Source organism: Alligator mississippiensis, chromosome 2 (assembly GCF_030867095.1).
Source record: "Alligator mississippiensis isolate rAllMis1 chromosome 2, rAllMis1, whole genome shotgun sequence".
Lineage (NCBI taxonomy): Eukaryota > Metazoa > Chordata > Crocodylia > Alligatoridae > Alligator > Alligator mississippiensis.
The window spans coordinates 81,811,289-81,883,377 of NC_081825.1; the positions used below are offsets into that span (position 1 = coordinate 81,811,289).

At 44.4% G+C, this 72,089-nt stretch overlaps 1 pseudogene; it reads left to right on the top strand.

Annotated features, from left to right (window-relative positions):
- The first annotated feature begins 33,520 nt into the window (after nt 1-33,520).
- Nucleotides 33,521-34,671, top strand: LOC109280702 (uncharacterized; annotated as a pseudogene).
- Nucleotides 34,672-72,089: the final 37,418 nt, after the last annotated feature.

The window sequence follows — 72,089 nt, forward strand, 5'->3', positions numbered from 1 at the left end:
ATATAACTATATACACGTTGTGTTTTCTTCTATCCTTCCAGACTCAGGTTACGGGCCGAGGAGGATCCAGGTAGTGAGCCAAAGACTGCGGCACTGGTGTCATCGGGAAGGCTTTGGCTTCCATGACCACAGTCCACTCTTTGGTGAGAGAGGCAGCGAGCTGCTGGGAAGGGACGGCCTCCACCCCTCTCCGCTAGGGAGGAGGCTCTTCTCAGCCAGACTGGCTGACCAGCTCTACCGGGCTTTAAACTAAGCCTGCCGGGGCATGGGGGGACTTCTGCCACTGCTGGCCCACTGAGCAACTCCTGCAAAGCCAGCAGGCCAAGGCACTTAAGGGAGTCTACCCCTGCCCAAGCCCTGAAACAATCTGTAGGCAAGGCAAGGGCCCCCAAGGGGACACTTGTCCTCCTGTACACAAATGCCAGGAGACTGGGGAATAAACAGGAGGAACTTGTCCTCCTGTTTAACACAAAGGAATATGATGTCATAGGGATAATGGAGACCTGGTGCGACTCCACCCATGACTGGACCACAGGTATAGATGGCTATACCCTGTACAGGAGAGATTGAGGGGGCAAAAGGGGTGGGGGTGTAGCTCTCTATGTTAAGGAGAGCTACGCATCCCTGCAAGCTGATATTGGCAACCAGGGTGGATAACTGGAGGCCCTCTGGGTTAAAACACATGGGGAACATGGTACAGGGGACACAATGGTGGGAGTCTACTACAGACCTCCCACCCAAAGTCAAGAGCTTGACCAGGAGTTCACCAGGGAATTGGCTGAGGCCACAGGCTCCCAGTCCATGGTTGTTATGGGAGACTTCAACTACCCAGACATCACATGGGAAGAGTGCTTGTCCAAATCTGAGCAGTTGCAAAGCTTCCTCTCATGCATGGATGCCCTCTGTCTGACACAAGAAGTCTACGGGCCAACAAGAGGTAAAGCACTGCTTGACCTGGTTGGGGCAGTCAGGGATGACCTAATCAATGACCTAATGATCGAAGGGAAGCTGGGTAACAGTGACCACAAGCTGATCGCCTTCACCATCTGCCGTAAAGCTGGCAAGTCAGTCAGCAATACAGAAGTCCTTGACTACAGGAAAGCTGACTTTGACAAGCTTAGGAGGCTTGTTAGTGAGACCCTAAGGGACCATGACCCCAAGGGGAGGGGAGTTCAGGAAGAGTGGTTGGTCCTCGAAGGAATGATCCTAGATGCATAAGCTAAAGCTATTCCATCTCGGAGGAAAGGCAGCAAAAGGGCACACCAGGCCCCTTGGATCAGCAAGGAACTAGCGGATCTCCTGCATCTAAAAAGAAAGGTCTACAAAGGATGGAGGACGAGATCCACCTCTAAGGAGGAATATTCCACACTGGTCCAGACCTGCAGGGAGTGAACAAGGAAAGCCAAGACTGTGACTAAACTCCAACTGGCTACATATATCAAAGACAATAAAAAGTCCTTTTTTTAGATATGTGGGGAGTCAAAAGAAAAGCAAGGGTAACATTGAACCCCTGCTAAACCAGATGGGACAACTGACGACTGACGCCCAAGAAAAAGCCAACCTACTAAATGGGTATTTTGCATCAGTCTTTCACCAGTCCCATGGGACGCCTCTGCCCCACACAGGACAGGGAGGCCTGAGTGAGAGATATTTCTTGCCCTCCATCAATACTGACCTCATGAAGGAACACCTTGAGAGGCTGGACACCTTCAAGTCAGCCAGCCTTGACAATCTGCACCCCAGGGTACACAAGGAGCTGGCTAGCATCATAGCTCAGCCCCTGGCATGGATCTTCGAGAACTCCTGGCACTCTGGTGTAGTGCCCGAAGACTGGAAGAAGGCCATGGTGGTGCCTATCTTCAAGAAAAGGATGAAAGTGGATCCGGCAAACTACAGGACCATCAGCCTGACTTCTATCCTGGGGACAGTCTTAGAAAAGATTATCAAAGAGGCCATTCTTAATGAACTGGCCAATGGCAACATCCTGAGGGATAGCCAGCATGGGTTTTTTGCGGGTAGGTCTTGCTTGACCAATCTTATTTCCCTTTATGACCAGGTGTCCAATCACCTGGACAAGGGAGAGGAGATTCATGTTGTATATCTTGACTTCAAAAAAGCCTTTGATCTGGTATCCCATGATCACCTTTTGGCAAAACTCGCCAACTGCAGCCTTGGGTCCACCATGATCTGCTGGCTGGGGAATTGGCTCCATGGTCAGACCCAGAGGGTGGTGGTTGACAGAAGTCAATCATCATGGTGCCCTGTGACCAGTGGGGTCCCTCAAGGCTCTGTCCTTGGACCTGTAGTGTTCAACATCTTCATTAATGATGTGGACATTGGAGTCAGAAGCGGACTGGCTCAGGAAATGGGCAGATGAGAACCTGGTGGTGTTTAACACCAAAAAATGCAAGGTTCTCTACCTTGGGAGGAAAACTCTGCAGCATCCTTATAGGTTCAGTGCTACACTAGCTAGCACTACAGATGAAAGGGACTTGGGGGTCATGATTGACCACAAGATGAACATGAGCCTGCAGTGCGATGCTGCGGCTAGTAAAGCGAGCAAAACACTGGCTTGCATCCATAGATGCTTCTCAAGCAAATCCCAGGATGTCATTCTCCCATTGTACTCGGCCTTGGTGAGGCCACAACTGGATTACTGTGTCCAGTTTTGGGCTCCACAGTTCAAAAATGACGTGGAGAACCTTGAGAGAGTCCAGAGAAGAGCCATGTGCATGATCAGAGGTCAGACCTTATGATGACAGGCTGAGAGCTATGGGACTCTTCAGCCTGGAAAAGCACAGGCTCAGGGGTGATCTGATGGCCACCTATAAGTTTATAAGGTGTGTCCACCAGGATCTGGGGGAACATTTGTTCACCAGAGCACCCCAAGGGATGACAAGGTCAAATGGCTACTCCTATAAGACCATTTCAGGCTGGACATAAGGAAGAACTTCTTTACTGCCCGAGCCCCCAAGGTCTGAAATAGCCTGCCATCGGTGGTGGTTCAAGCACCTACTTTGAACACCTTCAAGAGAAAATTTGGATGCTCATCTTGCTGGGATCCTATGACCCCAGCTGACTTCCTGCCCCTGGGGCAGGGGTCTGGACTCAATGGTCCCTTCCAGCCCTAATGTCTGTGAAATCTATGAAATCTAAATGCAATCAGGTAAGCATACTGGTCCCAAATGGTATGAACAGGTAAGTTCAACAATAAATGACACTCTAAAATACAAGGTGCAGTTAACAGTTAATAAACACTCCAAAAATGCACCGCGGGTATCAAACAACCAATAAACACTCCAAAATACAAGATGCAAGAGTCCTCTAATGGTTCCCCTCCTCTAGGGGGTCTCTTCCTCCTGCCTTTTTATTGAGGCAACCTTCCCCCAAGTGTCACTCCATGGTGGGGGACCTGTTGCTCCACTGACCCACATGTCCCAAGCCACATGGGTCAGTGTTCATAATCTCCCTGGCCTGGCTGATGTTTCTCCAAGGGAGGGCTCAGTCCAGGCCTCAGGGGAGCTGTGTGACTCGCTCACATGTCCCAGTGGCTCAATCCTTCTCAGGTGCAGTTGCAAGCCTGGGTTCACCTTGTGCATACCCAAGGCCGTGCCGCTCTGCAAGCTGCTCCCTGCACTCGGGAACCGCTCCATTCCCAGGGCCCTTGCGGACCTACTGCAGGGAACAGGTTCCAGACCACCCGGCCCCTCCTTCTCCTGGGCTTTATGCCCCACAGTGACTGACCCCACGGTAGCACTGCCTCCCGTGCCCGGCCTCACGCCATGGTTGGAGCCCTGAGATGCCTTGCCGCAGCTCCCAGGGTCCCGGTCCCTCATGGACCCTCCATGCAGCAATGCCTACACCATAGTCCAGCCTCGTGCTGGGGCTGGAGACCTGAGCCGCCTCACTGCAGCTCCCAGGGTCCTGGTCCCTCGCGGACCCTCCGTGCAGCAATGCCTGCACCGCCTACCATTTCTGTCCAGCAGTGGAATCTTTTGGGTTCTTCTAGGTAGCCAGATATGCCCACTGGGAAGATCTCCCAGCTCTTCTTAGCCCTGGGATCTCTTACTTCTTCTTCATCCCTTGCCAACTGCGCTGCATATATCCCAGCTCAGCCCACAGCTGCTTATATCCCCTTCTGGGGCTCTGCGCCCAGATTGAAAATGAACCAATTAGAGGGGCTGCAACTGCAGTTCCCAATTAAGTCCACTCCTGCACCCCGCTTTGGAGTAGAGGGGGAGTGAACTCTCCTCCAGGCTCCTCCCCTGCCTGTCTCTGATTGGTAGGTTTTGCCCCACTAATAGCATTCACAGTTTCCTATGCCCGGAAAGCTGGGTCAAGCCCAGCAAACCCACCACAAAAGTTTCCAGGGATGGAGATTCCGCAAATCTCTAGGTAGCCTGTTTCAAAGTTTGACCACTCTTATAAGCAGAAAGTTCCTCCTAATCTCCAACCTAAATTTCCCCTGCTGCAGCTTGAGGTCATTGCTCTTAGTCCCATTCCTACAGCCACAGAAAACTCCCCATCTCAATCCTCTGTACACTGTTATCAAATCTCTCCTCAGTCTTTTCCAGAAGAAGTTCTTTTAGCCTTTTCTCGTAAGTCATGCTTCTCAGGCTTCTAAGCATTTTTGCGCTCCACTGAACTCTTTTCAATGTGGAACAAAAACTGGACATGGTAACCTCAGTGAGAACTCACCAGTGATGAACAGAGTAGAAGAATCACTTCTCTTGATTTGCAAGTGATACTCCTGTTAATATAACCCAGGATTGTCAACCGTATCCCCCAGGTTTTTCTCTGCAGTACTACAGCCTAGCCAGGCATTCCCCAGTTCACTGAAAAGTTAATGAGCAGCTATTCAGTATTATCCTTTCTCCTTCTTGTTCACCCTCTGGTCTCAAGTCTTATTCACTGCATACTTCTGAAACCCTATTCTGACAACAGAACAGTTATATTTCCCAAAACCTGTGTGTGGCTTTCACTTCTGTGTTATCCGACTGCTTCATGAATACAAGTGAATTCATGTTCAAAAATATACTTTGATATGGAGCAAGGGAATGATGTTATCTTCAGTTAACACTCAGAGCTAAGGCAGAGATTAAAGAGCAAGTATCCAGTAATTTTGGGTGCCCAATTTGAGAGGTCCAGGACCTGATCAGAGATGACTAAAACTAGAGTACTTAGCACTGTATGGTCATTATATGTTCAAGGCACAGTTCTTTTGAGTGATATTGCAGCAGGGAGTGCTCAGCACTCCCAACCATAACCTAGATCTCATTTCCAGCACTGAGAAAATGAATACACCACAGAGCTCGCATCACTTGTAGCAGGCTTATCAGGCTAATTACCGTATGCAAACTAAAAATCCTGGATGGTGAAATTCCAGCTGTTTTTAGCAGCAAATCTGGTAACAGCAGGTGAGCAGCTGAAATAGCTGATGTGTTTATTATTGAGATCTGTGGCTGATAAATGGCTAGTTATTGGTCTGACATAAATGTTCATCTTCATTAGCCATATGTCTAATTTTCTCCCCAGTTCCCCTCACTGATTCCCATTTCTCCCCAATTCCCTAACTGATTCCCACTTCCCACTCCTTGCTTTGGCAGTCCCTTTCTAAACCTAGCTCCCAGTTTCAGTTTTCCTTTCCACTCCTCTCTTTCTTTCTCTCTTCCCATCAAAACATACAGAGAAGACAACACCCAGGTTGGAATATTTAAGAACCCTCCTCCCCACCCCTAGCCTTTAATCTACTGTTGCTTCTTCTTACAGATACATGAACAATTTGGTCAGGGCCAGGATCTGTGAGGGGATCAAGCACAGGGCCAGCCCACAATTTTTGGGGGCCCCTGCAAGATATAGTTTTGGGGCCCCCTGATCCATCAAATAATCAAAATTGCAGTATAAACTTACTGAAATAAGATAGTCAGGACCGGGCTGCATGCATGTCGGCTGTGCTGAAGGGGGTGCGAGATGGGGGCAGCATGTACTGGGGACACCTGGGTTCACTGCCGGGGCTGGGGCGGGACCGGGGCTGGGAACTCCTTCCCTGCTCCACCTGCATCAAGCCCTTTAAACATGGTGCAGATGGCAGGGGGTGAGCAGGACATGGCCCCTTGGCTGCAGGGCCCCCTGTGAACTCAGGTTCCGCAGAATAGGATGGGCTGGTCCTGAATCAAGCATATTCATTTCCTAATCATGACAATGAAATACCTGAGATTTAGTTGCTGTACTCCAGCAGGTCTATATTATACACACTTTCAAAGGCTTATAAACTTGCCAGATGGGGATAGATTTTACAGGGATTGCAAAAGGAACATTTCTAACAACCAGATTTCAATCCCCTGCTACAAAGTATGGGGCATTAATGCTTTTCAGAAAGGTCAAATTTTTAACTTTGCAAAACAATTTATTCCCCCCACCCCACCCCTTCTCAGGAATGACAAAATCATTTGGGGTAAGGGTTTCAAAACAGCAACAAAAGATTCAGCCAGTAGCAGACATGTCACATGGAAGATATCTTCTCAAGTATTGAAGTTTGGCAAATTTATAAGCAATTACAAAATTTTCTGCAAACTGCTACAGAACAGAGGCTAGTGGCATCTTCTTTCTTCACCTGCCCCAATTTTGTCACAGGTGCATTGACAGGCTGGTGGCAGGACAGTCTATTTCATTGTACCTTACTGTATCAAGGAATTGCTTTGTATTTAATGCTTTAATGTTACAATAGGAAATGTTGGGCAATGTTAATTATTAACAGTGCAACCAGTCCTGCCTATAGTATTTTAGAAGATCTTAATTCCTTGCAAGTTCTAATTTACAGTGTTTGAGAAATATTTAGGGAAACTACTTCCTCATGTTGACCACCTGTTATTCATTTGTCAGTGCCAACTATCCCTCCCAAAACAACAGGAAACTTCCACATCAAAATGTCATCAGTATTTATTATTCCTTTTGTCAATTTTTTTTGTCTTATTCATTGTTCTGGACTCTCTGCATACAAGGAGACAGACATGGCCCATGCCAAAAAGTGCTTGCAATTTAAGATGATAAAGAAGTATACAAAAGGTAGGGTGAGAGATCTGCAATCAAAATATGAAAAATTATGTATCTATTCATAGATTTAAATTCAGAAGGTACCATTATCATCATCTTGTTTGCCATCCTGTACAACGCAGGCTACAGAATTTCACCAAGACCTTCTTAATGGTACTTTTATGGGCAAACATAACATGCCAGCTACAAGTGCCAATTCAACCCATCCTTAATTAGCTGCCTAATTAGGCAACAGAAAAAACAGGTTTTAAAGGAGTGCTGCAGAGAAGGATATGGATAGTTTTTAAGAAGCCAACTCAAACAGCAAATCATATGGAGGAAGGAAAGAAAGATGGTTGTGGAAATAAGTCTAATTTTGGGCAAAGCAGAAAGGAATGAAAGATGATGTGGTGGGGAAAAAGAACTTTTTTGTGAATAACCTTGGAGGAGACAATAAACAGGTTTAAGTTGTAGTGGTGGTGAAATGGAGCTGGCAAAGAGAGTCAAAGAAGAGTGATGACAGAATCAGGAATTATGTAGCAGGAAGATCATCTTAGAGGAAGTAGTTTGAGGGAGAGGCAGAGAAGTGGGGCAAAGTGGATGTCAACAGATGGAAGGCAGTAGATAAAGTGTGAGTAGCATTTTGGCTCTGTAGCTTTATGAAAACAGACCAGATCTAAAAATGTCTATAAGGAAAGATTTGGACATAGCTTCAGTGTGTGGATCAGGGGAGAGAGGGTGTCACACATGGCCACCAAAAAGACAGAAGACACTTTAGTGAGGCAGAAATGAGGGAGTGGGACACCTTTGAGAAGGATAAAGGGGTCCAATTTCAGTCATATTAGGTTAAAGACAAATGGGAAAAATATCAAGGAAGAGATGTCAGAGACAGGCTGAGATGCAGAACTAGAGAGAACAATACAGATCACAAGTGCAATATAACTTTGAAAATAAATTTTCCTAACTACGTATTATTTACCAGAGTTGCTTTTTAAACTTAAATAGCAGCTTGCACATCTCAAGGTCCCTTGCAAATACTACTGACTAAGCCCCAAAACACGCCTTTGAGTAAAGTATGCTTAGCAGGAAAATGTATGTTTTTTAAAAGTTAAATCATGCATGCTCCACATTGCATAACCTGCATTAATATTTGAAATAGACAAAAATGGATTATTTATATTCTACAATAGCTAGTATAATTACTAATCTTTGGAGTCTCTTGCTATAATCTCAAAATCTAAGATGTAAGCATCATAAACAGTAAAGCTTCAGTAAAGTGGAGAGTTGGAGTTATTTCCAGTAACCAAGCCAGACAGGTAGTGCAATAGCAATGTATCATTTATTTTTCAGTTAGAGAACCTATTTCAGTGAAGTAAACACATTATTTCTCTTCATGATTTAACTGAAAGCAAATTGACATGATAATGAATTATACATGTTCTTAATACCATATTTACTCAAATCTAAGATGAGGTTTTTCCTTCCCATTCATGGGGGTATGGGTGGAATTAAATGTTATGGGATTGGGTTAATTTGGTATAATGGGTTTTTGGCTTATCGTATTGTAAATATTTATCTGTATACCTTTGGTGTTGTTAAAAGATATTGCTAAGAATATTTTTGGAAACTTTTCTTTTGCTACCTATTAGAATATTTTCCTATATATATATATATTGAATAGGAAATAATATGTATATTATATTTCAATAAACTGTAAATAGTTAAGACCATTGGCAAGGAGTTGACTCTATAGAGGAAAGAGGGAACTGTGCTCAAATCACCGGTGTCCCTCTCACAGCACTGTCCCCTGCCTCATCTATCCCTTCCAATTGAGGACAGGCACACACTTGGGTGTTCCCGGGTTACATGCCAAACAAGGGGCAATGTGAAAGAAGGGTGCGGAAAAAGCGATGTGATAGAAGGGAGCTCAGAGCAAAGGAAGTGAAAAGACTATGTGAAGCATAGGGAGCAAAGGACATGCAGAGCAAGAGGCGCACAGAAGGGTGCATGGTGCAGAGGAAGCATGGGGAAAGGGACACACAGAGTGGCAGGGGCAGCTACTACATTTCCAGCCTTAACTATGACCCCTACCCAGGCTGGAGGTTGGATCCAGGAGCTGTAACTATTGCTACTGCTTGGCCTAGCCAGGTGTTTCATACCCCCAGCGGAGACAGAACCAGAGCAGCTGCAAAGGTAGGGAGGGAGGGGAGATAAGGGGCATGGGGCTGGCTGCCTGCCCCCCAGCCATGGCCTTCCCTGCTACTAATTTGCCTCTGGTGGTGATGGTAGAATGTGAGAGGCTAGATCTCATTCTACCTATAAGGCACACAAGTGGTCTCAGTGCTTAAAAAGTTACCGTATTCCACCCTGGCAAAATGCTAACAGGCCTACTTCTGTAACGGATCATCAATCAAATTTTAAAGTGATTTGACTTGCTATATTTTCAGTCAGAACAGAGAACAGACTGACTTAAGATGACTTACAAGCCCTCACAAAATTTGCTTGACAACATGGTGGCTGTAAAAAGTGGGTGTCCCAGGGCCAGTCAAATCGTTGGCCCGCCCACTTGTCTCGGGGCTAACCAGCCACCTACTTCACCTGGCACACCTTTGATGGTACAACTCAATGAAGATAACAAGGCAGGAGAGGCTGCCCATTTTCTTGCCCAGATGCCAAGGGCCCGTATACATGGCTCCTACCTTCCCTATGCCACGTCCCATACCTCACAGATGGCATCCATGGCCTAACACCCAGCCCTAGCTTGTTTGGCCTAACACCTGGCCTATACACCCGTGTCCTTACACTGAGACCCGTGCTCCAGAATCTCACATAGGACTCACTCCCCACCGGAGCTCACAATTGCTGTGCCCTCACACTGGGCTCTCATTCACTCAATCACTCAGGGCTCTCAGCCCCTACATTTTCTTGGGCTCCAAGCCTGGCTTGGGACCCTCATGGTCCTCTCATGCCCCAATACTGGGGCCTCAATCCCCTGCCCTACACTGAGGCCCAGTGTAGAGCCAGGAGATTGAGGCCCAATCCCCTTATTGCCTTGCCTGAGGAGCCTGACATCTAGCTCCCTTGGCTTAGGACTCCATCCCCCTGGAGCCTCACACATGGCTTCCTAATGCAACTCAGGTCTTACAGTGATCCTGGAAGCTGCCTCAGATCCCTTCCTGACCTGGGCCCTGCGCCTCAGGACTCTCTGTGAGCCTGGGCTCCTGCTTTGATTTTGGAGCATGCTCCCCTAGCCTTTCCCCTCCACTTGCAGGGCAGCAGGGGCTGAGGCTTTCTGGCACCTGATACTCACCCTTCACTGGGGAGGTCCCAGGTGTGGCATTTCCTGGAGATTGCCCTGCTACCGGCAGTCCCACCACACCATCCAGCCCCAGCAGGGTGTAGTTTTAGGTCATGCCCCAGGACCAGAAGCCCCCAGCCATCCCCATAGTTCCTGCCCTTACCTTCAAGATGGTATGAGCAGCAGCTGCAACTGGGTGGTGGTCTACTCCCAGGTGCTTGCAGCAGACTGCTGGCTACACTGCTTAGTGCCCTTCTCTTATAATGAACAACTGGTCCCTGTTCCTAAACAGGTAATTGGGTCTGATTGGGAGTGCAGCCATCTGCAAACTGCTTGGCTGCTTGCTCATGCACCTTTCAGTAACAGAGCACACCCTGTGCTCTGTTACAGCGGTCTGCAAAAATTGAAGTCCTCCAGCAGTCACCTGTTTCCCCTTTCCTTCTTTTCATAGTATATGGCTGTACCACATAAATAAAATGCTAGGAAAGTTCACAGCGAGTCTGGTCACTCTACCCTGAATTCAAAATATTGTGCCTTTCCCAACAGCAAAAATTAAGGAGAGACTTAAAACTTAGCTTTACATTATCAGGAGTTCATGGTTTGTGGCTCAATCTTAATGTTATTCAAACAGATGGTTTAAAATTTAATATTCTAATGCCAGTGAAACCCCACTGTGAGAGAAAACAGTGTTAAATGTTTCATTAATATGTATGATCTTTTCCATATTCACTACAATTAAACTACCCATTACTTTGGGTAACAATAACACCACCATATTTGGAACTACAGCAACTCTATAATTAAGATTCAGTTTTAGATTATTACATATGAAGGGAATAGACAGAGTGGCAAGGTTGGGATTTCAGTCATCAAAACTTATCCCATTGTGGGTTTTATCATTATACAATGTGTAACTGATGTGCAATAGAGATTAAAATGACAATACTATATATAATCCTTGCAAATGAGTTTGCATCTTGTATTGTCTCAAAGTCCAATAATGTCTGAGATCCAAGATAAAAACCTTCAAATGAATTTTGGATTTTATAGTGTACTGACCAAAGGAAAATGAGGCTGTTTTGCCAAGAAAACGTGAAGTCTTAAGAATTCATGAGCATATTAATTAGTTGTTCCCCTCTTTGGTTTGCCTCATGGACAAACTACATGAAACTTCATGAAATATTTATACTACTTTGTCCTAGCTCACCTCAAGAATACATTCATTTGGGGCTTTGGAGTGCATAAGAACTTAAATTGATGAGGCAGTGGTATTAAAGCTAGTTACATTGCATTCAATCAATTCAACTTTTAGGGTAACTCTCTCTCTGAGGCAATTGACAGTTACCACACCATGATCCACATATGGATTACAATCCTCTTCTAAAAGTTGCATGTGCAGAACTGTAGACAAGTTGCCTTTTGCAATGTGCAATAAGTTTATTGTTCCTACAAAACCCAGAAGCAATGCTGCATATTTTCAGGGCCATTTTCTAGCATCTTATCGATTAACAAATACATTTAAAACCCCTCCCTCACTCTCCTGAACTTCTCTGTTGCAGAGGATTCCTTTCCCCACTTACTTCCAACAAGTTAGGTATCCAACTGCCAAGATTTTGGGTAGAGGTTTGACTTTCAAGCCCTTCTCCCTCTTCTCTCTCCCCCTCTCCCAAGTCCAAAATGAGCCTGTGCTACATATCTATTTCTTTCCTCTTTCCTACCAGCTACTCAGATGCTGGACAGACTCCAACATACTTCAAATGCTTTCAGATGCAGATGGCTGTACACACCCTTTGAAGTGCTCCAAAAATGGTGGAAGTACTCCAAAACCCTGAAAAGGCTACTACTTAGAATGAAGCACTTCCAGTTATTTGTGCATTATTTACAGAGTATATCTGGGAATAATGGGGCCCACCAGTATCCCACAGTTCTCCAAATTCCCCAGCTCCTAATGGAGGGAAAGCAGGTCAGACCCAACAAGTGCTCTATGTACTTGACCTCTGCTCTCCTGTGTCCCCTATTCCCACTGGGCCTGGGAGACACATGGGGGCTCTCCAGGTTTCAGTGGTGGACAGAGTACTCTGGGGGAGCAGAAGCACAGTACACAGTGAAGAGTTCACTGGCAATTGGCTCTTCTGCAGAGTGCTCACTCATAATTCTCTCCACTCCCCCATCCCTACTGGTGGGTTTTGGGAAAAACAGAGTCATAGGATACAGCAGCCCTCTGTCACACCTCCTGCCTGCATGCAGGTGTGGCACTTTTGAACTTACCCAGCTGGGAACCTAGCAAGGTGCTGCGTATTTGTTCATGGCCAAGGTGCTCCATTTTTTAACTGCTACAAAGTGCAGGTTCATATTGAAGAGCTTCAGACATCAGGTCTGACTATTCTCAGGTTTTCTCCCTCCCTGATTGTCTCATGGCTCTTTCCAGGTTTCCCAGTAGAGGAGAAATGGCTGGCTGAACAGGGATAGAAAATGGAGTTTCTTCAGCTACCCTGTCCACCTTGGACAAAAGACACAGCAGGAGGACTAGCAGGAGGCCTAGGAAGCTAGAGAATCGTACTGAAACCTGAAGTCTCTAGCTAAAGGCCGGGCTGTTGGACAGTTTAGAGACACAATCCAGTAACAAGTACCTGTGAAAAGATGCCCATTATTACCATTCCTGTTTGAATTCATATTAGAAAGTTGCAGAGAATATATATAAAGTAGCAAAAAGGAACAGAAAACCCATATTCTGTATTTCTAGCACGTGACACATCACTTATACTATAGAAAGGAAACAGTAAATTTTAAGGGAAAGATCAGAGTTTTGGATACTTTTTTCAACATCCTTGAAATAAAAGGCTAGGTTCCCCCTCCTACACCATGATTAATTATAGATAATAATACTTATATCACACACACACACAGAAGAAAAAGCTAAAGTTATGACAGAATCACTAATAATTTTTCTTTTTAACCTGAAATTAATCCAACATTGCAAAATTTTGCCACATTTGCTTTTTCCAAAGACCTCTGGATGGCAAGGGAAGCAAAGGTAAGCAAAATATACACAATTTCTTGAGAGTTACAATGACATTTTGAAAGGCAGAACAGCTTTTCATCCCCCCCACCATTTTTTTTTTAATCCACCCACTGCAAACAAATCCAATTGAATTTATTTAATGATTTCTGGAACCTTGAGGATGTGCAAGATATGGTAGTGACTTGGCCTCTAATAATAATCATGCGGGTAAAACTGGTGTGGAGAAAGGGGTCATGGAGCCCAAGGTGAATAAATAGAAGTTTGGAGCATTAATCCATTTCAGTATTTGGGCCTGAACAGTTATGAAACCACATATCAAGACAAAACCAGGAACGGAACTGAAGCTTCAGGATTCTGACTGCCTTGTCTTAGCCACTGGTAAACACAACCTTTTCTTGCAGAGGGGAGGGAAAGATAATGTGAATAACTAGTTGAGAACGTGTTTTTTTCAGACAAACACAGGTAGAACACTTTTCATGAATAACCCCAAACTTCTGATTTCACTATCCTCATGTTCCAGTGAAAATTACAACATAGCTTCAAAAGTTTGTCCAGGAACATAAATTCATAAGCTAGATGGACATGAAGAATCAAGGACTGAACATGGGTACTGACTTCATGGCATCTATCTGGCTCCAGATAATCTCTCTTCATGTGCTACAAGTGATAACGACCTTCTTCCTTTTTGAAGAGCCTTGATCCTCCACTAATCAAGTTATCCATTCTTCAATATTTGTCTGTCTTATACGCCTGGAAAATTCTCTCTTCTCCAGGTTCACAGCCCTGAAAACTGTTTTTATCTTTTATTGTGCCTACTATTTCCTCAGATACAGTCACAAAAATTTAATGTAAATGTTTCAGATGCTCATATTTCATAGAACCTCTTCTATAGAAGAGGAAAGCTGCCTTTAATAGCCAACAAAGTATAGCAAGTTGGGTTAATAAAGTAACATATGTAACTAATAAAGTATCTGTCATCTGAACAGCTTTGGGGATGTGCTGAACAGAAATGGGTTAACAAAAGTCTCATTCTGTATATTCTGTTTACAAAGAGACTACAATATGACAAAATATTCTAGTGATGGAACTGTATTTATCTCCCAGTACCTACCATATTTTCTTTGTTCCAATCACAAATGCCATAGGAGTTTTGTCTCTTCTTATATTTAATCATTCACATACACAGAAGGCATTCAAAACAAAAGTTATTTATGAAGAAATTAGAGCTAAGCTGGAACTGTTAAAATACGGGCACTAGGGCTTTGCGAAACAGAAGCATTCCACTTCAACTTTGATGGAACAGTGTTTTGTTTCGAGTTTCATTTCATTTTGAAAGCAATGTTCCATTTCATCAAAACGCTTTCACTGTTTCAACGCTATTTCAGCATTTCACCCATAGGCTATAATGGGGAAGCACGAAACAGCCTATAACTTTGTCATTTCTTGCCTGATTCTGATGAAACTTGCAGGGATGGTTGCCCCTTCTGAGGGGGGCTGTAAGCCACTGGGAACTGAGCCCAGTGGTAGGAGGTGCTTCCTCCCACTGGGTTCAGTTCTCCAGGGCTGTAAGCCACTGGGAATGGAGTCCGGCAGCGAGAGGCACTTCCCCCAACCAGGCTGAGTTCCCCAGTGCTGGGACTGGAGCCCCAGTGGCGGGAGGTGCTTCCCCCGGCCGGGCTCAGCTCCCAGTAGCTTGCAGCCCCATGGAACTCAGCCCAGTGGTGGGAGCACAGCGCCAGCTCTGACTGCCTTCCACCACCCAGGCTGAGCTCCATGGGGCTGGTGGAGCCGATCGGAGTGCAGCCCAGTGGCAGGAGGTAGGCAGAGCCAGCACTGAACTCTGTTCAGCTCCACCAGCCCCACAGAGCACAGCCTGGTGGCAGGAGGCAGGGAGAGCCAGGGCTGCAGTCTCTGTCAGGCTGAGCCACATGGGGCTGTGGAGCTGTTTAGAGCACAGCCCTGGCTCTCCCACCACCTGCCTGGCTGCTTTGAAATTTGAAAAATTTCATCTGGCCTTGTTTCATTTTGAGGCCATTTTGAAGCCCTTCGTTTTGTTTCAATGTTGCTGTTTTGAGCATGAAATGAGTTGAAACAGCATCAAAACAAAACAGCCAGTGAACCTTCGCACAGCCCTAATGGGCACACCAAATGTTCCCAAAGTTGAATCAGCTTACAGGAAAAATCATTATGTAGGCCTCCCCTGCAGAACCTCACTTGTGGTAGTACAGATTCCTTTAATGTGCAACAATGGAACCAAGGTGCACAGGAATTTGCATTCACTGAGTCATCTGAGAGTGTTAAGGGGACCAACATTTCAGAAGCAGATGGCTAGGAACATTACCTATCCAAGATGTTATAAAGGAGGGTGCAAGGACAGTGGCCAGTGTTACAGGGTGGCTGTACCCCCTGCCTTCCTCCCCGCCCCACTTCCTCTCTACCGGGGCAGGAAGAAGTAACCCAGGAATAGCAGCCGGAGGACTTTATGTCCCAAAAAAGGTAAGCACCCCCCCTTATTCCCATACTCAGAGGCAGATCCCTCCTTTCCCTGCATCCTCCCCTCCTATTCTCTCCTCCCCTGCCTCCTGGTATCCCCACTGTTTTGCTATCTCAGTAGAGAGGAAAGCTCCTGTCCCACTACATCCAGGCTGCAAAGGGGCTGGCAGTAGAGTTGGGTAAGTGAGTTCCCCTTCCCTTTGTCTGCTCTTGGGCTGGTGGGGAACAAGAGGGGGAGAAGGCAGAAAGGGCAAACCTGCCCACCCTCCACTGCCACCAGTGTCCCAGGGAGAATCCAGTCTCCCACACAGGCTGGCTGCAGCAGAACAGGAGCTCCCCTCACCCCCAATACAGCACAGACAGTGGAGACACTGACACTGGCATGTGGGGGTGGAGGGGAGGTGGGAAGGGGAAAGGGAAAGGGAAGAGTCATGCCTCTGAACACAGGAAAAAGAAAAGAAGGGGGCAAATGTTTACCTTCTTCAGGACTTAAAAAAAATATCCCAGGCTGCTACTCCTGCCACATCATTAGAAAGTGGGGCAATCATGCCACTGCATCCTCTCTGGATCTGCCTTTGGCTAAATAGAGCCTGTGGTGTGCTAGAACTACACCCCTTTGCTTTAATTCCCTTTCCCTCCTGCATTTTTAAAAATTACTTTAACCTGAATTAGTACCCTTGATTTGAAGATCTTGGATATCTTCTATTTGTGTTTAGAGTGTCCAATTCAACGTTTAGAAACCAATGGTATGCACTGACAGTATCTACCAGGACCTCTCTGAGATTATTATCTGTTTTCTGTAATCTCAACTCTGAGGGAGGGGATTATGCATATGTATAGAGTCTCTCCCCCATAGTTGTGCAGAATAGCTCAAAAACATGTTCCAATTTATCAGAGCTGAGATGAGTCTGCAGAGAGCCTTGTACAATGTATAAACTACCCGAGTCATCTCAAAAATGGTTAATATTTATATGTCTTGTGATTATAAATTTAAACACTGCCAGCATTATCTCACTTTCTCTTGAAGGAGAGGGGAGACTAGGAAGGGGGGCGGGGGCATTGTGTGGAGGGGGTACACCAAGATGAGATGTTACAAGTGGTTGGCATTTAAAAGATACCAACACTTGCCAGTTTTACTAAGCAAGGGTCAAGCATAAGGAATCTAACAAAGCATATAGGCATATGCAAGTCCTTCTCTTTTTATGCCAGCCTAAAGGAGAAGTAGATCCCAGGAATCATAAATAAATGTGTCTTAAATATCTGCAAGATCTACTATTATCACAGTTTCAATGTCTTGACTCCTAGGAGGGTAGGATATTATAGGCAGAGTTTCGAAGAATACCTTCAACATAATAGCTGCTTAAAACAAGGCCCCTGAATTTGCTTGGAGTCTGCAACAGCTACCACACTTATGAGTATGATCAGATATACCCTAATGAAAAGGATGGTATTAGTAAGAAAACTAGTTCAAATGCAAGGGCTAGATGGCAATAAAGGACTAAAAAAAAAAAAAAAAGAGGAGGAGGAGAATACTTGTCATTGTCTGGACTTTAAACAAACAAAACAGACAACAAGTGGGAGAATAAATGAATGAACAAACTCCCATTTTATCCATGGGAAAAGGAAGCACAAAGGGATCTGCAAACAGCCACACAGGAAATCTGTGACAGAGCTGGAAGCTGAAATCAAAGCTCTTTCATCCATCACATCCTTTATGTATGACGCTGTGCAATTGATGGACCCAAATAAAAATTTAGCTTCCTTACATTTAGTGGAGGTATATTAATCTCAGGATTCCAGTATTTGAGTTGTGGCGCACACATCTATTTCTGAGTAAGAAATTATATCCAAAATTGTACAGAAGTTATAATTTAGAGAGTCTCCCTAACTAGAGACTGAGGAAGGATAGGAATTAGGAGATGGTCCCTCAAGCAGCAGCTGACTAGTTAGGCAGTAGCTTTAAGTTAGAGGCAGAGGGGGTCTGTGTAGGTTACATACTGCTCCACAATTAAAGTTTGTTCTTCTCATTCTTGTATGCTTGTATTTACTGAACCCAGTGATCACTACAACTAGGAGTAGATAAGTAGATTTGAGGTAGGCATTTTTAGTTTCGTTCATTTATTTAAAAACATGGTTTTATTTAATCATTTGGTTTATAGGCTTTATGGTTTGCATTCAAACACAGTAGCTGTGAGGAGTATTTTATTTTATTCAAGATACTGTACTTGAGTGATTGATATGATTAAATTATGCTGAGAGAGTTGCCATATGGAAAGAGTCACTATTAGGAAGGCATTAGACTAATACAATATGTTAGCATTGCTGAAACAGTGCTACTATAACAGATTGTAACTTCACAGGACTGTGCCAAGTAGAAATAGCTTTGTAGCAAAGAAGGCTTGTTCTTTTAAATCTTTATGAATACCTTCAATTATCAACTACTAGGTGGCAAGTTCAATCCCTGCCTGCAGCAGGCTTTACTCCTGCATTCTGCTTTCCTGAAGAAGCCTTTTCCTGTTGTTTCCTGTGTCATCTTTACTGTTCAATCTCAAGCGGTCCTCTTCAAGTGGGGCTGGGAGGGAGAGAGAGCCATCTCCATTCAAATCATTCTAACAGGATGGACTTTTAACCCCTCCCCTGTCATATCATTAATTACATCAATTAATGATCACATCACAGAACCTGCATCAGAGAGGTCAACCTGCGGTTCAGGAGTTGGTGCCATTGTGCAGGATTTGGCTTCCTGGACCACAACCCACACTTCCTGGCAAGGGACTCCCTGGGACATGATGGACTTCACCTCTCAGTGAAAGGTAAAAGTCTTTTTTCCAACAGGTTGGCTGATCTCGTATGTCAGGCTTTAAACTAGCATAGATGGGGGATGGGGAGGCAGAAGAAGGAGAACATCAGGAACCTGCAAGCCATGGGATGTCCAGCAGTACAGCACAGGTAAGCAATAAGCAGGTAAGCAATAAGGGACCCATTGGGCATCAGAGCTGGGGGGCAACAAAGGCTCCAGTCACAGGGCTCAAATGCCTATACACTAATGCTAGGAGCATAGGGAACAAGCAGGATGAACCAGCACTCCTGCTTGCAGAAAACACTTACGACTTAGTGGAGTTCACAGAAACCTGGTGGGACTCTACCCACAACTGGGCAGTACACATTGAGGGCTATAAGCTGTACAGAAAGGATAGAGTAGGGAGAAGAGGGGGAGGGGTTGCGCTTTATGTCAAGGAGCGTTATACATCAACCCTTATCAAAATGGAATTGGAGGAGGAGAAAGTAGAAGGATTGTGGGTTAGGATACATGGAGGTCAAGGGGAAAGGGATTTGGTGGTAGGGGTCTGCTACAGACCCCCACACCAAGGGGAAGAATTAGATTTGGAACTCCTGAGGCAGCTCTCGGAGAACATAGAGACTAGAGAAGCAGTAGTCATGGGGGACCTAAAATACCCTGACATCTGCTGGGAGATGCAGACAGCAAATTCCCACCATTCACACAGGTTCCTATCCTGTGTACAGGACCTCCACCTGAAACAGGAGGTACATGGTCCCACTAGAGGGAATGCCGTACTGGACCTGGTATTGACAAAGGGGGATGACATGGTAGGGGACCTACAGATCAGTGGTCACCTGGGGGACAGTGACCACCAAATAACAGAATTCACCATAAGGCGTAGAGTGAGAAAGGTAACTAGTAGGGTGGAAGAGCTAGACTTTAGGAAGGCTGATTTCAGCAACCTCAGACGTTTAGTCAATAACAGGGAGAATTTACTAAAGAGGAGCGTAACCGCCGGGCCTCATACATCTTACCTTGGGCTTTCTTGCTCCGAGTGCTCACCGGTACTCGGCTTGCCATTGCAGGTGGCCTTCTGGGAGGTCTTTCCACGTGCTGCAGTCCCCCTTTTCTCGCCTGCCACGACTTGGATCTTTCAGTGGTTGGGGCTTCGTGTAGCGCGGTTACCCTCGTCAGGTACCTATGTCCTAGATGTCTTCTGCGAGGCTCCTCCTCCCCTGCACCTCACCCTTACCCAGCCCAGCGGATCTTGGCTGTTTCTGTGGGTGCTCGAATAATTCCCCAGATACACAAATAACAAGCTCACCTCTCACTCCCACTCCCTGCTGTCGCGCACTTAGCCCCTTCTAACCCGGGGAAACACAAAAAGGAACCTTTCAAAACTCAACTAAAACTCAATGGGCCTAATGAGAGGCATAACCCTGCCCCTATTAGGCTTCCTAGTGGAGCCAGTAGCCTCTCTGCTCCTCTGCTTAACAACTGGGTCACTCGCTCGTGGCTCGGTTCAGTAGCTCTCTCTTTCTTTGTCAGATTCCCGCCACTCCTTGCCTGGTATCTCCCAGTGCGACCCTCTCTCCAGGTCCTCCCCGGACCGCAGCCTTCTCTCCGGGTCCTCCCCGGACCGCTGACCCCTCCGCGCCACCAAGGCTCTTACCGCTCTCTCTCCTGGCTCACCCACCACTGTTGCACTGTCCTCAGGCATTGGCTCATCCCCAGGCTTCTTTAATTCTCTGTGGTGAGCACCAGCAGTCAGCTCTGGCATTCCGCGCCTGCAACTGACTCCACCAGCCAGGCTCCCTCCTGGCAGCCACATGCACGCCCCGCTTCTCTCCGCCGCTGGCTCTTTTATCTCAGCCAGCCGGAGATTAGGAGTGATGTCACCTGCCAACCGCAGGTGACCTAAGGCGTCGTCCAGGCCACACGCAAGCTTCTCTGGCCATCCCTGCTCTTCCTTGCATCCTGCGGTGAGTTATTTTTTTATTTTCTTTTTTCTCCATTCCACCCCCTGCCTCTGGCTCTGGGGCTCCCTCCATGGGCTTGGGAGTCTCCCCGGTCTTTCTCCGCCTGTGACAAGGAGTATGCCTCCTCAGCTCGCAGTTGTAGGGAGGCAGTTAGAAAAGCCAAAGCTACCATGGAGCTCAGGATGGCATCCCAAGTTAAGGATAACAAAAAATTGTTTTTCAGATATATAGAGAGTAAAAGGAAGGCCCAGGACGGTATAGGACCACTGAATGGGCAAAAGCAATTGGTGACAGACAGGGGAGACAAGGCTGAACTCCTCAATGAGTTCTTTGCCTCAGTGTTCCTAAACAAGGAGCAAGACAAATCTCACAATGGGATCATAGAGAGACAACAGCAGGGCACCAGACCACCAAGTGTTGACCCTGAGATAGTGCAGAGTCACTTGGAAAGACTGGCTGCGTTTAAGTCACCAAGCCCGGATGAGCTCCATTCGAGGGTACTGAAAGCACTGGCTGATGTCATTGCACAGCCACTGGCAGGAATATTTGAGCACTCGTGATGCATGGGCCAGGTCCTGGAGGACTGGAAAAGGGCCAATGTGGTCCCTATTTTCAAGAAGGGGAGGAAGGAGGATCCAAGCAACTACAGGCCAGTCAGTCTCACCTCCATCCTTGGTAAAGTCTTTGAAAAGATTATTAAGGCTCATATATGAGAGAGCCCAGCAGGAAAAATTATGCCGAGGGGAAACCAGCATGGATTCATAGCAGGTAGATCATGCCTGACTAATCTAGTCTCTTTTTATGACCAGGTTACAAAGCACCTGGACACAGGAGTAGGGGTAGATATCGTTTACTTAGACTTCAGGAAGGCCTTCAATACAGTATCCCACCCCATACTGGTGAACAAATTAAACGGCTGTGACTTGGATGATTACACTGTCCGGTGGGTGGCAAATTGGCTAGAGGGTCGTACCCAGAGAGTGGTGGTGGACACGTTGGTATCAACCTGGAAGGACGTGGGCAGTGGGGTCCCACAGGGCATGGTCCTTGGACCGATACTCTTTATTAGTGACTTGGATGATGGAGTGAAGTGTACTCTGTCCAAGTTTGTGGATGATACAAAACTGTGGAGAGAAGTGGACACACTGGAGGGCAGGGAACAACTACAGGCAGACCTGGACAGGTTGGACAAATGGGCAGAAAACATTAGAATGCGATTTAACAAGGAGAAATACAAAGTGCTGCACCTAGTGAGAAAAAATGTCCAGCACACCTACTACCTAGGAAATGACCTGATCAGCAGCACGGAAGCAGAAAGAGATCTCGGAGTCCTAGTGGACTCCAAGATGAACAGGAGTCGTCAGTGTAATGAAGTCATCAGCAAAGCTAACTGCACTTTATCATGCATCAGCACATGCATGACAAACAGAATCAAGGATCTGATACTTTCCCTCTATCGGGCACTGGTCAGGCTGCAGTTGGAATACTGTGTCCAGGTTTTGGGTGCTACACTTCAAGAGGGATATGGATAACCTGGAGAGGGTCCAGAGAAGGGCCACTCGTATGGTTAAGGGCTTGCAGGCCAAGCCCTATGAGGAGAGTCTAGGGCATCTGGACCTCTTCAGCCTCAGCAAGAGAAGATTGAGAGGCAACCTTGTGGCTGCCTATAAATTTATCATGGGGGCACAGAAGGGAATTGGTGAGGCTCTACTCACCAAGGCGCCCCTGGGGGTTACAAGAAATAATGGCCACAAGCTAGCAGAGAGCAGATTTAGACTAGACATTAGGAAAAACTTCTTCACAGTTCGAGTGGCCAAAATCTGAAATGGGCTCCCAAGGGAGGTGGTGCTCTCCCCTACCCTGGGGGTCTTCAAGAGGAGGTTAGATAGGCATCTGGCTGGGGTCATCTGAACCCAGCACACTTTCCTGCCTATGCAGGGGGTCGGACTTGATGATCTAGCGAGGCCCCTTCTGACCCTGACATCTATGAATCTATGAATCAATTATTTATTCATAACCTTTGTTGATACATCTGCAATTCTGAGGATTTATGAAAAGAATAATGGAAAGCAGGCACATCAGAATCTGTCACTCAGATATAACATAAAGTACCATGTAGGTCTTTTGCTCACATTTGAGATGAACTCTCCAGACAGGCTATATACAGCCAGTTTCTACTGGGAGAGTCACTGTTTTCTCCAGTAGAAACCAGGAGTGCATAGACATTAAGGCTTTTTCTTATGAAGCAAAAACAGCCACACCAGGAGAAAATTAACCGTGGAGCAGGCTGGGCTAAATCATTCCCAGGAGAGCAGTAGAGCAGGAGGAAAGGGTCCCTGCCTTCCAGATCTATGCTCCCAGCAGCCAGCATTTAAGTCACCACCCTTCTGTTTAGTGGGGCAGCAAGAGGTAGTGAGGAGTTGGAAGCAATGAGCTGGGCTGGAGAAAACCTCTGCAATGTGGCTCCCAGCCCCTCTGGCTTTTAAAAATGCCACCTCTGCCACTCAGCTGAGTGGGAGGGGAGGGAAAAAAGGGAAGCCAGAGGAGCTGGGAATGAAAAAGCCAGCCCAGCCCAGTTCCTGCCCCGCCAGCTTCCCCTTGTTTTCTGCTCCCCCTAGGTGACCCAAAGCAGTTCCAAATGCATTGGCACCACAGTAAAACATCCTTGTCTTGTTTGACACTGGTCCGGGTCAGATTGGAGCAGCTTAGGGTAAGGCAGGCTCCTGAAAGTCTCCAGGAACACAGAGCAGGGGCAGTTGCCCTGCATAGGAAAACAGAGACAGTGTTCTCACTGTGGAAGAATGCCCTTCTCACATCCTCTCCTCCCCTCCCAGCCAACCTTCAGTCCCACCATTCCCCCTTAGCAGGAACCCTTCCTGGCTGTCTGTGCTCACTGCTGCTTTTCAGAAGCTGCCAAATGCTGCTTGGCAGTCTGCCCCCTTTCCAGGTGGGGAAAAGGGCAGGCTGTCAAGTAATGGTCTTTCTTTAAGGGAACGGCCCTTAAAGTGGCCCAGGGAACAGAAGTCTTGTGCCTTCTGGCTAGAGAGGTCACCTGTGAAGCTCTCCAGCTATATGGCTAGAGGAACATCTGTAAGTATGGCTCCCAGGCTATTTTTCTATTTAAAGAAATTTCTTCCATTAGAAATGAATGTCTGGAGACAGCCTACAATTCAGCCATGATTGCTTGTACTTTTCATCTCTCAAGGATGTATTACATTGTTCATAACATGCCTCTCTCTACCTCATTTTGAAATGTAATTTATGACAGCTGCTAGGCTCATTAATAATATGAAATGTAAGCAAATAATCCATAGTCTTTGATAATTCTGGTTGGTACCCTGTGGTTCCAACATGTACAGGGCATCTGTACTGTGTCTATATTAAAACTTTGAATATATAATGGAAGTAAGATTCAATTTAGGCTGTATAAGCTCCCTCTTCTAATCAATTGGTTCCTGCAACTGCTGGCCAAGTGAATTGCCAAATCAAATGGAAAATGTAATTACATATTTCCAAACCCCTTTTCATTTTATGGTATGTTATGAAATAAAGTGATATTTAAAAGGTATTATATTAAATTATAAAGGGGGGAAGTTGATTGATCAACACTAAAAAAAAATCATTAAACTTATTTTACAGTTTTTTCAATTTTAGGGAGCCATGCATATTGTAAAACAAATACCATATCCTAACAGGCTCTAATTCTCCAGCAAGTATTTTGACTATATACATCTCTGTTTTTCATATGATAACTGACAACTCAATAAATATTTTCAGTTTTTAAAAACACTGGATTCTGAGGTCAGATGAATTTGGGAAAGCAAGTCTCTCATGTGATTCCAGAGGACATTGAAAAGTTCAAGACACAGAAGGCAAATAAAAAAAAAAAAAAGGTATATCTTCTAAGTCTCTCAAATTTTGAATATTTCTGATTAGTCATACTGATATCTGCTTCAAGGTACACTGAACTAGCAAAGACTTCTTTTTTAAACTGGTGTCACCACTAATCCTGCATGGTTACAATTGACCTTGATACTGATCATGCATGTTATTGAATGATGAATGTTCTCAGCATAGTACACAGACTTCTATGGAGCTAATAATAGTTACTGTTTTGCAAGATTAGGTCTTAATTTCAGACCTAATCTCCTCCACAGCATTGCAGCACCTCAAGATTTACTTGACTGCTCCATATTTAACATACTGAAACATTATTTTTTTTGTCAGGGCCCCTAGGAGGGTCAGGGAGCACAACTCCAGATAGTCACTATAGACTGTGTGTAGTTTATACGAAAACAGAAAGCCCCTCCAAGTCAGGAAGTAACCCTAAAAGGGAGCTCAGGGAAACAAGAGTATAGTGGTTGCTAGTCCTGTGCAAAGCAAATAGTATTTTGGCTTTGGATTCAGTCGATTCGGGGGGACAGTGATTTGATTTGGTGATTCAAATCCCTGTCCCAAATCAATTCAGCCAAATCTGATTTGGAGATTCAGCTACTGTTGAATCAGCCGAATCTCCAAATAACACAGGCTCCATTCCCCGCCCACTCTCAATGGCTGTGCTGCCTGCCCCAGCTCCCGGCTTTCTGGGGAAAAAAAGATTTGGGACATAGAGACAGCTTTAAATGTTTTTTCTATATACCTGCAGGTAGCAGGGGCCCATGAGTGCTGAGATGCTGGGGTGAATGGAGTATCTCACAGGAGCGTGGGGGACTCCCCAGCATGCTTGGCAGCAGACCTGGAAGTGGACAAGAAGCACTTCTGGTATACTTCTAGGTCTACTGGAGAGTGCACAGGGGGGCACCCTCATGGCTCCCTGGCTCAGTGACTGGTGCCTTCTGGGCCTGGGGGGGGAGCATTTAGGGTCCCCTGCAGCCAATTGCCAAGCTGGAAGTGTGGGGCCTCCCAGTATGCTCCCTGGCAGACCCAGAGTGGATTGGAAGTACTTCTGGTCCACTTCTGGGTTCGCTGTCAAGCACATGGAGGGCCCCTCCCCATACTCCTGTGGGACACTCCATGTGCCCCAGCATCACAGTGATCATGAGCTGCATCTGGTACCTCAAGATATGTAGAAAAAACTTGTAAAGGTTTGTCTATATCCAAATCGCTGATTCTCTGAATCAGCATCAAATCTTCAGATTCAGCCGAATCGAATCGGGGACAATGACCCAAATAAATTAATCAAATCACTGTCCCTGATTCAGGCCAAATCTAAATCAAATAGGACCCACTTCACACACCACTATTTACTACGTACTAAACCACAAAAAACAAAACATCACAAAACAACCCCCCCCACCCCAACTTAGCTCAAAAACTTTAATCAGAAATATCAAAAAGCAGCAGCAAGTAGTGTGGCCTTAGGAGGCCACTTTTGAACTAAAACAGAATTGGAGGGTAAGCAGTCTGGGAATAAAACTAATGCAATTATGAAATAAGAATTCTCTCTTCAATAACTGAAGTCATTTCAAGTCCCAATGTTACCTAGGGGGGGAAAATGGATATCTACTTAATTATCAGTGAGAGATGGGAACCTATCACCAAACTGTAAAGTGTTACTGAAACGAAATTAGGATGAAAAGCAGAAATAGATTTTTCTAAACATTTTTGCAAACTTTTTAGTTTCTAAACAATCCTACCTGCTTTTGATAACTCTCTACAAAAAGCTTGCACTATACATTTAAGTTTTCTTTTTGAAGTATTGCCCAAAGGGCCAACAAAGAGCCTGAGTTTTCCTATTGTCTACTAAGGTTGTATGAAACCACGTGAAACAAGGAGTAAGATTTACATTGCTTGTCTCAAAGCTTTCAGTAAAGACAATTTGGCCCAAAGTTTGAGGGTGGGATGAAGACCTGATGCAAATTTATTTGACTATTTCTGGTCTTGTTTAGTTCAAAGGGATGACACTAACTGTGGCCTGGCTGCAAGGATGAGTTGCATTAAGAGGTAGATCACTGGGAGGGTGGAATGGCTGTTGACAGGATGCTAACTCAAAAGGTGGACTAGTGTCTACAAAGTCTAAAGTAGTTGTTTTAAACAGAAATAGTTCATAGCATTATCCTGACACAAGAACCATATGAGGGTTTACTCAATCATGCTTATGGAAATTCCAAGACATTTTAGTGTCTTTTATTCTTATGACTAACAAAAATCTCACCTCACTCCTTTGTGTAAAAGTATTCCTTGTTAGCCTGGATTTTGTTTACTCCTTGAATGATAAGGTTCAGCCTCCTGATGTTTAGAAGAAGGCAGTGAATAAGATTTAAATGATTTAATAATACTGCAGTCAATACACTAGACTTTTGTTCTTCCCTAGTGAGCGCCTCACAACATGGCATACATGACAAATGTGCATTAGCTGGAGACCAATTTGTAAAGGTGCCACACAGAGACAGAGAGAAAAAAAAGCAGAAAACAAAAATGGACTAATGTGCACTTCTTTGGCTTGGTTGAAAATCTATAAGGTCTGATGAGTTCTTTTCAGAAGTGACTGTTGTCAAGGTTGGTGGGACAAATTCTTCCCTTGTCCCACATTAACCTCTTAATGAAATTAGTGACAGACTTCACTGTAGGACTTGGAATGACTATGATTATCAAACAGGAGCTATCAAGATGCAGTTATCAGACAGGAATTCTGTTACGGTGGCAATCAATTTTTATGGGTAGACTCTATTTCTACCTGTCTTCTGTGCTCCTTAACATATTCATGGAGCTCAATCCAGCTGGAATCACTAGACTTAAATGAAGTCTGCTTTGTATCTCCATCTGCCAACAGCATGGATTAGGACAGAAAATAAGGAAGTTCCATTGCAGTTGAAGTAGCAGAAGTTACCCAGCTAGACCCTCTCATCACCTTGTTATCCCTATCTAAGGTAAGCATGGAGGGTTTCTCTCCATAAAATAGCTACTGCACAACAGGAAGCTGAGACTGGAAAACAGCAGAAGCACCTGAAACTCCACTGGTCTACCACCCTCATTGCAAATGTAGCATTTTGGATATGTGTTTTCACCCTTTGTAATTTGTAAAATGGTCAGAACAGAAGATTGTTTTTGGAAGGAGAGAGGAGCACAAGAAAAGCAAAGATGGAAGGAACAATGAATTTTCACTATGCTAATTAAAATGCCCAGATTTAAATAATTCAAGACCAAGCTATACAAACTATATAGCCTTTTAAGCTGCTTCATCCTGCTTCAACGTATCTCCTCCTGCAATGTTTTCCATAATTATGATTTTAACTTTTATTTTAAGGTTGGGAACATGTTTTCCCAGGTGCTTGCAGAGTATCTAGCTATCATATTATGACCGGCACTTCAAATACCATGTATATAATAATGGCCCTCTCACTTTATTTAGGGTAGCTCCCTATCCTTCTCTTCTATTTTTTGAGGTAAGGAATATGGCAAATTTAAATCTTCAGGCATAACATCCCCCCCCCCCCCCCTCCCAATTCAACTGTTTTTAGAACAAAGCGCAGAAGACTGTTTAACCTTCATGGTATTACCAACAGTTTTGTTGAGCTTCATGATTATTTAATAAGTCCATTATTACTGAACTGATGAGCTAGAAAACAAAACAATCAGAGTGACTGCTGACAAAAACAGAGTCCCAAAATTCGTAGCAGGCACACCAGTTTTTGGATGCATCTAACTGCTACTTTTTCCACAAAGAAAAGGGAAAAAAAGCTGAAAATATCAGCAAACAAATCAATTGTTATTTCCAATGAAGATCTCAGAGGGGAGCAAAAATAGTTATAGATAATGTTATGACTAGTGTATATAACTATTGGTATTGCTTTGGGAAGGCTCATGATTTACCAGTTTTCTTGCTAATCCCTTGTATCTCACTGTTAGAGGAGAATTTTTGCAGTCATTGGCAAACCTCTTTTGATGAGAAGACTGAGCTGAACCATTGCCAAGAATTCATATCAGACCCCATACTTTTGAAGGTTCAAAAAAAGTTCAGTTCATTATCTGCATATCCCAAAGTCATCATTGCCGACCTCTGCATAAAAGGTTCCAACTAAAGCTTGTTACAATGTTATAAAGAAATTTCAAAGCTAAAACATTTTGGAAACACATACTGGTTTGATGAAATTCTCATTGTCAATAAATGTTCAGGCCAGTGTTCTTTGTTAGGTCCTGGTTCAAGTCCCAACTCTACCCAATTCAAAGTGGCTTGGGGTAGAACAGCCCCCAACCACCCCTTCTGCTCTAAAGCAGGCAAAAGAGGAGCTAATTCTGAATCTCTCATATCCCAGACTACAGGTATAACTACTCAATATTTGAAAGAGCTTGGGTTTTTTTTAATTTGAAAACTATTTGACACAATTCTGTTTTCATGTTAATATTGCTTTTTGTTCTGATATGGGACATAATTTAAACCCCAGAAGTTGCCACTGAAAAACGGTCTCTGAACAACTCTAGTTGCAAGCCAGTGCCAGAAACAGAAAGGCTGAAAGAGATTATTTGACAAAGCAAATGCTGAATTTCTGGTACATTATAAGAAGCCAAATTCTTATCAGAGTTGTTTACTAAATTTTGTAGTCTCAGTTGGGTGCTCAAGCCAAAACAATCTAGGTTTCATTTGTCATTTGATTAACAGGTAAAAGATGGTGGTCACATACCATTCCATATTGGAACCTATGAGAAGGCGCATCAGAACAATTACAGTCTGTGCTCATGAACAAACAAACCTCAAGAGAAACTTTCCCTGCCCCTCCATTACTGGTTCTGAAACAACCTCCAAAACTTCACCACTCAACGCATCATCAGAAGCAAACTCCCCATGTATCAAGCAACACACCAAGTATACAAAAGCCTTCCTTAATGAATGCAAAAATCTTTTCAACATTTTCATTGCCACCACAATCAATATACCCCACAAAACCATCAAAATCCATGGATGCTACACATGTGAATTACAGAGTTATCTCTATGGTATCTCTCCAATACAGTAAGCCTCCTCATGGAGTACATGTGGGTGAAACTAAGCAACAACTATGCTTCAGAATTAACTCTTGCAGAAAAGTAAAGTGATGCAATCACCTCTGGGAGAACAATTTTTACAGAAGAATTACTCAGTTTCTGACATCAAAGTGCTTATGACTCAATGAAATCTTTACAAACTTGTAGAAGACAGAACTGAGGGGAAAAAATATAAAGTTTTGTCCTTGAAGTTTAGTGTTCAGTAAACACAGACAATAGTTTCATGACATCATGATTGAACTGGTGTCATTTTTAACCTCTCTGTATTCTATAGGTAGTAGGGACGCTAATTATGTAAAAGAACAAGATAGCTGCACTTCTCTTGTTCTGAAGCTATTTCTGATAACCTTTCTGTGCCACTATTTTACAGCCCTCCTCCATTCCTTGAAGGGCCTGTTTTCTAGAATATATGAACAAGAAATGGTAGCATTCATGGACTGGTTTAAAAAAAGAATTCACCATCTTATTGGGATCCCACCACCACCTAGAGCCACTGTACCTGAAAAGAAATACCAGAAAGACTTCTTAACCTTGCCTCCCCCTGCTCCCCGCAATCCCTTCCCCCTATCTACAAATGAATTTAGTGCCCCTAAAAGTTTCTAGACTGATAGCATCAGTAAGTAAGATGTCTGAGGAAGATGATAATTCTTCTGGAAATTAGGGGTTGGCACTACATAAGCAGCATTTACTTGCTTAAAGCCTAGCATAAGCACTGTGACTTGTGTTGCATTGTTGATGGTTTTGTCTTTTTTACTTTAAATAAATACATGGTAATAGAATACATGGATACAAAAAATCATGGACTAAATATAGACATTGGACTTATGACACATTATAACCTGCCTGACATCTGACTCCCCAGGTATCTCTCCACTATTTCACTGCTACTTTCATCTCCCCCCCCCCCCCCCCGCCTACTTGCCGCCTGTCTCTCACCCACTGACTCCTCAATTTATATCTTCACTGACTGCCTCTCTTACATGCATACCAGCCCAACCTCTGGCTTCTTTACTATTCATTCCATCCAGGAAGAGCACACACCAACTGCAGAGACTTCCTCAGCCTGATGAAGGTTTTTTAAACCTGAAATCTTGCTAAAAAAATGTTTTCCAACTATTTAAGTTGGTCTAATAAAAGATATCAGATTCACCCAAAGAACCTTGTCTGCCTATGTCCTTAGACCAACATGGTTATAACCTAAAACCTTGGTAACAGAATTGCATTTTGAACGAATGAACAAGGAGTCTAAACTTGACAGGGTGGTTCAGTCTGTAATCCCCCAAATCCTTATCTTATATAATGAGGCTACCAAAAGGGTGCTAATTAATAAATGATGGTGGTACTTGTGATATCCTACCGTCTTTTCGGCAGGTATCAGCAAGATGTTCAATACATTTCAAAATAACCTATACAAACTGCTGAGAGATAATCTTGACTTTCCATAGGTATGGATTTCAGTTCATTCAAGCCAGAGCTTGAATTAAGCAACCTATAACCAGCAGGCTAAGCAGATCACTAAAATCCTCTCTAAGATCAATCTCAAAACAAGGAAGGGCAGGGAGAGAGGGGGAAGGAAATCAAGCAAAGCAAAACAGAACACACACATATCATAAGGCACATATTAGCCTCCCCACAAGCCAAAACCATCACAAGGAAGCAATTTAAAGTTTGGTTTTAGTTCACCTTTTTGGTAACAACTAGTAGTTAATGAAACAATGTGCTAATAGAATCCACAAATGATACTGTTATGTTAGATGGTAGGAAAAAAGACATTGGTAGCATTACAAGTATGAACAGAACAACAGCAATGATAACAATCACGAAAAAGACTAAGAGGGAAGAGAATCAGTAATGCAGATAGTCCATAAGGAAAGGATACCTGGATAACAGTAAAAACAAAAGCATGCCAAGGGTGAAAATAGAGGGCAAATAAGAAATGATTTGCAATACAATCCGGTAGGAAAAAGGCTGATTCAATATCAGCTTGTATAAACAAAAGTACCATGTTATCAAGCTGAGAGGTAATAATCTATTGCTATTATGGCACTGGTAAAACTTCCCCAGAAATACTGCTTTTATTTCTGGATGCCTTGTTACCAGAAAAATAGCACCAAACTGTGAGAGTACTGAATATAGAAACAAATGCTATTTGGAGATTTGGAAGGCTTTCTTATAAGAAAAGTTTAAGAGAGCACTGTGTTCAAACTTTAATTCTATTTTAAGATTGGAGAGGGGAAGACATGGGATAAAGTTAAGACAGGAGAAATTAAATTGTCAGAAAAGCTGCAAGTCAGGAAAATCAATTGGATTAAATTGCTGTCCAAGGCAAGAGAAGCCATCTCATTTCTGGGGATATATAAAACTAACCTGGACAAAAATATTAAAATGTACTGTAGGGTTAAATTCTGCATTGGTATGAAGATGGTCTGGATCAAGGTACATAAGGCTTAAATTTGAAATAAATTGACACAATGGTTTCAACTTGTTCAACTCCTTGAACAAGCACTTATCCCAATACAGGCTGCTGCCAAGTATCAGGAAACACGAAGTAAATTTGGTCCGACTGAAGACAAATATTCCAGGTGCAACCTCTACATTATTAGTCAATGAACTGATTAACAGCACTGATGTGTGATTTGAATATTTAAAGTAAAACATTCAATAATTTAAAAGATGTGACCCAGGAAAGTCACACCCAGAATTTTCCAATGCTATTTGTTGCATGTTCGTTACTGCATTATCCTACTGAGGTTACACCCACAGGTATAAAACACATTTTAAAAAAATTATAGCATATATTTTATCATGTAAACTGTAGCAAAACCTGCAAGAAAAATCCTAAATTTGCAGATTCCACAGATTTGCCATGCTGGTAAGCTTTCCATTATCCCTGCTGAGATGTGAACAGCCTCTCAAACAGGTAGCATGTGGCCTGCATATCTCTAATTCCCATTTTCTCTCATAACATGTTTAGCTGTCTTATCTGTCAGCCTCATCTCATTATTATTCAAGGGAAATGCTGATTTGTGAAAAAAGACAAGCTTTGAGTGAATGCTATTTATTCATTGAACAGCACTCCATAGTATGTTGTCTCTCAGCATAAGGGGCTATTTTTTTTTAATACAGATTTTTCATGTCTTGAACATCCATAGGTAGAGAATTTTTTTTTTCCTATACATTCATGAGCTTTTCCATTCAGAAAATTTTTCCATTTGGAAGAGAAAGGTACACTATACCATTAATCACTTTGATTTTACTTTCCTTTGGCAAGTGCAATCCACAGAAGCCTGAGCAAGTTGTCATCTCCAAAAAAAAATAATCACTGAAGGTTGCTTATTCTTTATTGTTTGCAAAAATTTGCTAAAACGCCTTTTTAAATTATGCATTCTAAAGGCTCAGGCTTTACTTATTTCATAGCATCATTTTGCTTCAGTATTTTATTACTTCTGATATGGTATAAGGCGTCAGCTTGACACTTGAAAGATTTTATGATTCTGTATTATTGTAGGTGAAGTTTCAGAAGAATTTCCTCAGTTTCACTGTTCAGTTTCTACCTGCTTACCATCAAATGCACATCAGTAGGAGAGGTGTTGGTTTACTTTTCTGGCATGATCCTAAATTGTCACCATAATTATTGCTGACTATTAAAAACTGTGAAAACATTATGATAAAATTACAAAATCAAGGGCTAAAAAAATTAGGAAATGCCAGAAATAAGGAGGCCTTTGGAAATGTACAGTTTCCAATGCATATGCACATAGAAGTTATTTTAGAGTTATGGGATGACATTTTGATGTCATGATCAAAGATGAATCTGGGATACTGTTGATGAAAGAAGAAGAAATTAAGGGCAGGTGGAAGAACTGTTTTGAAGATCTGATGAACAAAGAGAACCCAATAAGTTTGTGAGTAGTGCTACAGAAAACTAAGGCATGGTGAACAACATCAGCAGAATGGAGGTGAAAAGAGCACTGAAGAAAATGAAGAATGGGACAGCAACAGGACCTGATGATATACCAGTGAAAGTTGGAAAGTCTTGGGGGAAGAATGAATTGATATACTGTGAAAGCTGTTTAAAGTGATATCGGCAACATAGAAGATGCCAAATGAATGGAGAGGGAGTGTGTTGGTGCCAATATTCAAACAGAAGGGTGATGTCCAGGATTGTGGCAACCATGAGGGAGTCAAATTGATGTCTCACACTTTGAAAACATGGTAAAGAGTGATGGAGAATCAGTTAAGAACTGAGGTGGTCACTGGAGAAGGCCAGTACAGATTCATGCCAGGGAAAAGTACCATGGATCCGTTTTTTGCAATAAGACAAGAAATAGAAGGAAGGTATTAAAGATACCTATTTCATTTTTATTGACCAGGAAAAAGCCTATGATCATGTGCCCATGGAGGAAATATGGAAATGTATGAGAGTTAATTTATCAGAACCATTAAGGAGATGCATTGGAAAAGCACAATGAACAGTTCAGGAGAGACAAAGAGTTTTGAGATGAATGTTGGTATACATCAAGTGTCAGCTTTGAGCCCGTTTCTGTTTGTGGTCATGATGGATGTGTTTACTGAACAAATAAGGAGACCACCTTAGAATATGATGTTTATGGACACCATGGTCATTTGTGCTGAGAGTTTAGAGGAAGTGCAAGCTGGAGTGGATCAATGGAAAGAAATGCTAGAGAGAAGAGGAAAGAAGATTAGTTGATCCAAAATGGAATATATACACTGATTTCTCTGAGGTACCCGATGTTGGAAATGTGAAAAATCAATGAGAAACATGTTTGAAAAAGTTGACAAGTTCAAATATCTGGGGTCAGCCATTCAGCAGAACACAGAGTTAGATGAAGAGCTAAACCATCAAATAACAGCAGGGTGGACAAACTGGAAATTGGTGACAGGAATATTATGCGACAGGAGAGTATCAGTGAAGCTGAAGGGAAAAGTCTACAAGATGTGTGAATCCAGTGCTATTGTAGGGAGTGAAGACATGGCCCCTGAAGAAAACTCAAGCAAGGAGACTGAATGCGACAGAGATGAGAATGCTCCAGCGGATGTGTGGCATGATGAAGATGGATAAAGTGAGGAATACTTACAGAGGATCAGTAAAGGTAGTGGAGGCATCTAAGAAAGTACAAGAGAGAAGACAGGCATGGCATAGGTATGTTCAAAGGAGTGCAGAAGAATAGATGGTAAAAGAAGTTACCAGAATGGCAGTGCCAGGAAGAAGTGGAAGAGGAAGACCAAAGGTGAGATGGGGAGATACAGTGGAGAGGGACATGAGAGAGGAGTTGGAAGATGTGTATGACTGAAGCTGGTGGAGAGCCAGAATCTGCAACAGCAACTCCATTTAGACGGGACAAGTGAGGGAAGAAGAATTACAGGATGATATTTGCTCCACAGCATCCCCCTGCTCCCTCCAGTCGGTGCCCCTCACTTTCCCCGTCACACACATTCTGTTCCCATGTATATAGGAATTTACCCATTTATCCCTTGTCCTATTCTCTTGCCTCCCCCAATCCTCCTTTTCAACCCTATTTTCCCCTATCTTCTCCCTCCCCCAACTGCTTCTGTGTCTTTCCCTTGTCAACCTTCATGGAATTAGTTCTTAGACAGTATTTAAGTGCCTAATTCCTCTCTAGGCACCTAAATACCTTTTTCTATACCAGACACTATGAGCTATATAGCACAGCTGCTTGTGACAGAAGCAGCATCAGAATAGATAGAAGAAATCCTGTCAGTGACTGCCTTTCAGGATTCTCCCCATGCACTCTTCAACATACTAGTAGTATGTGCCATTACTCAAGCCTGTCAGTGTAGGGAACTAAAGTTCCTTAAAGTGTCTATTTCTAGCATTTCTATTCCCTGGATTATCTTTAAGCTCCTATGTTCTGGCTATATCCTCTCTTTTCCTCTGATTATACCTACTTTTCTAACTCAATACCATTGCTCAGCTCCCTGTAAAGAGAAAAAGTAGAGACTCAGATTACTATGCAAGTGAATATAACCCACATTTAGCCTCCTGATACAGGAACTTTTCTATATGTGAGCTCATCCTTAGTGGTTTATGCTGTACTGGCTTTCAGCAATGCTAATCCAGCCAGCAGGATCAAACTCCCTCTTGGCATTGCCACACACATGTAAATTTATGTCTCATCTGCTAGCTCAGTGGAACATATTAATTTCTTCTTATTGAAAGAAATTACTTTCCTGCACTTTCTAAAGCACATGGATGCCAGAGCAAAGACACCCTACCTTTCAGAATCCTTCCTGCATAACAAATATATGTCATTATTGTGTGCATTATTATTATTTATATTCTGGTAATGCCCATAATGTGCCAGGCATTGCTTATGTCTTCCCTTGTGCACGTGTACAATTGCAGAGCTTAATTAATTTTGCTTTCTTAAACTATTCGTGTTAACATAACTTTCTCATGTCTTGTTTTAAAAGGCCTAAAAGATCCTTTCAAATAAAGAGCTCTGTAAAATTTTATTTTTAGCCATACTCTAAGGCTAGGGACAGAAATTACACATAAACTGGCATAAGTGATTGGAAACTGGTTTAAAACTGTAACACAACAGAAGTTCAATGCACATAAACCACTTTTCAAATGGCTGAAACTAGTTTAAGATAATGTAGTATCAGACTTAACTGATTTAGGTAAAATCAGTTTATTGGGCTTCAAACAGATATGTAAAAATTGTCCTTCTAAGTAACAATTCCACAATAAAAAATTTTCAAGCTATATACTCCAAACATTTATGAAGGGACAAGTGCTTACAACCTATCCAGCCTCAATGACATGCAATCACAACCAGGCTCCCTCTGTCTATCTCTGTCTCTCTAACATAATTTAGTGTTGACCATTTATGTAATTATCAATCCGATGCCATTGGCTTGTGATGTTTAGCCATGTAAATAGAGCTCTACTTGACAAACAGTTGTCGCTGACCAGACATACAATGATTTTTGAGGGATGGTTTGGGTGGAGGGAGGAGCGGAGGTTGGAGGTAAGGAGAGATGTTTGACAGGGAAATGATTTAGTTTTCACAGGCACAAAAGAATTTCACTCATTTGCAAGCCAATTCTACTGCTGGTAAAGAATTTATCAATTAGCACACACCTTGGGAGTGTGCTAATTGAGCCAATTATAGCTTGATTCATCTGCACTGACAATAAAATAGCTCACCAGATACCCTTTGCTTTTACAAGACAATCTTTTTTTTTTCTTTTATGCATGAATTTAGTTTGGAATTCACTATATTTAACAGATATGCATCTTGAGATTATGAAGATTAGGGGAAGAAAGAAGGGAAGAGTTATCCATAAGTGATCCTCTTACTGAAATGTAGTAATTGGTCACCCTCGTTATTAAAATGTCATGACCTTTTATAGAAGAAACATTCTTCCTTGCTTTTTCCCCCCAGATTACTGAAAATGTGGTTGAAAATGGATGTGAGAAACAATTCTAATTTCTGATAAAAGAAAAGCACACAGAAGTTGCGATATTTTAATTATGAGCGTTTACACACGGCTTCTCCATTTTCTTCTCCCTCTTATCCAAATGCTCTAGTAAGTTTTTAATTTAGGGCCAGATGGTGAGGTCAATGAGAGAAAGCCCTTTCATAGATTCATAGATGTTAGGGTCGGAAGGGACCTCAATAGATCATCGAGTCCGACCCCCTGCATAAGCAGGAAAGAGTGCTGAGTCTAGATGACCCCAGCTAGATATTCATCTAACCTCCTCTTGAAGACCCCCAGGGTAGGGGAGAGCACCACCTCCCTTGGGAGCCCGTTCCAGACCTTAGCCACTCGAACTGTGAAGAAGTTCTTCCTAATGTCCAATCTAAATCTGCTCTCTTCTAGCTTGTGGCCATTGTTTCTTGTAATCCCCGGGGGTGCCTTGGTGAATAAATACTCACCAATTCCCTTCTGTGCCCCCGTGATGAACTTATAGGCAGCCACAAGGTCGCCTCTCAACATTCTCTTGTGGAGGCTGAAAAGGTCCAGTTTCTCTAGTCTCTCCTCGTAGGGCTTGGTCTGCAGGCCCTTGACCATACGAGTTGCCCTTCTCTGGACCCTCTCCAGGTTATCCGCATCCTTCTTGAAGTGTGGCGCCCAGAATTGCACGCAGTACTCCAACTGCGGTCTGACCAGCGCCCTATAGAGGGGAAGTATCACCTCCCTGGACCTATTCATCATGCATCTGCTGATGCACGATAAAGTGCCATTGGCTTTTCTGATGGCTTCGTCACACTGCCGGCTCATGTTCATCTTGGAGTCCACTAGGACTCCAAGATCCCTTTCCACCTCTGTGCCACCCAGCAGGTCATTCCCTAGGCTGTAGGTGTGCTGGACATTTTTCCTCCCTAGGTGCAGCACTTTGCATTTCTCCTTGTTGAACTTCATCCTGTTGTTTTCTGCCCACTTGTCCAACCTGTCCAGGTCTGCCTGCAGCTGTTCCCTGCCCTCCGGCGTGTCCACTTCTCCCCATAGCTTTGTGTCATCTGCAAACTTGGACAGAGTACATTTGACTCCCTCGTCCAAGTCACTGATGAAGACAATAAAGAGTATCGGTCCAAGGACCCAGCCCTGCGGGACCCCACTGCCCACACCCTTCCAGGTCGAGACCGACCCATCTACCACGACTCTTTGGGTGTGACCCTCTAGCCAATTCGCCACCCACCGGACTGTGCAGTCATCCACATCACAGCCTCTTAACTTGTTCACCAGTATGGGGTGGGATACCGTATCGAAGGCCTTCCTGAAGTCTAAGTATACGACATCCACCCCTCCTCCTGTGTCCAGGCGTTTCATAACCTGGTCATAGAAAGAGACTAGATTGGTCAGGCACGATCTGCCTGCCACAAACCCATGCTGGTTTCCCCTCAGCATAATTTGCCCTGCCAGGCTCTCACAAATGTGAGCCTTGATAATTTTTTCAAAGACTTTACCAAGGATGGAGGTGAGACTGATTGGCCTATAATTGCCCGGGTCCTCCTTCCTCCCCTTTTTGAAAATGGGGACCACGTTAGCCCTTTTCCAGTCCTCCGGGACTTGGCCCGTGCGCCATGAGCATTCGAATATTCCCACCAGTGGCTCTGCAATGATGTCGGCCAGTGCCTTCAGCACCCTCGGATGGAGCCCATCCGGGCCTGCCGATTTAAAGGCATCCAGTTCTTCCAAATGACTCTGCACCATCTCAGGATCTACGTATGGAAGTCTGGCGCCTTGCTGCTGCCTCTCTACAACCCCAGTGAGAGACTTGTCGTGCCCCTCACTTAGGAACACTGAGGCAAAGAACTCATTGAGGAATTCAGCCTTGTCCCCCCTGTCTGTCACCAATTGTTTCTGCTCATTTAGCAGTGGTCCTATTCCTCCCTGGGCCTTCCTTTTACTCCCTATATATCTAAAAAACAATTTCTTGTTGTCTTTTACTTGGGTTGCCATCCTCAGCTCCATGGTAGCTTTGGCCCGCCTAACTGCCTCCCTACAAGCACGAGCAGAGGAGGTATATTCATCTTTAGTGATCTCACCCTGTTTCCACTTTTTATGTGCTCCCCTTTTGGCCCTTAGGCTGCCCTGGATTTCTCTGGTCAGCCATGGAAGCCTCCTGGCCCCTTTCCCTTTTTTGCCTCGCTCGGGGATCGTCTTGCTTTGTGCCCGAAGGATCGTTTCCTTTAGGCACAACCACCCTTCTTGGGCTCCCATCCCATCAAAACTCCTACTCTGCAGTGCTTCCTTGACTAATCGCCTGAGTGCATTGAGATCAGCTTTCCTAAAGTCTAGCACTTTCACCCTACTAGTTACCTTACCCACTCGCCGTCTTATGTTGAATTCTATTATAAGGTGATCACTGTCTCCCAAATGGCTACAGATCTGGAGGTCCCCTATCATGTCATCTCCTGTTGCCAATACCAGATCCAGTATGGCATTCCCCCTAGTGGGACCATGCACCTCCTGTGTCAGGTGGAGGTCCTGTATACAGGTTAGAAACCTGCGTGAGCGATGGGACCTTGCTGTCTGCGTCTCCCAGCAGATGTCCGGGTAGTTTAGGTCCCCCATGACTACCGCCTCTTTAGCTTTTATGGTCTCCGAGAGTTGCCTCAGGAGCCCCGCATCTATTTCTTCCCCTTGGTGTGGGGGTCTGTAGCAGACCCCTACCACCAAATCCCTTTCTCCTTGCCCCCCATGTAGCCTAACCCACAATCCTTCTACTTCCTCAACCTCGGATTCTGTCTTGATGAGGGTTGATGTATATTGCTTACTGACATAAAGTGCAACCCCCCCCCCCTTTCTTCCCCAACCTGTCCTTTCTATACAATCTATAGCCCTCAATATGTACCGGCCAGTCATGGGATGAATCCCACCAGGTCTCTGTTAGCCCCACTAAGTCATAGGTGTTTAGTGCAAGCAGGAGCGCTAATTCATCCTGCTTGTTCCCCATGCTCCTAGCATTAGTATATAGGCACTTGAGCCCTGCGACTGGTGCCTTTGCTGCCCCCCCGCTCCGAGTCCCAAGGGGCCCATTGTTTCTTACCTTCTTGTTTCTTACCTGTTCTGTAGTGCTGGTCTCCCCATGGCTTTCAGGTTCCCAATGTACTCCTTCTTCAGGCTGGGCTGACCTTGTGGGTGCCACATGGTTTGGTGGTCCACAGCTTCCCCTGCCCTCGTACTCCCCTCCCCCCGACAAGCCTAGTTTAAAGCCCGCCGGAGGAGATCCGCCAACCTAGTAGAAAACACACGCTTACCTTTGGGGGACAGGTGAAGCCCATCCCAGCTGAGCATGTCCCTCGTCGTGATGTGCGGGTCATTGTCCAGGAAGCCGAAGCCTGCCTCGAGACACCACTGCCGAAGCCGCCAGTTGGTCTCTCTGATGCAGTTCTCCTGCCGTCTTCCTCGTCCGGTCACTGGTAGGATGGAAGAGAAAACCACCTGTGCACCGAACTCCTTCAGCACGCCACCCAGAGCACAGTAGTCTGCCATCAGGTGATCGGGGGTTCTCCTGGCCGCATCATTAGTACCCACATGGACTAGGACCATGGGGTAATAATCGGTGGGCTTGATCCTGGCCTGGATTACCTCCGTCACATCCTGAATCTTTGCTCCAGGGAGGCAGCATACCTCTCATGCCGAGGGGTCCTGGCGACAGATGGGCCCTTCCGTACCTCTCAGGTTGGAGTTGCCTATGATGAGCACTCGTCGCCTCCTCCTCTGGGTCCTCGTGGATCTCTTGTTCTGTTTGGAGTGTGAAAAACGTGGTGTTTCTTCTTGCCCAAGGGTTTCCTCCTCCCCTTCCATCTCCTGCAGGGTCGCCAGGGCCTCGTACCTGTTCACCAGTCGGACTGGAGAAGCTGGTACCGGTTCACTGCGAGCTGCTCCGGTCCTGGCTGTGACCGTCTGCCACTCTGCTGTGGAGGGTATTCCCCGGGGTGCTTCTTCCTTTGGTGCCTGGGCCTGCAGGGAAAAGAAATATCTGTCAATTTCATCCTCCACCTCCCTGATCCCCCTCAGCCTGCTAACCTCCTCCCGGAGCTCCCTCACCTGCGCCTCCAGGGCCCTAAGACGGGCACCTGCCGGACAGGTGTGGGGGCCCCCAATCTCTGCCCCCCCCGGCCCTGCTGGGGATACCCCACATGCCAGGAGGTAGGGGGACACCAGCTCCCCCATGGGCTCGGTCTGGGTGGAGGCCTCAGACCTGCCCCGGGTAGCCTTGTCCCCCTGGGCAGAGGCCCTAGCAGCACTCCTCGTAGATACCATTCTATAAGCTGCTGTTTGTAGACCTGCACGGTGTCTACGCCCTACCCCTACAGGAGTCCCACTCCTGGCCCTCCTGGCCCGCCCTCCGGCACGAACACCTGTGCAAACGCCGGCGTGCTCTTACAGAGCGCGCCTGTTTGCGCGCTCTGTTCGCGCCGCGCGGCTCGGGAGCGTGGCTCCCTACCGGCTCAGCTATATGGGATCCGGGGGGCTTCCCCTCCGGATCCGGCTCAGCTGTGCCGGGTCCCTCCGCCCCACTTACCTTCTGGGGATCAGCTGCTGCTGCCCCCGCTGCCAATTCCTCTGTTGCTGCTGCCGCCGCCGCCTCCGGTCAGTTGGTTGGTAAAAGGGCACACGTGCGTGCGGGACACACGTGTGCTGCCTCCTCTCCTTCCCGCTGCTGGTTCCCTTAACCTTAAAGAATACAGTCTTTAAAGCAGGAAGATGCCGAATTTAATCTCTGCTAAGCACCTTGTAAAATTATAGCATTATGTAATCATTTGCTTCTTGGCTGCTCCTGGATACTTAAGTAACCATGGTGGAGTGTTTTCATTATCACCTAGTGAGTCAGGAGTGCTTATTTCTTTTTGAGGCAGACAGTGTTACAACTATCCATGCCTTTTTGACAGCAACCTGCTAGCATGCATTCTAGCAAAACCTGCACGTTAGACAATGTGAAAGCTAAACCCAGGGAGCTATGTGGTTTACAGTTAACTCAAAAGTCTTTGGGACCTTCCAAGATCATGGACCATGCCATTATCTAGATGAGGTAAGATCAAACAAAACTAGAATATGCAGGAAGAGGATGGTCAGATACAGTGCTCTTAGAACTGCCATTATAGAACCTGTCTGCAGGTATGTGAAGGGAATATGTCTCTCAATGCAGAATTTTATAAATAATATTAAAGTTCATGCTTTTTAACATAGATACAACAACACTTAGGGGAGATGTATAAAACAAAAATAATTTAAACCCTGTCCGCCCGCCATTGATTGTCCATTTCAAAGACAGAATGTGTATTTACCAAAGCTGGGTTTGTTTGGGGGATTTTTTTTCTCCCACATCATTTCCTTTGAAAAAAATATTTTCTTAAACTTTCAATTTGTTAATAACACCCACAAACACCTATCTATAATGTAAAGATAACATTACATCTAAGCACTCTTTCTTCCCTTTTTCTTGTAATCATACAAAAGTAGAACTATAACTGAAGTCAAAATGTGACCACTACTAGGGCCCATCTACATGTTACAGGTATTGCACAATTAACTTGGTAATTGTTAAATTACCTTGAGACCAGCTACAAGTGCAAAATACCTACCAAGCCATAAAAAGCTCCAACCAGCTAGAAAGTTAGGCCTAAAAAATGTGTACTAACTTCATAACTATGGGACTGATGAGGATCCCAGGTACAAGAGTGCAACGTGCCCCGACAGGGCTGCGAGTCCCACAACTGAAGGAATTCTCAGGCCCAGCAGCTGCTGACTCTGGATACTGGCAGCACAAGGACCCAGACTTCTGAAGCTGCAGATACTGGGTCCCAGCAGCATGCTACCCAGCAGTCACAAGGCATGGCTGTGATCTCCCAGTCATGGGGGCTTCATGTACCCCTAGGAGATCTACTAGCCACAGGGGTGCATGGGGCTAGGAGCTGCTCAAGTGAGGGCCTCCCAGGCATAGGAGCCTGCTTCTTGCTGGTGCAAGGGAAGCCCATGACTGGGCTCCCCTTGCACCAGCAATAAGGTGTGATGGTATCTAATGCATGATCCCACAATCACATCTCCTGCCATGCACATGTGGTATGACAGAAGGTGTGATTGTGTGGATTGCACTTTAGATCCTATTGTGCTTTTACTGGCTGAGTCACATGGGTAGGAATTGATTAATCAGAAAGAAAAACCCTCTCACACAAACACCAATAGCTTCTCTATAGCTCTGTACATGTGAGCATGAATCTTTCAACCTATGAAATTTTGCAATGGACTATACATTTATTGAACTAGTGTTTTGCCTGCATCACATGACGACTCATTTAACATTCATAATTACTGCTTTTCCCACCATTTAGCTAGAGTTTCGTGAAACAACAAAAACAAGCAGGACTTACTGGCAATAATGGTAGGATAGAACTGAGCTTTCATAAGTCTTAATTCAACCTCACTAAAACCCATTTCTCATCAGATAACAATTGTGTGAGAGGTAGTATGAAGTACCAGTGAGAAACAGGCAGAGACATAGAGAGATTCACTTTAATATTTTCCATATTAACAATTTAGATAAAAAATACCTCCGATGGAAAAGAGTTTTAAATGAATACTGCTGTGGCAGATTCTGATCCCAGGTACTGAGATAAAATAATCTCACTGAAATCCAAGGAATACTTATATATTTGCACCAATGTTATGTAGGTGCAATCTGGCCCAGCATTTTGTATTTAATCTGCCATTGGTACAATGCTCCCAAAGTTGAGATGGCATCTTTTATGGTGTAAACGCCCAAAGATATTTTTTTCCTTTAAAAGGCCCTATTTAGTTTGCTGCATTTCATTTTAGAGAACAAAAACCAATGAAAAAATATCAGTTCTAATGAAAACAAAGAAATCATTTGCCAAATGCATAAAAGGACAAAAAGAATTTTAAAATAGATACAACATAGTCAAAGAATGCAAGGTAAAACAAACATAATATAATTTTCCTTTTCAATTAATGTTGATTTATTTACTGGGAAAGGAAGTATAATGGTGTGGGGGGGTGCTTCATGATACATTTCTGAAGGGAAGCAGGGTGACTTGGTGGATAGAGCATGGCATTGGGACATAATGGGACCTATTTTTATTCCTGGTTCTGCTAATAAAAAAATGAGGTTCCAGAAAGCCAAAAAGTACAATGTGGATAATGAACTCTACTTTATTTGTCAAATTTATGGGTGGAACATACTATACAATAGCATGGAGCCAGAAAGACTGAGATAGAGTTAGATATAACTATGGAATTAAGACATGCAAACAGGGCACTTAACTCATTTTTTTAAATCGTTTAAAAGAAATACTGCCTCAGTTGTAGTATCATCCAACCACTTAAAATGCAAACAACTAAGCCAAATATTGTGCTTATATCCTTGTGAGATTACATACTTGAGGTAGGACAGGGCACAAGTATTTAGCCAAATAATGTCAGCTTCATTGCTGTAGTGGTAGTTAAATGAAAAGGAATTATAAAACAGAGTAATAAACTGAATTAGAAAACTCAAATGAGGGTATATGCTAAAGTATAAGGGAGCATTGTACTATTGATTAAGGTCCAGATTTAGAACTTCAGCCATTTTCTGCTCAGTGTTGCCATATCTGCAAACATGGGAACCCAGAAATATGTGTACTCTACACTTTCTGTGCAACTGCACTAAAGAGTACTATTGGGTATAATATGGAAAGAAGCATGATAACTGGCATAGGGTATATGCAGATGTTACACTGAGGTCAATTTAAGTAGTGTTAAATTGATCTAGAGCGAGAGTGTTCAATTTCTGGCCCACAAGGCAAATGTAGCCTGTGGAACATGGGTATCCAGCCTACGGGGCTCCCCCCTGGATTGGGAAATTTGATAGCAGGGGAGCAATGGCAATAAATACAGCCACTCTCTCTGGCTGCCAAATTCCCAAACACCAGGTCCTGCATAGCAGCTTTGGACCAGGTCAAAATGCCTCCCCGCATCCCTGCTGCTGGATGGGGATGGGCCATACCCCCTTTCTCCTGTGGGGCTGGGTTGTGACTGGTTCAAGTCCCCTCCTCTCCCCCATGGGGCCAGGTCAGAGCTGAGATGCCCTGTGCTCCGCTCCACACAGTTGGATATGGCCCTGCCACAACTGCCCTTTGCTGAATCGAGACCATCAGTCTCAGTGCCAAGTCCGGGCACTGCCCATCCAGCCTGCTGGCCCAAAAGGTTGAACACCACTGATCTAAAGTGCCAGTTTGTGCAGACATTTGGGGAGGTTTAATCAGGCAAAAAATGACCAACCCAATCTAAATTACTTCACAAGAAATGAGCTCAGTCAGACTGGGAATGGATTATCTTGATCTACCAAACATCTAACACCCTCCCCCCACACCTGAGCCACCAATTTCCCCTGCCAACCCCACCTCCCAATCCCACCAAAGCCCACACCCCTCCCCCCCACTCCATGGACCCACTAGCTGACCCTTCCCACACCCTGAGTTACTTGGATTGGGTTCCTTGCCCTGGAAAATATGTGCACAAGTCACTTCTGATCTTCAGTCATGAGGCTTAATGCAAGCTACATGATCATAGATTGCATGAAGCAAGTGTCTGCATATAACCCTGGAGTGGTGCCAAGTGCATGCCAATAAGCATATTGGAGGCAAAATGCTGAAAGTCACTCTAAGACAACTAGAGTTAGGTGCCTACTGAAAAGCTGTGTTGTGGTCCTACCTTCAAAGTCATGTTGTAGTACTACCAAGCATGGTCAGGAGGCTGTCTAGAAAGGTCTGAAAAGTGACTCGGGCATAAAGGTCAGATCCAATAAAGGACATGGGTGCCTAAATGTTAATGCCTAATCTACTACTGTAGTGAAATCCAGAACCCAGAGTGAGAAATCTTGCCTCCCAATACAGTGCACTGGGAGAATTAGGCACTATAGAACACCAATCCTTCTTCCTCCATGCTTGAGAGGAAGAGGCCTACAGCTAGCCAATAGGAAATATTGACAATGGCACAGGTCTATAGAATTCACAAGTCTATAGAATTTAAGCACTTTAATTAAGGTTGCACAGAGATGCCTCCATCCTTTCCTGAAGGTATATTCAATACCCTTTCCTAAAGTTAGGTGCAGATAAGCATTTATTGTATAAAATGGGCATGACTCATTCTGTTCTTTCAAATACAAATGTGTATACAGGGGTCCATCATTCATGAATGACGCGTGCCCCCAGTAGTTGGGAGGGCATAGTGGTGCTGGCAGCAGGAGGAGCATGGTGGTGGTAAGCGAGGAGCTCCTGCAGACACCACCAGCACCACTGGCAGCAAAGGGGCGGGGGGGTTGCGAGCGGCGACTGCCCACCTGCATGCACACCCTATGCGCAGCTAACGCCATCATTAAATAACATTGTTTAGAGCACCAGGAAATGGGAGATCCATCTTATCCACAACAGGTTCAAAATCACATTACATGAGAGGAGAATGTCCTAACAACTAGTCTGGATGGGGATTTTTTCCACCCTTTCCACTAAAACTTTGTTCACTCATCTGACATAAGTGAATTTCATGTGACTATAGAAAATGAGAAGGATCAAGGAAGACAGAGCTAGTGAAAAGAGTAGTCATCAGGAAGGAGGAAAAATCTGGTGTTCTAGAACTGTTTCACTATTTAACATTAAGCAGTCCTTGGAAGAGGGAATGTATGACTCATTTTTAGAGTGCTTTACCTACTAAGAGGTAGCTAAAGCTTGCAGAAAAGGACAATTTTCTTGCCATTTTCCAGTTGGTCTAATAAAAGGTATCATTTTGGAACCAAGAGTTCTAGTTTTTTGTATGTCTTTTTGTCTCAGACCAACACAGCTACCAAGTACACCCCTGAAACATGGAAGATGCTGAATTTTAGCCAATTTTGGATTTTAAACTTCATTGCAGAACAACAAGGAAGTTTTTTTGCTTCCCTTCCTGCCATCTGACACTTCCAGGGAAGGAATTCTACCTGATCAACCCATCAAAGAGCTACTCAACACAGCTCACAAAGATACTCTCATGGACCCAGAGGGACAGACTTCCATCTTTAGCTCCCTCTGTGCAAAAATGAAGTTTATTTCCTACCTATGGGGATTTTTTACCATCTTGCACCATCTACACTTTTCCCAGAGCCTGACGAAGGGACTTTGATCCTGAAAGCTTGCAGAAAAAACAATTTTCTTGCCATTTTCCAGTTGGTCTAATAAAAGGTATCATTTTGGAACCAAGAGATCTAGTTTTTTGTATGTCTTATTACCTACTAAGAGTTTTACATAAGATAGCACCATTACCTCCACTCCTAATACAATGTGGTTTTGCATAAAGTATATGACAGGCCACATGTGTGTGCTTGAGCATTAGCCCCTATGCCTTAGCTAGTCCTCAATTATAAAAAGTCCTCTTTCCCATCCATTCTATCAGTAGAAGACTGGGAACTTCAGGGCTGCTTATTTTTTCTTTTTAATGTATTTTGTATAGTATAGTTTAAGATCCTGCCAGTGACAGGGATTCTACACGTTTCTTTGAGCTGTTAGCCCACTGCATATCTGATCTCAGTATTGTAAAAGATTTACCTTATATCAAATTTACATTTCTTAATTTCACCCTGTGGCTCATGTCATACTCTGAAGAGCACATTTCCCCCTTTGCAAAAATAGATGCAGGACTAGAATTGTCCCTGACGTTTCCATGCTGGCACTGTCTGGACCTCTCCATAATCCATTGCAGCCAGAATAAGTATTTCCTTCCAACAGGAAGACCCATATTTTGGAAGGTTTCCCTGTCAGAATTAATATTTGTCATCATTAACTTTGCTAAGTAATCCCAGCAGGTTTAGTAGGAAAATGCTGTGTACCTGCTGTCATTGCTCCTTCTCCATTTACAAATTGGTTTTGACAAGAAGGTCAAAATATGTCCCCAAATTGGGGGTTATGGAGTTGTCATTACCTCAATAGGCAAATATATAGGGAATGATTTGGGACTTACCTATTTTTCTCCTCAATGATAGTACAGAAGCAACGAGAGAGACACATAAGCAGCAGTATTTAGTGGATGATAATTATTTCAGGATTTGGCTGAGTGACAAACTGGATAATTTTCATTTTGATTATCATAACATTTTATTTCATTTTATTACCTCCAAGTGAATTTAGTGCCAAAAAGCACCAGTCTGACAACTGCACAAAATGAAATCTAATTCCCTTGTATTTTGAGAATACTTTTGAATGAAGTTCAGATTCAGAAATACTTTCACTTGCCCAAAGATGATCTACTAAGGCCCTCTATATTATGAGGTTTCACTTACAAAGTGCAACATCAAAAAAAAATTATTCTGTCTCCTAGACTTCCCTTAAACTATTTACTCTCCACTGCAATGGTAGTGATAAAGAAAAATATTCAGGCTTGAAAGTAAGAACAAAAGCTAGAGTAAATCAGACCTAGCAAAGCAAGGGAGAAAAAAAGCCTCTTGCCATTTGCAGTAGCGTAACTGGGGAGGGCAGCAATCCTAGGCATTGCATTTGCAGGGTGTGTCAAAAATAGCCACTGCTGCAACTGGCATGGCAGCAACCTGCATGGCGTTGGGCATCTATGGTTCCCCTGGGCAGAGTTCCCCTGCCCATTTGCCTCTAATTTAAGGTGAAGATTCTTTTTCTGAAAAGTAATTTTGTCGGAGTTCAGCACATTTAACCTAGGATACAAAACATACCTGGGCATGAAATGAGATTAATGAGTAACACAAAGCAAAAAGAAATTATGTAGTCTGAATCTCATTAAAAGCTGTGTGATAGCTGAATCTTGTGTGTGGCATTTAAAACCAAGCCTAAACAAAGGCTTAGAAAAATGTTTTGTAGGTAATAATCAGGGATCTGGGTTTTCTGTTTTCTGCTGAAAAATGGAAAAAAAGGGTAGATTTTCTCTTTTAACTGAGAAAAAGATGTATTTCTCATTTTGGCAGAGAAATCCACAGATTTTGCTCTTTTGCAAAGAGCTCTCTGCAGGCTGGCCGAGTTCCAGCCTGCAAGGGGCTGGGGGGAGCTGGAGAAGGGCAGTCAGGCAGGGGCTGTCATGTGCATGTGCAGCCTGGAGAGCAGCTCCTTCAGGTAAGTCAGGTGAGGGTTGGGAATGAGGCCCTTATAGGCAGGGAGGGAGGGAGTTGGGCAGGGCTGGGGCTGCCCAGCTGGCCAGTGCATGAGGCTTGGGGCCCAGGGCTGGAATGTGTGGCCACAGGGGAGTGGGACAGGGCTGTGGATGGCTCATCTGGTGTGCAGGGGGAGCCATTTCCCTGACACTGTGCACACTCCTGGGGGGTTGGGGAGGGGGCATGTGCTCCCAGATGTGTGTCTGGTGGGGCCAGGTTACATGCTGTGGGATTAGGCTCCTCACCCTGATGCCCTCGCCCCAGAGCCTCAGTAGCCCAGTGGGTTGGACCCAGTGCAGCAGAGCAAGGCTGGATGGGGAAGCTCCTTGCCATTGCAAGCGCTGCCCTGGCAAAGTGCTCCCTGCCCACCCAGCAGCAGCAGGGGTGGCAGCACAAAGTTGTGCTCCTCACTGCTGCCAGGTTGGCAGGGGGTACCTTGCCAGGGTGGTACAAACTCCCAGCAGCAGCAGTGAGCTTCCCTGCCCAGCCCTGCTCTGCTATGCCAGGTCCTATGCACTGGGCCATGGAGGCCCTGTGGGGAGGGGAGCCTGAATATGCATCAGGTAGCTTGCATCCGCTCCCCCCATGAGCTCCACTCTGGCCATGTCACGAATGGGGGAGGTGGGGAGCCGGGATCTGTACTCTCTTCTGCTCTGGTGCAGCAGCTGCTGCCTCTGCAGGTGGTAGCTGAGGCTCAGGCATTGCTCAGGGGTGGGGGGGGAGGAAGGGTTGTGGACCCAGGTCCCTGTCCCTATACCCCTGGCAGCTGGAGGCCCCCCACAGCAAGGCTGTGGGCAGGGCCTGTGGGTGGGGAGGGACAGGCCTATATATTATATATTAGTGGTGTTTCATTTTAAAATCACAGATTTTGGCTTTTTAACTTAAAGAATTTGCTATTTTGCAGATAATTTGTGCTTTTTAAACTAGGAGCCCTGCTAATAGTCATGCATAGGCAGGTGATTTCAAACACCTTTTCTAGTTGTGCCTTCTGGGTAGAGGTAGGAAGACTATTTTGTTTCCATGTCACAAGGCATGCATGTATATTAAATAAGGGAAGGTGAATTGTTTGTAAGGGAAATTACCGTACGTGTTAACAAAGGCCACACTTCACTTACATGGCTCAGGGTGACTGAAATAACCATCAAAAGAATCAATTATTAGGCAAAATGAATTAGAACAATTTACTTATCTCACATGAAGGGAGTGGGGGAAAAAGACAGTGAAAATGAAGGCAGACAACAAGGTAATTAACATCATGGAACAAGTGAATAAAAAGGAGGACATTTGTTAGACCAAAGCAATACCATAAACTGAAACTGAAGCCTAAGTGTGACATTTAATCTCATTTTAGTACCTTAAAAAGTTATCTTCCATGGAAGATATTTGTTTGAACTATTTTAAAAGTTTCCGTTCTGTGCTTTTTCCAGTCTCTTTTGCTTCTTTGCTGTTGTTCTTGCTTTCTGAGGTGATCTCATATTTTTCCATCTTGATTTAGTCAAGTGAGAATGTAGTTGTGAACTGTACTGTCCTTAGTTTCCATGTAGTGTGCAGAAGGGATTTCAAGGAGCCTTCTTAACATTCTATACAAGACTTGGGACAGAGAATGATTCCTAGACTAGGGGTTGCTGCGTGACTTCTTACTCAGTATATTCTTTACAGCTGTGGGCACTGACATGCATGCGGTTCCCCAGTCTAAATCATGGTGCTTTGCAGAAAGCGCCATGATTTAGACCAACCCTCCCAACCCAACAGACATCCACTATTGGGTCAGGGGGTGGAAGGGAGGTGGGAAAAGAGCTTCACTTCATAGCTGATCCAGATGAGGAGCTGCCCGTTTATAGCTACTCCCCTCTAGCCCCTTCCCATCCCCTGCAGCTCCAGTGCTGTTTGAAGGATGGGAGAAGGAAAAAGGAGGGGAGGGAGCAGAGGACTGGCATTTGCAAAACCTGCAGTGTAGGGATGGCAAGTGGATTGGAGTCCCCCTGAAGTGGGGGGCTTCCATCTGTCCACCCCACCTCCAGCACAGGCTGGGCAAACCCAGCCTGCAGGCATCTTCCCCATCCCATTCTACAAACAGCACAAGGGGCAGGGCTGGGCTGCATCAGTTCAGCCCTGCTCATGCACAGGGACTTACAGAAGTTAATGAAGGTGCTCTGCTTTGGAGCACCTTCATCTAAGCCATTATGTAATGAGGGTTAATTTGGCACATGATTGGGCACGTTTAAAGCACATTACAAATATACTCTGACAGAATTGTACAGCTAGAGTGCTTTCAAAGGGCTGATCACAAGGCAAATGCCACATCTGTCAGTGCCCTGTACCTCACCCACAGTAGGCAGATTTGTGAGAAATGTAGAGCAAAAGCTTGACTTGCTTAGACATACCAAAAACCCATAAGCACACAAACCAATTTGGACATAAGACAATAGTGTGTCCTGTTTTTGCCAGGGAAATCCCATTTTAAACACCTTATTTAACAAGCTATCATCTTGTTCTAATGTTAAACAATGCCCCCCACCATCCCTTTTTTAGGACCAACTCTACATTCGAAAATGAAAAGGCGTTGGGTAGACAAAGAGGTAATTTCAATACAGACTTTTCTTTAAGCAAATTCACTCATAGACAGAAAGAACACTTTGCTTGTGTTACAGCAGTGCTCAGCAAGTTCAGTCTTGAAGTTCTTATGCTTATTAGGAGTATTTGAAATCAATGATGTTACATAAATAAGATGTGCAGGACCCATTATCATCCTGTACCCTCTTTCATCAGGCGCCCCAACCAACAATACCTAGAATAAGTGTGACATGAAGGAATCCATTTTTAAAACAGCTGAAGCCACATGGAACCATATTTAGCTCTGATTTGAGAAAATTTAGTATCTTACTGCTCTGACTATAGGGCCATGCCTGTGGAACATGATCTCTGGGGGACAATGAGAGAGTCAAAGTAGGTGAATGTTGGCAGAGAATTAAACGATATACACTATTATAAAGGGTTAACTTTCCATTGCCTTTTTGTCAGTTTGTATCAAATACTCTGTGTATATGTATCAAAAACCATCAAAAATGTCTGAGCCAAGGAATACCACAAGAAACTATACCCCCTCCAACTGTGCTACAGCGCGAATTGCATTGTAGTTAGGCAAGGCATCCAGCAATAAGCTCTCTTATTTTAATACATAGTGCATGTAGACTAAGCTTTGGTCTCCAACATGTCCTTTTGACAGTATGAACCCTACAACCTTTAAGCTACAGTTCCCTTCAAAAAAGTTTGTGTATTCATTTTCAAGAGTATTTTTCAATATTTAGCTCTGAAGGAATGAGTGCAAGAGGGTAAAACCATACAGCGAAAGAATATTACATCAGCAATCCTGCATGAATCTTCATTGTCAGCATTCATGCGTGAACCCATTTCTCCAAAGCACAAGAAACTGGACTGATAAAAGGCAAATTGTCAGTGTAGTAGTCAGCTTTCATTTAAGTTTGCATTTAGACATGTGACTTCCAGTCCCTGGTCTCTCAGATCAAATGGGGAAAAATGGTATTAAAGAACAAACGCAAACACCCTTTTGGGGAGGTACTGAGTCACTCCGATTCATCTTTGCACTGAGTTATTGCTATTCAGTAACGAAGGATTATTTTGTTCAACAGAAAAATGAAAACAAGAATGCCTGCACCCACAGAAATGATAGTGAAACTTTTTTTGCAGTCCTGTCTGAAATGTTACAGCTGTATCTTGCCTTTTAGTTTCAGCTCTGCTTCTGTCCATCCCACACACTTATTCTTATCAGCTATTTCTGGGCCATAGTTCTTTATTGTCCCAAGCACTGCTACTGCTAGCCTTGAGTATATAATTTTTTTCCCTGGTGGAGAAATCTACAGAAGCATAGCTAAAGCAAAAGGCTCCAAAGCCTATTTTTGAGTGACCGCACAAAGGATTTGCATAATCTTGTCCTGCAAGAGATCTACAATGCATACAGAGTTTAACAAGCCAACACCTGAAATGGATAAAACTGTACATATTTTAGTGAGTGGCAAGTCATGATATGGCTGAGAGCTTTATAAATGTTTAGGATATTTCATATTTACAGTTTAAAATATTTGAATACTAAATAAGTATTTCTGACTAAAAAGGGCCTTAAGTCCTGCTTATATTGAAGTCTATGACCAATCACCCATGAATTAGTTATAAATGCAATACCTAACCTCCCATGAACAAAACCAAATGACCTTGTGAAAGTCACCATGTTTGTATGATACTAATTTCTTTTAAATCTTTCACATACTTTTAGAAGCTGGTTATGTAGATAAGACAAGCTTGCAGATATCTCAGAAATTATTCATTGCTAGTATCACATTTTCCATAAATAAACTATTTTTATTATCATTAACAAGAGAAATATGATCACAGTTCAGTAGCTGTGAAGTTGAATTCCAGTTTACTTTGTTAGAATCATTCTACAAAGGAAATCCTTTGAAGTTATGGTTTCATCATCATTAAAGATGTATTTTCATTTGTTGACATTTATTTTACTTCAGCTGATACTAAGTGTAGAAGAACATTACAAATAAATATTTTAAAATACATATACACTCTCTCTTCTTGAAAAGTAGAATTCCAGTAAAGATAAATGTCCAGAGTCAGTATTTAGCTCTTGAGCTTCACAGAAATGCAAAGTTAACTTTGCAAACAGAAAACATGATAAATAAATTTATGAAGAATCACCTGAAGTGCAGTAAAATATTAATGTCTAATGTTTTGGTTACCTGAGTTTTACAGAAGAATATTATGACTGATGTAATGGTTTAAATAACCTTTGGTTTTTTTCAATCCATAAAAGCACATTCCTCTTTCTCCATATATAAATTATGGAAATTTATTGTGAATCCATGGAACAACAGTCTTTTCAGGTCACTCCACTCGTTATTACAACTAATTAAAATGTGCCAAAGAAAGGATGGAAATTTATCACTGCTCATTAAACCTGTAAAGACTGTGTTAATTAGATGTCAGACTCAGTAACTCACATAAATGTTTGCTGCCAGTCTAAATTTAGTGAAAAAGTATAAATGCATTTAGAGACATTGCTGCCAGACAGCAGGTTGCTCCTGTTGAATTAAAGGATTTTAAACCTGTAGCTACTATAAAAAAAATCCCATAACCCATTTCTTAGTTTGGATCTTGTTGCCTAGAAAAACTGGATCCTTTTGGCATTGCCCTTAGCCACCTTTGCTAGGGACAGACATTACACAAACTGGTTTCAATCTGTAATAGAACAGACATTCAGTGCACATAAACCAGTTTGAAAATGGCTGAAACCAGTTTGAGATGAACCTGGTTGAATATAGAATCAGAGTTAACTGATTTGGCTCAAACCTGTTTATGCAATGTCTGTCCCAGACCCATGGCTGGTTTAAGTTAAACCAGACTCTCCCAGCATGCTCTCTGGCCTGGGAGGGGCTCTCTGCTTCCCAGCAGGGCTGGCCCCTTCCCTCTGCTCCCTGGCTGCAGCTCCAGCAGAAACTTGCAGGCACAGCAGGGTCTGCAGGCTTCCCCATGCCCCCCTCCCACCACTCGCTGCTTAAACAGAGATCCCTTCCTCCTCTCTCACACAGCACAGACTGTAGCCAGGATGCGGTATGCTAGTTAATACTGTGCAAGGCAGCTAGGACAGTGTCTGCTTAGGGCTTTTTGGAGCTAATCAACCGCTCAGCTGGTAGTGTCCCTGCATTCCTTCCTTTGGAAAAAGCTATACAAGAGGTGCTTCAACTAAGGCTTTGATTTCTGATGGGGTGCTAAATGCTGATAACAGAGCTGATAACTGCTCTGTTATCAAGGATGGGGGGGGACCCCACCCTAATCACAGAGTCCTGCCAGGGCCTGGCCATGCCCCCCCCCCTCAGCTCAGCCCTGTGAAGTGAAGGGAGGGCTGTTCTAGCACCCCCTGGCTTCCAGCCTGAGCCACTGCAGGCACATGCCAGCATTTTTTTCAGTCCAGAGAGGATGTCTGTGCAGTTACAAAGTGATTTAGCCTAGCCAGGTTAGACTAACCTGCAAAGACTGAATCAATTCAGGCTCAGGCATTTTTGAATGCCTGTCCCTAGTCCTTATCCTGACTTTACTTATACTGTTTATTGCATTGCAAGCCTAATACAACAACTTACAAAAGCTACTATTTAAAAGCTTCCATGATTACCACACATTAACTATAAGACTTACTTAGAAGTCAATATTTATTTCCAGTTGCCACACAATAGCACCTGAGGTGCACTAATTAGGTCCTTTTCTAGTGAAAATTAACATTTAGGCAATTGCCTGAACAAGGCAGCAGTTCCACTTAGCATGCAATAGCTTGAGCTTCCAACAGTTTTTAGCCAGTAACCCCAAACTTGAAATGGACTCTTTGCCCCATCATTCCCCACTGATGTCCAATGACTTGTACAGGACATTCAGATGTCAGAGTAGTTTATGAGAGAAAGACCTTAAAAGAAAAGGTTAGTAAAGCAGCAGCAAAGCAGAAATAACTAGAGTTACCGTACATATAGATTTTCCCAGACATGTCTTCTTTTTGTCTCCTCTGATCTCTGGCCACATGTTTTTTTGAAATAGGAACCAGTGTATGCGATTTTGCTCTCCTTTGCTGGTAGGAGTGGGAGCAGGGTGATTTGAGGCAGGGACAGCACTTCAGGAAGCTATCCAGGTGCTGGGGCAGAGGAGGAGCCTGTCCTTCAAGTGGAGGAAGTAGCAGGGGGAGCCCTTCGAGGGCAGTGGGGACCTCTGTGGCTGGGTCGGTGCCTGTGCTTGTGTGGGCTGGGCAGCTACAGGAGATCCTGCCTGGGGGAGGTGGGGGGGGCATGGCTAGGCCACCTAGCACAGAAATGGAACCCCAGACTAGGGCAGGGGTGCCACAGACCTCCTCTCCTCTTCCCTGCAGCAAGTGCTGGGGCCAGACTCACTCTGCCACCACCTGCATGAATCAGAACCACTGCACTCCAGACCAGTTGGAATGAGAGCAGCTGGAGGGACCCTCTGGCATGGCTAGGGGATGCAGGGGTTAGAGTTCAAGAGTGAGGGTTACTGGGAGGGCTGGGGGGGGTTGGGGCATAGGCAGCAGAATGGGGGGGCTAACAGGGCTTAACCCCCCAGTGCATGGCAGCAGTAGGGCAGTGGCAGCTGTAGCAGAGGTGGGAGGGGTATACACATAGTGGTGATAGAGCAAGTGGGGTTGGGGGTGGGACAGGTGCTGCAATGCCAGGGTGGGGTAGGGGCAGTGCCATGAGCAGCTCATCCAGGGGACATGATTTCTGCTGCTACACATACCCCAGGAAGGTGGGGGGGCAGGCTGGGGCCAGGGCTGCAGCCACCCTAAAATTTGCCATATCCCCTTCCAAGCACTGCCACCGCCCACCCCGAGCACAGCGTGCCCCAACCCCCCACCACACCAGGAATGGCTTTTCCTGCCCCACACAGATACGGGGGCACATGGTCCCCCCCCCCTGCACCTAAGCCCTCCCAAGGCGCATGCAGCAGCAGAAGCTGCCACCCTGTCTCTGCACTGGGCACCCCCCAGACAACTCTCACAGCTCCATCCCATGCCCCATCCCAGCTGTGCAGGGCCTGCCCCTGCCCCAGCCCCACTCCCTCACCCCACTCCACCCCTTCCCCCACAGACTTACCTGCTGGGAGTGATGCACATGCTCAGCTTCCCCCACCCAATAATTTTTTTCTCCCTCTGCCTGTGGTAAGGGGGCTGCAGAAGTGAGGAGCACCGGCAGGGTTCAGGGTGCAGGAGCTATGGGTCAGGAGTGCAGGGCACTGGCAGTGCCAGGAGTGGCACTAGTATGGGCCAGGGGGGCCAGGGGTCTGCAAATCAGGAATGAAGGGCAGCAGCAGGGATGGGGGACTACAGGTTGGGTGAGAGTGAGGTATCCCCCTAACAGGTGTCCTCTTTTTTGGAACTGGAAATATGGGAATACAGGGTAATAATATAACTGGATATTGCAACATCCTAACAAATAGATTGGCAATATACACAGCTCATAACTGTAATCAGAAGTCAGCCACCTGCATTATAATGGCACTTATCTCTTTGCATCACAAGAAAGCTTAATTTTTAAGGTGAAGGTGTTATCTTTATGAATTTTTGGGGTTACATATGAGAAAGCATTAAAGTATTTAGAACTATAATATTTATACTGTTATTGGGATAAAACCCAATCTATAAAATGGTGACTAACATGTAATATCATCCTGATATCTCTGAACGCCAAACAGAATTAGTGTTTTCCGAAACTCAACTTTAAAAGTTCTAAAAATCTGGATTGGCTGGGGAGCGGGGGGAGAAGAAAGGAACAGGAAAAGGAAGATTAAAAAATAGCTGACATTTAATTTGGGGATAGATCTGTTCAGAACTAATAAGTTTTCAACTATGATTTTTTTTCCTAAAATTTGCTTTAAGAATATGCAGTGCTTCAATGTCTGGAACTGCCTTTCTCCTCTTGTGCACAATTGTTATCTTTCTCCATAAAGACATCTCTTTTAAACTTCTATAAATGCCCTAAACTTTCTTAGCAGCAGTTTGTGCTTTTGTCATTGAAAATATATCACATTCAATTTATCCCCATTTAGGGATAAATTTAGAGTTAGGTGGTAGTTCGGGAAACCCAAGGCCCACATTTATAATCCTGTCTCAACTAAATAGTCCTGTTGCCTTCAATAGGGTTATTCTCAAGAAAGTATGGATTTCAGGATGAGATTTTTAAAAATGTTATTTGCCCAAAGGTATGTAAAAGCAAAGGAAACCCTCATGGGTTTGGCATTCACGGTTTCAAATAGTCAAGAATGCTGAGTCCGCTTCTTAAATACACGTAAAAGGAGCTCCTCAGGAGCGCCGCGCTTGCCACCACCATGCTCCCGCCACTGCCAGAGCAGCTGTGCCCCCGCCTCCCCCAGCCACTGGGGAAACCAAGTTCATGAACACAGATGGCATTCATGAACGTGGATGGCTTTTGCCATCCACGGGGGATATGAGAACAAATCCCCCGCAAATGGCAAGGGTCACCTGCATAGCAGCAGGAGCAGGACAAGCTGCTTTGAAGGAGGTGGAATGCTTGGTTGTTTTCTTTTCATAAAATGATTTTCTGCTTCTGATACAGACTATGACACTCTTAAGAACAATTAGCTAATCTGTGAAAACAGTTTGACAGGCTAGTCAGGATTGGCAGAGTGATGGGTTCTGTGGAAATATCCCACTAACAAACAAAAAAGCTGATTTGTTGTGGCTACTTCAAGGCTCGTCTACAAATTTTAAAGAAAAAAAAAAATCATATTTTTCCTGCTAGCTATTCTATATTCTTCTAGATAACCTGCTAATTACAGGCTCTGGCTGAAAGCCATAGAGTAATTCAGCACACCCTCCATGAGGCTCAGCATGGGGAAAAACATTGCCTTTTGGTGATTTTCACCTCCCATCCCAGAAGACTTTTTATAGAAGTTTTGCATTTGCCTGCTTCCATATTTTTCATGGTAAGAAGTCAGAATAAGGAAGGGTTGGCTAGTGTTTTTTCTGCCACCAAAGTTTCTGTGCATGCTACGGAGTTCCTCTTCCCTACAAAGGAGTTGCAGAGATAACTGGGTGGAGGAAGCCCTCAGGGAATTGCTGGTCTCCTCAACCATGGTCTTCAAAGGAGGCAAGGAAGGGTGGGTGGCCAACTGCCAGCACTGAAGGAATTTGTTCCCATAGGCGAGAGGCAAGTCAGATCTCCCAACTGTGTACAAAAAACAAAACAAACAAAAAAAAAAAATCAAGAGGAAATTTTCTGAAAACAGACTCAAATGTGCAGACTCCATGTGTAGGGGCTGGCTTAGCTGTATATAGATCCAAAAGGTAACATAAAACAGTCCTAAGTGGCTATAAAATAGTCCACAGCTTGCCAACATATTACTAAATGTACTATGCAGGAACAAAGCAGATGAAAAGAATTGAACCACCTAACCATTCACACAAATCAAGCATAGTAAGATCTGGATTGATTGCACTAACTACTTTGGTACTATTTACATGATGTGAATAGATAACTTCTTTTTAAAGCTGCCACAGTTTAAATCTGATCTAAACATTAACTGAGAAAAATTACTCACCCAACATCTTTCAGACATCCTCTCCTAGGAGGTTCATGTTTTCCCACATCCAAAAGCTTTACTTCCAGTAGTTTACAAACAGAGCACAGTGTAGTTGATGTTAAAAGAATGATTACTTAGTCATTATGAATAATCAAAAAGATGAATGATTTACTGATCATACATTCCTCACAACTTATCAGAAGAAATGAGGTAACTACCAAGATAACAAGTCCTGGCTATTGCAGAAGGGCACATCTCCATGTTTCAGAATGCTTTTTGATAGATTAGGAAATGAAAGCAGGTTGACTTATAGTGGCCTGATCCTGTATTTCAATTCAGATGGACAGCCCTTTGTGGCTGGGGATTCTAAAACGGCCTTTTCTTACACTTGCACAGAGCACCAGAAGCTAAACGGATATCCAGGTGGATCTAGCCAGCAGCTGGACTCCATTTCCCAGCAGCCCCTGCCCATGTGGCTGGGGCCAGTTTCCATGGAGATTCCAGCAATAGCCATGCTGCAACAGCAGGAGGCTGGGGTTTCCATGACCAGCCACAGCAGTACTGGCAGGGCATGTGGCAGTGTGCAGAGGTGCTCCAAAGCCAAGCTGGGAGTATGCAGCAGTGACAATGTGGTCCAGAGCCAGGGCAGAGCTGTGATCTGCAGCCTGCATGCCCTGGGCAGGGATGCGCAGGCAGCAGATTACAGCTCTGCCCCAGCTCCTTGCAGCACAGCCTACATCCTTTGCCCAGGTCATACAGACTGCAGATAGCGGGTCTGCCCTGTCTCTGGACCATGCTGTCACCACCACAAGATCCCAGCCTAGCTCTGGAGCAGCTCCCCACCCTGCCGCATGTCCTGCAGCAGAGGCGGTGCTGAGGGCCACAGCCACCCCCAAAATTCCCCATATCCACCCTTCCCAGTGGCACCACCACCTCCACTCTCTTTTAAACAGGTCTTGGCAGCTGAGCCCACCCCGCTCCTGCTCATAGCACAGTTACCCTCAGCACTCCCTCCCAGTCCTCCTACCAGGAAGAGATTGGTGCCACTGCTTCCTACCAGTGCTGCTGGGCCGGTTTCCATAGAAACTGAGGCCCTGTGCTATTACAGCAGGGCTGCTGATGGGGTCTCCATGGAAACCAGCCACAGAGGCAGGGGCTGCTGGGAAATGGAGTCCACTGCCAGCTGGATCTGAACCGTGGGCCAGACTTTGCCTGCCCCTGGTCTAGGGTATGAATTTCTAAGTGCTTCTCTTTCATATTCTAAAGACTCCAGTGACTGTTTTTAAAATGAATTCTTTGTTTCCTGTTCACAGATCAAAATAAAGACAATATACAGAAGCATTGTGGCAATATAAATGAACTTTCCTTTCAAAATGAAGGCATCAGACTAGACTAAACAGCCACCTTGCAGCCTTTGCCAACAGCTTTCACATCTCAAACTCTAAATGAAGTGAATGAATGATGCAAAACAATGCAGAACAGGCCCTTTTTGTTAGAAAAGTTAGAACCTTTTCTGAATAACAAGACCAAAGTGACAGCTGTCTTAAAAACAAACAAACACCCCCAAAAACCAAACCCTTCAGTGACTTGGGTGAAGCGATACAACACACCATCTTTTAGACTGAGAACCTGAACCAGCAATTAAGAAAAATATACTCTTTAGATAAACTTCCCATCAAATAAATACTTACCCTTTTCAATGGTTAATGCAAAGAATTATCCTAATTTCTTAAAAAGCCTGTACTAAAGTGTCAGCAAGTCCAATAAGGAGAAAAAAAGCAAAACCCAGGGTACGCCTTCCCCCCCCCCCCCCAACAGATACATTCCAAAAGTAATATTTGATTATTTTACCTGAACACGCACTACTTTATTTAGAGTCTCATTTCTGCTTCTGCCATTAGAAGCAGCTAACAGAACTTGCTCTAAGAGAGAACACACTATCTTTGATCATGTCGGCAACTGCTCCTGATTTTCAGAGTAAAGTTTTATCATATAGTGGCAGGCATATCCCAATTCAAGCACCCATTGAAATGATTAGGGAAATTGCCAACACTTGTTTGTTACCTTGTTCTTTTTTTCCTCCCTTCCTATCATGCTATATTAATAGGTTACTGCTACTGGTGACCCTGTATTTTCTCTAGGCAAGGGGGTTTGAAGGAACAAATTATCAGTTAAATCCAAAAACAAGCCAACCAACAAAGACAAAAGGCAGGGTGTATCTATGGGGATAAAACAGGTACAGAAAGAGAGACAGGAAAGACTGGAAGAAGCTAAATAGAGGTTGATCTAAGAGTCTGTAAAATTAGTCAGTGGTTCTCTAGTAAATCAATTCATATTGGGATCAGGTCTGGATAATGCACAAAAAAATATGTTCTGGTTTGTTTGCCATGGCTAACGATTAGCAGTTACCTGGCTTTTTGTAAATACTTACTCCACTTTAATAAAATTTTAAATTCAAAACAAAACCTCTTATTTTCCTGTATATATTTAATCCTTGACTTTTTTCTGCCCTTCATTCTTTCACAGGTTTAAGCAAGTGTGTGACCCACAATTCCTGTGCTACAGCTTTATTGTGACAGTGACTGATGCTCTTTTGAGCTGATTATAGCTGATTGCTTTAGAGTGGAGCAGCAGCAAAACATCCACAGATGTCAGCTGCTGTTCTATCAGACCTTATTGAGACAATCAGATAAATTTGGAATATACAATACAAATTCAGCTGCACACAAGCTTAGACAGGGACTAGAAGAGGGATAAATGTGCATTTTGGTTATGAATGTAGAGGGGCTTTATCTTAACAGGAAAAGTTCTGCTAAAAGTCATATAACAAATCTAGGATAAAGCTGACTCACGTTTAAAACTTTTAAACAAAACGGTCAGGTTTTTGCTTCAGTCTACACTTGTAGATGAATACAGTTCAAACAGTAATGCTAAAAGTCAGTTGAAATAGCTGCTGATCAAATGATTATACTTGCCTCAGTTTGGGGTCAGGGCAGAACCAAAAGCTATACATGCTTCCTGGCTCTCACTGGAGACAGCTCTTATGAAGGGTGAAGAGCTGCATGACCCCCCCTTGAGTTTCTTTTCAAGTACCATTAATTTTATAGCCTTGTAGAAATAATAATGAAATTGTTTCACCTTTTCTTTCTGTGTATCACTACAGGATAAAGGGATTCTCTATTAACATTAAAGCAAAGTATTTTGCCAAAGACATAACTTTTATTTAAAGAGTAAAAGTATTGTGAATATGATGTTTGTGTAAAAAGAACGGAGGTTGCAATATGGTATCACAATAGAATTATTATTAAAGCATTAAAAAAAAGAAATTCTACAAAGTAATTCTAACCATGATCACAATCCAGTGTGCATACAGACACTATTATATTTTACTTGAGAAAGAGCAGGATCAATACCGCAAGACAACTGTATATTGATTTAACCTCTCTAATATATGTATTGATTTGGCAAATTTGTCTATGTATATTATAAATTCCTATTCACTGATGAAGGTGCTGTATCACTCAGTGGCTTACTGCGTATTGAGTTACCATTGGGCTACCAAGATACTGTCACCCAAGCTTTTCTGAAAGAATTTTTAGAACCAATAAAAGAAACCATTAACTTCAGTAACTGTTTTCTGGCCTGACCATGGGTATGCCAAAGAAACAGAAGAAATCAAGAAAATAAAAATGAGCACTGTGAAGGAAGAAGTATAATATAAAGAAGTGGAACATTTCCAAACAAAAAGATAAAAAGGGACAAAGTTTCCAAATCTTGGATTTAAAAAGATAAAAGTTTCTGGAAGGAAGGAAGGAAAAGACTTCAGTGCAGGACCAATCTAAGTCAGAGTGCACTGGCATTAGGAGAGGAAGGGGAGAAAGTGCAGACTACATAGATTCATAGATGTTAGGGTCGGAAGGGACCTCAATAGATCATCAAGTCCGACCCCCTGCATAGGCAGGAAAGTGCTGGGTCTAGATGACCCCAGCCAGATGCCTATCTAACCTCCTCTTGAAGACCCCCAGGGTAGGGGAGAGCACCACCTCCCTTGGGAGCCCATTCCAGACCTTGGCCACTCGAACCATGAAGAAGTTCCTCCTAATGTCGAATCTAAATCTGCTCTCTGCTAGCTTGTGGCCATTGTTTCTTGTAACCCCCGGGGGCGCCTTGGTGAATAAATACTCACCAATTCCCTTCTGTGCCCCTGTGATGAACTTATAGGCAGCCACAAGGTCGCCTCTCAACCTTCTCTTGCGGAGGCTGAAAAGGTCCAGTTTCTCTAGTCTCTCCTCATAGGGCTTGGTCTGCAGGCCCTTAACCATACGAGTGGCCCTTCTCTGGACCCTCTCCAGGTTATCCGCATCCTTCTTGAAGTGTGGCGCCCAGAATTGCATGCAGTACTCCAACTGCGGTCTGACCAGCACCCGATAGAGGGGAAGTATCACCTCCCTGGACCTATTCGTCATGCATCTGCTGATGCACGATAAAGTGCCATTGGCTTTTTTGATGGCTTCGTCACACTGCCGACTCATGTTCATCTTGGAGTCCACTAGGACTCCCAGATCCCTTTCCGCTTCCGTGCCACCCAGCAGGTCATTTCCTAGGCTGTAGGTGTGCTGGACATTTTTCCTCCCTAGGTGCAGCACTTTGCATTTCTCCTTGTTGAACTTCATCCTGTTGTTTTCTGCCCACTTGTCCAACCAGTCCAGGTCTGCCTGCAGCTGTTGCCTGCCCTCCGGCGTGTCCACTTCTCCCCATAGTTTTGTGTCATCTGCAAACTTGGACAGAGTACATTTCACTCCCTCGTGCAAGTCACTGATGAAGACATTAAAGAGTATCAGTCCAAGGACCGAGCCCTGCAGGTTCATATTTCAAAAGAAAAACCACAAGGAGCAAGGTCCTGAATGGGAGACTTGGAATCCTGAACAGACAGTGACCCTAACCTTGCGGGGGGGTGGGGGTGGAAATCACTCCAAAGTTGTAAGGAAAATGAAGTAGGGAAGAGCAAATGTGCTTTACTCCACTGTCAAAAACTATGTAGTTTTAGACTAAGGGGCACATACATACATTGAGCTAAACTGATAACCATACAGAAATTTGGTGCATGTAGACCTGTCTAAAAATGAAACAGGTGATCCAAGGTAGACCAAGATTGTATAAAACTCAATTTACACCCTCCCCAGAACCCTCCCCTCACAGGGAGGTACACTGTGCAGCAAGACCCAGGCCAGGAGAGAGGTTATGGGGAATGGAAAAGTTCCCCCCATGGGTCTCCCACCTGGTGGGTGGAAGAGCTGGGGTAGGCAGGTTCCGATGCCAACCGCTGTCCCAGTGACAGCTTGGCCTGGCCTGGCTGGCTGGTGGACTGCACTCTCTCCCCAGTTCTGAGCATTCTTGCACCCTGCCAGGACTATCCTGGAACTGCTTGTGGGGCCTGTGTATATGGGGCAACTGCCAGGGCTGACAGGGCACGGACTGTCTCAGGGGAGAAGGGCAGTGTCATGGATGGCCCTGGCCTCAGAGCCCAGGCACCCTCATTCCACTGCCATCCTCCAAGATCACTCACCCTTCACAGAATCCTAGAAAATGAGGGTTGAAAAGGCACCTCAGAAGGTCATCTAATCCACCGTCCTGCTCAAAGCAGGACCATCCCCAACTAGATCATCCCAGATAAGGCTTTGTCTACCTGGGTCTTAAATACCTCCAAGTATGGAGGTTCCACAACCCCTCTGGTTGTGCTGCTGCAGCTAGCGGTTTAGGTTCCACAACCCCTCTGGTTGTGATGCAATCAGCCCAACCCACCCCTACTCTTCTAGAAGCTTCTGGCTAGCAGAGGTTTCTGCCCTGGTGATGCTGTGGCTTTTCCCCAGCCCTCCCTCATTCGAGAGTTTAAATTCAGGTAAGGAGGGGCACTGGTGATTGCCCCCCTCTATGGGGCTCTCAGGCTTCTGGCTCTGTGCCTCCATGTGCTGCTCTCAACTAGAGTCCCAGGAACAACATGTGGAGGCATAGGCCCAGCCCAGCCTGATAGCATGGGACTTCTTGTGGCTTCTGACATTCTAGTGCACCACCAGGCTGGGACGGGCCAGCTGTGCCATGCTGTGCAGCTGGGAACTGTATGGTGCAGCATGGACCCAGCCCGGCCCATCTAGGCCCCTTCCAGCAACTTGTGGTTCCCCACTGCAAGGCCAGGACCTACGTGGCACAGTACGGAGCCATCCTGGCCTGGCCCAGCCCAGCCCCGATGCTGGCAGGGGACAGGACAGGCCCATACCCACATACACCCCCCCCTTCCCCATACACCATTTACCATGCCCACACCCCACCACAAACACCTACCCACACACTCCCCCAACTACATATCCAGCATCTCCCACATACACCCTCTTACCCCCCAATACACAATATACAAGAGTAAGTCTATTTTGAGCTATTATGCAATCACACAAAAATAAGGACAAAAATATTTTTTTTAATGAAATTAAAATGTTATTAGTAGACATTTGATTTATGAGTATATGATTTGTATTTTTTTCCTTGTTCCTAGATGGCAGTCCCCCTCCCTTCCTAAAATGAGTACTTTTGAGGCAAGGGGAGGGACTTCTGGTGGCAAAGGTCAGGGATTAGGGGTGGGATTTATGGTTCCAAAATGGCAACCAGGGGGTGGGGCAACTGTCAAGGGGCCACATGGATAGTCCCACCCTCAACAGCTCACCAAAACTCGTTAAGCAGCCTTCCAGCAGAAATAGTTGCCTGCCCCTAGTCCAGCTGCATCCTCTTTTGAATCCCCTTCAGGTAGTTGAAGACTGCTATTAAATCTCCTCTCAGTCTTCTCTTCTCAAGATTAAATAAGCCCTGAGGACAGCCTGACGGAACAGAAGTCACATGCCCTAGCTCCCCCTCCATTTTTGTTGCACCTACATGGAGAAGCCCCTACTCTTCCCTCCCAAGTCTGGGAACTAGTGTGCCAGGTATAAAGCTCCATTTTATCCAAGACTCTATGTTGAGTTCTGCCCCACAAGGCATTTCCCCTAATCCCAACCCCCTCAATTCTCCCTCCAGGTATTTTTACCCATTTCACAAACCTGCCCCACTCCTGCCTCTCTCCAAAGATTTTCATCAGTGGGCAGAGACACTAAGTCCATGACATGGACAATATTTAACAGGTTTTCTTTACTAAGAACAAGAAGAGTTTGTCAACCACAACACTGTAAACTCAGGCACATCTCCCTGCACTGCATTTCCCCACATCCTGGACTGTGCCCCTCAAGGGAGAGGGGATGGGAGGGGTGGGGGGAGGAGAGGAGAGGAAGAAAGATATCCAGGAAGCCAGGGCTGTGGGTGGCTCTATATGCTGGGAAGCACAAGAGGAGCTTGCGGCAGGAGATCCATTTTCTAGTGCCAATGAATGTGCATGCAAGGACTTGAAGCCCTACTCATCCAGTGAGTGCTCCCAATCCCCAAGGGCAAGGAGGTAGTCAGCCAGGGCTTTCTGGACCCATACCCCCTGTCAGTAGGTAGGACTGGTGCCCCCAATGTCATTAGGGGGCTCTCTCCCCAGCCTCCCTGCTCTGTGCATGTCAGTACACCATGCGTGGTCTGTGCACCATGCCTCCTCTGGCCAGGCTTCATGAACCACCTCCTTAGTCTTACAGGTGCTGTTAAGAACATACAGTGACAGTGAGGCACTGCAGGTTTTCTTCCTCCACCTCAAGCCACATGCTGAGAGCCCACAAGTGTACCTTGGAAATAGCTAAAAGGCACACTCCAGTCATGCAGCACCTACTCAGGCAGTAGTTGAAGTACTCTTGTTAGCAGTCTAGCTGCCCCCCATAGGGCTTCATATGCCAGAGAAGGAGGAGGTAACTCAGGTCCCCGACGATGAGAGGAGGGATGATGATGGTGCTGATGACAGAATTGGGGACTCCTATTGTGTGCAAGCAATGAGGCATCATGTCAGGACATGGAAGTATGTGCAATTTAGGAGGGAGGACACTTGCTTTGGGTGTCTTCTAGAAGTCTCAGGGCAGGGTGTGGATGATGATCCACAATGAGGCAGCAGGGGCTAGGGGCATGGTTACCCACACCTGGCAGCCAATTGGGGTGGCTTGCACATGTTCAGCAGGCTCTGGCCACCTGGGGAGTCCACAGGGCATGCCAGAAAGCATACAGGAGCACCCCCCCCTACAGTTACCCTCTGCAAGGGTGAATGTATACACTGTTCACTCCCACTCCAAACTAGGCTACTTATGTGACTTTCTAACTTAAATTGATTCTTCCCCCGTTTTTTGTCTGTATGTAGCCAAAGAGATGTTCATTTTGGAACCTTTTGCACTGTCTGTACGTTATGTACTTCAGATGGCAAGTCACTGGAGAGGCTAGAGTATCCATAGCTCTAGGGAAGGTATTGGGACCTGGTCTCTTAAACACAGGCTGGACATCTGTACTTAAATTAATGTGCATCTTGGGGTCATCACTGGCCTAAAGAATGTAAAGCCCCTGGACTGTCATGCTCTACTCCCACAAAAGGGTAATAAATGGGGTATAGACCCTGGAAGCATGCCAGAGAGGTCAAGGAAAAATACAAACTGCTGGAGCCTGCTCGGACTCAGAAGGCTTAAAACACTGGGACCCAAAGAGCAGCATGATGCGTGTCCTGAAGAAGCCCAGTTACTGCTGTGTAATATCAATACAAGATAAAGCCAAAACATAGCTTTAAAATGTAGTGATAAATTAGATGTCAGTTATCTTATGGTGCCTTGAAAATACAGCGTCATTGTTCTAAGGGATGTATTGTGTAGACTGAGTTTCGGAATGATCATCTTCATGAATATCACTCCAAGTATTACCTGTGTGCATTGGTTTCATCAAAAAGCTTTAAAGCACAATATTATATTATTTCAAACCACAAGTCAAGATACAAAAAAAAGTGGGAAGCTTTTATCTTCCTTTTCAACACACATACTCTAGTACACAGCCTGCTTAGATCAAAGGAATAGCATAATGGATTTGCGATTTCTTTGTAATAGCATTGTTAGAACTGCCAATTTACTTGAACATCTAATTTTTGACTAATATACTTCCACCCTCCTCCTCCTCCACAAGTGAACATAGGAGCTTCTTGAGTCCATTTATAATCTTTTATCTAAATACACATCCCATTTATTTATTTTATATCTGTCTTTTGAACAAACTGGCTTAATCCAAGTTTCCTACATGCTCCCTACCAGTTTGTAGGATAGGGAGTAATCAGTGGTGTCAAAGACACTACAAATATTAAAAGGATTGGAGGACAGAGAGAAAGAAAGCAAGAGAGCACTTTTGGTTGAATTAGAAGGTCATTAGGAACTAAGCTAAAGGCAATTTCTATAGAATGGGCAGGCAGAAGAAACTACATTAGTGGGATTAAAGAAATCATTGGAGGAGATAATCTTCATACAATAAAAATAAAGATCATGTGCTAGGATGCTGGTAATGAAACAGGGAAGAGGGAATAGGACGTAAGGTAGTAAGGAAGAACATAAATACTGAAGGCATGAAAGAGGAAGGATAGATGTAAAAAGTGAAGGATAGGAAGAAATATGGGGAATCATGGCTGTCTACGTTTAGGTTTTTTTTTTATTACTACATTTTAGTGTAGAAAAGATTTTTTTTACTACATTCTGAGTCTGTGGACTTAAAAAGGTACTTGGCTATTTCAATAACATTTAAAAAAAAAAAGGAGAGAAAGAAATACATTTCCCCTGTCCCTGAAACACTTTCCATGATTGATAGTATCCTTTGTTCCTGTAAGGAAATTGATGGGCATCTTTCCTGGCTCTATCAGGTAACTCAGGCAAACAGCATCACCACATTTTTTCATGTGTACATGTTAAGATGGCAGGGAAAGAAAAATTTGTACAGGAAAACTGCTTTTTATCATTACATTTTCAAAAGTTTTGGTGGGAAACACACAAAACCTTAAGAGCCAAAATGTTTACATTAGTTGGACCTAACATCTTCCTTCTAAACTGGGGATTTCCAGAAAATGAGACAAACTGCTTAAGGCAAAAGAAAAACAAAACAAAACACATCTTCATTAAAAAAACAAAAACCCTATCCAGCTTTACGCAATCCCTCCATTTCGTGGCTACGTAGGCCAGGAAGGACTATTATTATTATTATCATTTAATCTGACCTCCCTACATAATCACAAGTATATATACTTTATATGGATCTTTAAGATAGTAAGGTAAAATGCGTTGCCCTTTTGCACTGGTGGTTTGGAAAACTGCTAGTGAGTAGCTAGCACACCTTATTGGGGGAAAATGGAATGGAAAGGTGTGAGAGGTCTTTCCTCCCGTGAGCACTACGAGTTTCCCGGCCAGCCCACTATACAGTATGCCTTACCATCTTCCAAAAGGCTGAGAGAAAGGGCCTGACAAACAAATTATATAGGTGGTAAAAAGGGGAGAGGGAGTGGGAAGATTAACCACTTGGTAGCTGCTGCACAGTAACCACTGCATTTTTCTGTTTCCACCCTGCAGGCAAACATTATGATTTGCCTTTGTTTAGCTTCCATTTACTCTAACATAGGAGCAGACACATGAAAGCCAGTGTCCCACACCTCAGTCATCCTATTCTCCCCTGTGCCCTTCAACCCCATAAATTTGTTCACACTCCCTAAATGACACCAAAAACTCAGTAAGACTGAAAGCAGTGGCATCTCTGGAAAATTGATTTACACCCTAAAACATTTTATTTTTCAGGTTTATGTTCCTTTCATAAAACTGAACCAATAAATCAGATTTTTTTCCCCAATGATTCTCTCTTTCTTTGTCATAGGTTTGAATAATCTTTGTTCCTCACTCTTCTCTTCTGGCACAGGGAGAAAATTCAGGATCATGGCTTTCAAGTCACAGTTCTTAGGGCTACAAAAAGAAGTCAGTCAAGCAGATAGTGAGTGAAGCAGACAGTCCTCCCATCTCATGCAAGAATAAGCCCTAGAGAAACTCACACAAGTTGTATTTCATGGGATGTAGAGCTGGGGAAGAATCATAACCCACCTCTTGTTTATAGTGGCACAAAAAAGAAGTCCTGACAGCCTTACACATCAAGCACACCTGGCTGGGCCGAGCACCTGAGTTACTACATCTGCCCCTGATCCCCGGCTAATGCAAGTGCCCCAGTTCTCTGCAGCCAGATTGGCTGCTGAAAGTGCCACTCACCCTTCAGAAGCACACCTGCAGCCTCAGTCTGTTCCAGCAAGCTTTACGTTTGCTGTTCTTCCTGCTTCTGACCCTGGATTTAGCTTTTATGACCCTGATCTTGGCTCTCCCCTGAAGCTGGATGCTGGCTCTGCTTTCTCTGGCATCCTGTCTCAGCTTGGCTTCCTTGACCCTGATCTCAGATTTTCCCTAGAACTTGGCACTGGCACACGGCTCCTAGCCTTGGCTTACATCTTGAACTATATCTCTTCAGTCTCCCCTGGTCCCATGATCTCCTCCACCAACCCTGGGTCACAGATTTGTTAATTTGTGACCCCATCCTGCTGACCTTCTCAGGTGCCTGTAGACATGCTGTGGGACTGCTTCAATGTGCTGTAATTACAGTGCATCACAACAGACTTGATTAATTGAGTCTGCTCAAGCATAGTAATTACTGTGCTCCAGCCAGACTCTGTGCCTTGCGTATTAGCATCCCCACACTTCAAACTAGCGACAGGGGCACTTGAACTAAAGTTTGTCAAATGAGCTTCACTGCAGGTGCCCCCACCGCCATTTTGAAGCAAGGGGATGCCAATACATGAGACGCTGTGGCACTTTCATTAGAGCAGCTCTTGGAGCCATTCTAGTGCACCCTGTCCCCAGAGCATGTATGTAGGCGTGCAGGAAGTGTGGGGCCCCAGGAAACTGGCTGAATTAGGCAGCAGGCAGGAGGAACATTTTGGTGTCTCATGCAGACCTCCTGGGCACATTATGTTCCCAGGAGGTCTTACTGTAGGTCATACCAGGTTAGGCTCCAGGATCTTGCAAAAAGCATTAGAAATACTGTTAGTTCTCCGCTATGCTACAAGTAGTTCTTGACAAGTTCCACTGGGTCATTTGTTGTTTCTGCATCACAAGCCTCAAAGAGAGATACTGCTAATGACTCAGTTGCTGATTCAGGCACAAGCTGCAGCACTCAGCCAATAGCTATAACTGTGAGACTTTTGACACAGGACTGGGGGGGGGGGGGGGGGGGGGAAAGAGGCATTTTAATTAGAGTGGCTCTCGGGAGCTGCTAAAATTAAAAATGCCAGCAGCACCTTGTGTATTCAGCATCCCACATTTCGGAATGGTGGTGGGGGTGCTTTAACTGAAGTTTGTTCAGTGAACTTTAGGTAAAGCACCCCACCACCATTTTGAAATGTGGGATGCCAAATACATCAGATGTTGCAGCATGCTGGAGCGTTCCAATCAGAAAGCCTCAATTAAATCAAGTTTGTTCCAATGCTTTCTAATCCGAACACATGTAAAAATGCTTTCTGTATTTCCAGGAGGTCATCAGTCACCCATGACCCTAGAAAAAAATTTATCTCCACATTTTGCCTTCCAAAAACAAGCACATGTTTTATTTGGAGATGTGTTGTATGCAGGGAAACGTAGTCCAATACCTTTACATTCCCCTCCTCCCCAAACCAAACACAGACCCAACTTCCTTTCCTACTTGTACCAATGGAAAAATCAAGAGCAACTCCAAAGCCAATGGATTTTTCA